This window comes from Thunnus maccoyii, chromosome 6, assembly GCF_910596095.1.
Source record: "Thunnus maccoyii chromosome 6, fThuMac1.1, whole genome shotgun sequence".
In the NCBI taxonomy this organism is placed as follows: domain Eukaryota; kingdom Metazoa; phylum Chordata; class Actinopteri; order Scombriformes; family Scombridae; genus Thunnus; species Thunnus maccoyii.
The window spans coordinates 30747923-30820011 of NC_056538.1; the positions used below are offsets into that span (position 1 = coordinate 30747923).

General features: G+C 40.1%; 2 long non-coding RNA genes and 7 other non-coding genes across 10 annotated transcripts; 4 read left to right on the forward strand and 5 right to left on the reverse strand.

The window, feature by feature from the left end:
- Positions 1-19297: 19297 nt before the first annotated feature.
- LOC121898348 lies at positions 19298-27574 on the reverse strand. Its single transcript, XR_006096438.1, has 3 exons — positions 27467-27574; positions 26258-26339; positions 19298-19971 (listed from the first exon to the last, which is right to left on the reverse strand). It is a non-coding gene; the product is annotated as an uncharacterized LOC121898348 (long non-coding RNA).
- A 3697-nt stretch (positions 27575-31271) lies between these two features.
- trnaa-agc lies at positions 31272-31344 on the reverse strand. The gene has a single exon. It is a non-coding gene; the product is annotated as a tRNA-Ala (tRNA).
- Positions 31345-31453: 109 nt separating this feature from the next.
- Positions 31454-31527, forward strand: trnai-aau. Its single transcript has one exon. It is a non-coding gene; the product is annotated as a tRNA-Ile (tRNA).
- Positions 31528-31751: 224 nt separating this feature from the next.
- trnar-ucg lies at positions 31752-31824 on the forward strand. Its single transcript has one exon. It is a non-coding gene; the product is annotated as a tRNA-Arg (tRNA).
- Positions 31825-32708: 884 nt separating this feature from the next.
- trnaa-agc lies at positions 32709-32781 on the reverse strand. The gene has a single exon. It is a non-coding gene; the product is annotated as a tRNA-Ala (tRNA).
- Positions 32782-32893: 112 nt separating this feature from the next.
- On the forward strand, positions 32894-32967 carry trnai-aau. The gene has a single exon. It is a non-coding gene; the product is annotated as a tRNA-Ile (tRNA).
- A 224-nt stretch (positions 32968-33191) lies between these two features.
- On the forward strand, positions 33192-33264 carry trnar-ucg. The gene has a single exon. It is a non-coding gene; the product is annotated as a tRNA-Arg (tRNA).
- An 884-nt stretch (positions 33265-34148) lies between these two features.
- On the reverse strand, positions 34149-34221 carry trnaa-agc. The gene has a single exon. It is a non-coding gene; the product is annotated as a tRNA-Ala (tRNA).
- Positions 34222-48880: 14659 nt separating this feature from the next.
- LOC121899498 lies at positions 48881-57566 on the reverse strand. 2 transcript variants are annotated; one of them, XR_006096729.1, is made up of 3 exons: positions 57459-57566; positions 49137-49231; positions 48881-49007 (listed from the first exon to the last, which is right to left on the reverse strand). It is a non-coding gene; the product is annotated as an uncharacterized LOC121899498 (long non-coding RNA). The 2 variants fall into 2 exon arrangements; XR_006096730.1 differs by lacking the exon at positions 57459-57566 and adding an exon at positions 49862-50476.
- Positions 57567-72089: the final 14523 nt, after the last annotated feature.

Here is a 72089-nt window from a genome sequence, read left to right on the forward strand (position 1 = left end):
TCTGAAAACGATGATAATCACGGTAATGAAAATAGTTTCACTGCGGTACATATTAGAGATGGCGCATCTCTATGCAGGAGTATGTGACAGCGCTGTAAGACTCGCAAATGTAGCCGCAATTTGGAGCAACAATCATTTGTGAACTGTATGCTGATGACATTTGTGATCTGTAATTAAGCAGTGCTCACAAACCCCCTGGTGCACTGTGTCCCCCCCCCCCCCCGACTGAAGGTCAGCAGCAGTATGTAGCTTGTACAGGGACCTCCCACCACATTTTGGGGATTTACCTGGGCCAGAGAGAGTAAGTGACCGACATTAATGTCAAAATTAATGCTTTTCTATCTTTGTCAAACATCCCGAGAGAAAATAAAAGAGAGAAAAACGACATGTAAAGGGAAAGAAGTAAGGTTAAACTTAAGAAAGGAGGAAAAGGAGGGAGAGAGGAAAACAGGGAAGCCGTGCAGTTTTTAGAAATGAGAATAGTAACATTAAAGAAAAGAAGAAGGGGAAGAGAAGGACATATGGGGAAATTTGACTGAGAGAGAGGAGAAGAGAGGGTGACATGAAGAAAGAGGGCACAGAGAGGAGGGTGATGAAAAAAGGAGGAGAGCCGAGGAAATGAAGGGAGAGGAGACGAAGAGGGACTTTTGGGAATTGAAATGTTAAAAGATGAGAAGGGGAGAGACGGTGATGTAAGAAGACGAGAGAGAGAGAGAGAGGGAGAGGATGAGGAGCTGAGAGGACGGGCAGACAAGGGAGCGATGAAGAGAAAGTGATGGAGGAGGGTGGTAAAAGAGACGGAGAGGTGAAAAGCGGGTGAAGCGAGAGAAAAAAGAGGAAATTAAATAAGAAAGGAGAAGAGAGAGAGAAGAGGAAAAGGGAGAGCGGTGAAAAAAGGAGGAAGAGGAGTCATGAGAATATGTTGCTGATGAAAGAGGAGACGTTTTTGTTTATTTCATTAATCCAAAGATTTTTCATCATCTCTGTAGATAATCAGAGTGAGAGCTCTGCTGTATGATTTTTTAATCTAAATTATGTCATGACCTAATATCCCGTCTCTACATCCACGATGCACTTGATGAAAATATAATTGATGATGCACTTAAATCCGATAGCAAAGCCGGCTCTCTTCCACTGACGCAAATAAAACAGATTTTAAAAAAACAATAGCAGGGATTTTGCACATTTTACTATGTTAACTACAGATTGTTTATTATACAGCCACTATCAAGTTCTTAGACCGAGTCCACGCTAACCCGGCTAAATTCATAAACGCATCTATTCCTCTCCGTTTTGTCCCTCCGTCCAGATTAAAACAGCGTCGTTCTCCCCTGAAAACTGAGCTTTTCCAAAATGGCCTCCAGAGTGTGGAAATGTGAAGCATCGATGTGTGTGTTTGGGGGAAATTGAGCTTTGTAGAAATGCTGTCACATCAGTGACGAAACAGATGGTGGCAGTAGTGCAGCATTGTCCTCCGCACATGCCCGTTAGGAAGAGAATTACCCGTTTCTGTGCTGAAATGTGAACGGAAGTATTTGCAGAAATGAGCTGAAACTCTTGTTGTGGACGCATGTCGTTTTGCACTAAAACTGCGTTTTAAAATTTAGCCGATTTAAGACACAGGAAGTACAGCGTTTTTTTCCCCATATGTAGGTATAGCTGGAATACAAGGTGCAAAGCATTCAAAGCTCCACAAAACAGTTTTATCTTAATTTTTTCACAAAATTCCTAACTTTTTTTCATTCTCTCTCCACAGCCAATGGGCAGAGGGTATAAGGGGTGGGTGGGTACAGGCTGCTTTTATTTGTTGTGTTACTTCTGTAATGTAAAAACACGGGACAGAGATGTCAGAGCTTTTGATGGACATAGAGTTTATGTTCTTTTTGTGAGTGCATTAAACTCCTTTTGTGTTTTGTACCTTTACCAAACTACATGAGAAAAAACAATTAAAAAGTTGGAAACAAAAAGGATTATTTTAAACATTTACATCATGTGTGAAAGCAAGAGAAATAACGAAAAAAAAACATGCTGGATTTGATGTCCAACCTGCAAACCAGTGTGACGTGCTCTGAGTGACAAAGTCCCTAATATTTTATAATCCACTTCATCCGTTTCCACCATGTCTTCCCCTCATGAACACTGGTCATCTCTGGTTTGTATCCAGCTGTAAGATCATTTAGGTCCCAGCACATACTCTCCCCCCTCCCCTCCACTCTGACCTGTATATCTCTCTTCCTGTTCCTCTCTCTCTCTCTCTCTCTCTCTCTCTCTCTGTCCTAATTTCATTTCTCATCCCTGCAGTACTTCCTTCCTTACACCTTCCCCAATTATCCTGTCACATTTCCCACCTGGTGTGTGTGTGTGCGTGCACGCACGTGAGCGCATGCGTCACAGGTTCTTCTGACATCTCTATCCTTACAGATAATTGGATGTTGGGTCATGACATCAAACAGCTGCCAGGGGAGGACATGCGGAGAGAGAGAGAGAGAGATGAAGGGAGGTACAGAATAATTTTGAATTTCATGCACTTTAATGCAGGAACTCACAACAAGACACTGGAAAAATAACTAAAAACACCTCAAACACTCCCACACACACTCACCAGCAGAAACAACAAAAATGAAAACACCCACTAAGAGAGAGGAGACACACACACACACACACACACACACACACACACACACACACACACACACACACACACACATATCCATGTATGAGAGAGGGAAAATAGGCTGGACCACTGAGACAGTGAATAAAAAAACAGAGATTGAGATGAGGAGGGAAAAAAGTGTGAGAGCAGAAGCAGGCTGAAGAATTTTAACGACATAATAATAAATTTTATGAAATGCACCTCAAGGTTCTTGCTGCTGAAAACATTTGAGGCACTTCAAAGGATGCAAATAAGCAATAAAATGCAATAAAAGGGAGTAAAAAGTAAAATATTTCACTGAGATCCAATAAAATAGGCACATAACATTCTCCATAAAACTTCTCCTTAAACCCAAAGTGCAGAACTTTTATATATAAATGATACATTCAAGCTCTTCAAACGAGTTCACACAACGCTGATTCAGCTTATCACCGCCACCGCCAGATAAATCCGTATTTCTCAGTATACAGAGTTTTTAACCTGGTTGTCGGATGAATGCGTACTGCGCAGCCTCTATATGCGCTAGAAGTTAGAAGGCTGTTGCAATAGTCAAGACAAGGAAAAAACAAGAGCATGAATTCATTTCTGCATCGTCAAGTGCCACATCATGGTCAACAAAGTGTACAATGTAGAGCGTTTTTTCCTGAAATTCTCTGATTCCTGTTTTGTTAATGCTGTGAAATACATCTAAATGCTTTTGTGCACAGCATCATGAGGTTCAATATAAGCCGCGAGATCTAGGAGAAGCCTCAACACTCTGCATGAAGTCAACTATAAGTGTCTAGAAAATCAAATTTTTACTAAGAAAGAACCAGAGAAGGTTCGAGAGATAGAGATCTTATGTTCACGACATGACACAGAGCAGATGCTGTCAGGTTATTTGTCTACACAAAGATGAAAGCTCCTGAACTTATTCTCCTTGATGCCAATGAAGATGTCCCACAGATCTATTTTGAATGTGAATTGCTCCAACAGCGCTCACTGTAACATCATCTCGTCCTGTGAGAGAAGCAGACATGTTGTTTCTCTGGCTTCACAGAGAGGCAGAGTGGGAGTGAAAAGGAACATTAGCCCTGCTTAGAAAAAAAAAGGTGAAGGAAGCAAACACAGACTGTATGCATAACAACAATAACGTGGCACATAATGCAGCATGGCAGTCTCACACTAAGCTCCTGCATTCTTTATACGTGGAAACCACTGACTCATGAAAATACGTATCTGTTCACACATGCCTGCTTTACAGAAATGTCCAAACCGTTTTCCACTGGACGCTGCCTTCGACTCAGCTGTTTTAATCTTGTGCTCTATACAACGTTTATGTGATGCAGTAAAGGGCCACATGGCATGTATGACGCCATGAAAACACTTTTTTCTATGTAATCATAAATCACAAACTTCCAGCCATCATACTTTAACTACCATATTGGGCTAGTTTTTTGGAAAAAAAGACTTTTTGAAGATAGGGCATACTTTCACACTTTGAGATACTTTTAATCCAAGAGAGTCTTCATCCTTGAAGCCTTTTTCTTGTAAAAGTGAAATCCATCAGAGCAGAATATAAATTGCACATTTGTGTATCTTTATCAGTCAAACACTCACACTCTCCCTACTCTCAGGCTCTTAGAAGCAGTCAAAATCATTTTTTCTCCAGCGGTTAACATTTTTCAGACTGTCTGTTTAAGCTCCTCATCATCTTAGACTGCGGTCAAGTCATTCCGTTTCTGTAGTGAAGACATCGGAAGACGCTTTGGACTTGTTTTCACTTTCCTCTGCGGCAGAAAAATATGTTACTGCCGACCTTCAGAAACTTCTGCAGATTAAACTGAACTCACCAAACACTGACTCACTACAGAGAGCTGAAGTCCAACCGGTTTTGTTCCAGATGCTAATAAGTATAAATCTAGACTCTCAACATAATCTTTCTGAACAGTTTGTCATGTGGCTCGCTTCATATGTTCTATGAAAAACAATCCTTTATATTTTTGTTTGTTCAATATTTATGTCTCCCATAAGTTCTAGACGATTTTTTTTGTTGGCTAAATGGTACAACTCGACAGAGGAGACGAGTCCATGAGTGAATGGTGGGGACATATATGGAAATTTAAATATGGAAATTTAACTTGAGGAACTTGCTTATTTTTTTCAAAAAGGCCGATGAAAGAAACGCTGAATAAGAGATTGTGTTGAGCTACAGAAGATAGTGGAATGGAGGCTAACTGGAAGTCATTACTCTATAAACAGACTGGAAGAAACTTGCTAGCCTAGCAACATTAAGGCTACAAACAACCCATCATGCAACACTCTCTGTAGGAGACTGCTCTCTCCGTTAGAAAAGAATATCTGATCTTCTGAACATGCAATTGTCTCATCCTTAAATATAAGTTTACCTCCGCTTTTTCAAACATAATTTTCAGAATAAAATGTCTCATATTCGGGGTAATATGGTATTTCTTCTGTTTGACGTGTCTGGTGTGTGCTACAGGCCTTTATTAATGCATTTCAAATGACGCCTTCTATTGCCTTGAAGATACAAATATAGAGAAAGAGACAAAGGAAAAGTGAGACAGCATGGTACATAAGAGGCTGAGTGCTGCGGTCCACATTGTGCTGCTCCAACACGTCCTCGTGAACCCCCACAGTAATGGAGCCTGGACACCAGCAGCGCTGGGCCAACACAGACATGGTTTTCCCATTAGTTCACTAACCAGCAGACATGTTAACTTGGCGTGGACACAGACCGTGGGGCAAAGCTTAATGCATTACATGAGACACATTCCTGTAAAGGCCGGTGGTTTTTCACAGTGGTTCACTCTGGGCCAGGTTCTAGACACAAATAGACATACTTCAGGCCACTGATCCACAGATTCAGTCCCAGAGATGCAACATGAGCTGCTGCAAGCTGTTTAATGTTGAATTATTGAAACAGAGCTCTTTGTCTTGTTATGCACGGCATGATACCCTTTACAGACTTTTTTCATAGCTGTGATGCAACACTGTCCCTCCAAACTTTAAAAAGTGAAGGGCTTTTTTTGTAAATGTCGAGAGAATCCTCAGATTGCAGGCACAGGGAGAATCAAGACTGTTCTTTGATGATAGTGATGCTTTTGGCTCTTCAACCCTTTTGGTTGTGTGTGTCACTGGGAGGATTGTTGAAGGAACCCTTAAATACGTTGGCAAAGAAAACCAAACAGATTGGAGATCAAAACTGTGAGGACGGAAGCAAATGGCGAACACAGATTTAAACATTTGACTACATGTGCGCTGCAGTTTAAAATGTAATGCAAATATGTAAACGCTGCTGTACGTCACATGTTTCACGGCTGGAATGTAATGCACAAGCAAGAAGAAAAGGAAAAAGGGTTTTGGTCAGACTGAAACTAAAGAAAAGCATCTTTGTTTTGTGCCGGCCAGGGAAAAACAGCCATAGCTCACTTCTTGTGTAATGCATGTGTCACGGGGCTTTATGGACATTTTTACTCGCAGGGCTCAGAGAATGTTAGTAGGGGGGGGTTGTTGTTGCTTCTCTTCTTTTTCCTTACAGGTCTCGGCAGACGAGCAGAGGAGTGAGATCAGGTGTGCGGGCTGCCTGGAGGTGATTACGTTACATCTGAGGAGAGGCGGGTGAAGGAAAAAAGCAGGCAAGCAGCCAAGCGGCGACAACAGGGTCGGCAGAGCGGCCGGAGACGAGGAGAAAGAGCATTCTGAACACAAGAAAGGGACGGTCTGCTCTATGTGTCGGCTTGGAGTGAGTGAGCTGATGTCAAGAGCACTGATTCTGTTTTCCCAGCTGACTGACATCAGAGGACTGGCCTCACAAAGAGCCCTGCTTCTGACGGAGCGGAGTGAACGCCTGGACTGCCACGTAGATTTGCATCGCCATCATACAACTGGGGAGAGACTGGAGGGGGGGGGTTGCATTATTCAAGGGTGTTGCTTTTTCTATGGACTTCCTTTTAATCGTTTGTGTTTGTTTGCGCGCTAAGCAGGCAGTGCAAAATTAGGCCTTAATTAATTGCTCGTTGCTGAAATAGCCATGAAGTGGGCTGAAATGTGTTAATGATCTTAATGAGGTTGATTATTGTTTGAGGTGTTTTTCAGCATGCTCCCAGGCTGGAGGTGATATTAGCGTGTTTTGATGCAGCGTACTTTTAATTGTGCGATTACGATCTTGCCTACCATTTGATGCCGAGCAGAGTAGACATTGTAGAAAGAGCAGTTACAGAGCCGTAGCCAATTTGTCAAAATCTAGTGCTTTGTATTTGAGTAATTAAAACTGTAATAAGGTGATTTATCTTCCTACCTGTGTTTCTGTGTGTGAATGTGGGGATTTGGTACCAGTGCACACCCTAAGTGGTGACACATGTGACATGTTTTCTGCACGTTCACCGTTTACTTATGGTGTTCTTAAGCTTCAGTGCTTTGGGTTCTCTCTCTGCCACCATTAATAAGGAATAACAGAAGGTGCATTTTGGCACCTCTAAGAGTTTACCACATTTTGATAGAAGTGAGCTGGAAGAAACTTGGTCAGCACTCAAAAACAGTGTCCAAGCCCACTTCACTTCTGGATATTTTCCCCCCCTACCATATTAATTCTCCCATTACCTAATAATATATTAAATAAATGCATTAATACTCTCCATGAGGAGGCTTATTGCAAGCTGTCAAACCTGCTGTTTTTCCAATCTTCTTACATCTTACTGTGGATTTAAACTTTTTAATATGTGGTGATGTTAAAACCTGTTCATTTAAAAGGAAGAAGAGCTAAAGCAGTGGCTGTAGCTAAACCCCATGGAGCACTTTCTTTATTTCACAGAAACATCAAACTAAGATAAAGTAGCGTTGCCATTGTTGTGTGAATAAAAGCAATAAGACGAACCTGAATTAACTGAACCTGAACACAACACTGAAATAACATGAGCTTTTTGATATGTTGAACTGAGAGATTAGATATGTAGTCATCTATAATCAGGTACCTTTCACTCTTTTTTAACAGCATTTTTACTTAATTAAAGTTTGAATGCGTTTTCTTGTTGAGCTGTGTGTATTTGGATTAAAGTCTAAGGATATGTGGTATTTGGTGGTGGTATTCAAGCTTTTTGTGAGTTTGGATATTGCTCCTGTCGACATATAATGCCTGTCATTTCCAGACCAACTGAACAGACTGCATGATTTTTCCACTACGTTCACCAGCGAGTCCACAACTGTGTCTGTTAGCTGTAACTGGTGCTGAGCTGGTTGTGTAAAGTGGCTTTTTAGAGCTTTTTCTCTGACAACGGCTGCCTGCTGTGCCTGAAAATGACGCTATGAGAGCGCTGAGAGTGAATCAAAAGACTAAAGTTGCAGGCAGACAGCTAAACAACAATTTTGAAAAGTACCAATAATTTTAACGTGCTCTTGGGTTTTATGGCTTTTACTCAACAGATATTAATATGTGTGTACTGACTCTGTTCAAAGTAGTGAACATGAATAAGAAACAGCGGGAGAGAACAAGAATAAAACTTACCACAAGCTGAAACATAAAAAGCAATAACCTCAGTGGTGAATGCTTTAGAGGGATTATCAGCAGTCTTTGACCAATAAGATTGCTTCATGCAGACAACTTGATGTGTAAATCAGTTTAACATTGTGAAGTGAAACCATGTGGTTTCAAATGGGGTTTTGAGCAGAACATGAATGAACTAACAACACTGTGGTCTTAAATGTTTTTAGGTACTAAAAGGTATAAATGTAGTGTGTTGAGGTGAGTTATTAATTGTGCCAAGAGGCCTTGTGGTGTGAGGCTTCGCAGTCAAACAAGTCTTTCCATTAACCTAAAAATGGATCATAGATATATTAAATCCCGTGCACAGTGGTAGGGTTGATTACCTGGTTGAGCTTGATGGGAAGGGAGATTGTTACTTTCCCCTTGTACTAAGAGCTGACCACAGAGAGGCTTTTAACCAGGAGAAAAACATCCTCTTCTTTCTTTGTCCCAGTCTTCTCAGCTGTTGTAGCTAGAATTCATTTCTCTAACATCATGCATGAAGCTTCAAAGAAAGAAGTAGCACTCATGCTGTTCTTATGGGAGAATATTAGGATTAACATGTTGTTCGGTGCAGTTTATGTGCTCATCATTTTGCTAGTTGAATAATTACTGTGACAAAAATTGAACTTTAAAAACATAGTTGATCCTTTTTCAAGCCGTAATGCAAGCACACCTCCCACACACTTAATCGTTAAAATATTTATATTGTATGTAGCTGCAAATGTTCTAATGCCCAAAGTGTTTTTGAACGAGCCCTAAAGAGCAGCTCAAGCAGGTCTTGTTACAGGCTAAACTCTAAACTACATTAGAGATACAATATTCATTTTAAGTTCATTAAAATATCATTGTTTGCCAATAGTAAAACACCTACTGTTTAAACTACAGTGCAATAAAGGTAATATGAAATAAAAGAAACACTACAGAGTAAAAGAAAATATCTCAATAAAAAGTTGTTAGGCAACATCAATGACAGCTATGTTACTATAATTCTGTTGACTATAGCAATGAAAAATGTTTTTATGGTCATATTTAGGCAACTCAAAGCTCTCAGATAAACATGATTAAGGTTTAAGAAATATTGCGACCATAGTAAGTACATGATGGTTAAAGCCACATTATTTTTATTTATTTATTTTTTTGGACATTTCATGCTTTTATTTGATTGCACTAGTAGAGAAATGACAGGAAGAGAGAAGAGAGATGCATCAAATGTCCCCAGACGGACTTGAACCGATGATGTTCCACTCGGACCAGAAATAGTCAACGTCTTTAATCCCTGAGCCAAAGGGGGGCGCCCTAGGTGAGGTGCATTATTTACATTTAGTCAACTAGGATGCAAGAAAATATCAAAACAAGCTGTCAGTGACACATCCAGTACAACATCCTGACTTATAAAGTTGATATAGCTAATGCGTTAACACATCCAGCGTATCCTGATATTTTTCTGCTGCCGTGTAACTTCCTGTGTTCACGACTAGTGATCCCACATGGGACTGATATATCCAGCCTACATTTGCCACTGGGGGATGACAGTATTTTTGTCTGATATGACATGAGCATGACTCTATCACTCGACATAAAAGTGACACTTGAAATGCAGAACTTCCTGTATGAAAATCATGGAATAGCAGCTACACGGTTGCCCTACCGAAGACCAGACACGTTCTTTTACTTCCCCGGGGAAGATAGAAAAATGTAAAAACTGGAGGAAAGAAACTTATCAAAGGCGCTCTGCGCCTCCTCACTAAAGGCTAATCTCCCCACTGTGCAGCTCTGCACTCCCATCCCTGCAGAGTACAGCAGTAATCACTCACCTCCTGAACAGAAACCAGATCCTGATGTGTCATACCTTAACCTTCTTCAACAAAGAGCCCTTTAGAGAACAGCCTTCCTCTGGTAGTTTAAGACCCTCATCAGTCACTCCCTGTGTGGTCTGGCCTTAACTTCCCAGTCCCAGTGCTGTACAGTAAGTCTCTTTAACTCCCCGTGGTCTAATGTCCTATTCTCTCTGAGCCTTGTGCAGTAACGCTCAAACACATTTACGAGTCTAATTTCGACTTTCATTGTTGGCAATTCTTGACAAATTGGTTCATTTTAGCCTTTTGTCTGTCTGCATACAGAGTGTGAAATTACAGGGGAGCCCTTGAAAAAAGACTTGAGCTCCCCCTCATCTCAAAGGCAACATTCACAATGCAGCTAAACATTTCCCAAAGCAGTCGTTAACCTCACATGAGACACATCTTTCCTCCTTCACACTGTACTGATCTTTTCAAATCAGTGTGGAACAACACGTGGACTCCCTCGCAGTTCACTTGATGTCTGATTGTTTTTCTAGGTTTTGCACACAAAAAGTGATGGATGCCACACTGTTTGAATAATAAGTGAGCCGTGGTGATGAAATACCACTGCAATTAGCACTAGAATTACAGTTCTCAGAAGATATACATAAATGTCTCTTCAGGTCAACGCACACCTCCCAGGTCTCATCAAAGTGTTGTACTGAACTGCGTGTCAAGTACGCTGATTGCTATCTAATCACATCCACACATCTTCTCTACTGGACCTCGAGTACATCGTCCTACAGCTGTGTACTGTCGGTGCTCAGTGTGCAAACCTTGCATAAGGATTTTAAACTGGACTGAATTCCTTTGAGATGAGAGAAAGAGAGCAAATCTTCTGCTTCATTAAAAACCTGCAGGCCAGTGCCTGACATTGTGGTTGTTATTAAGAAGTTGCTCATTTGTATCTCACAGATCTGGTACAGAAACTATAAGAAAAACAATCAAAGAATACAGTGAACTCTCAGGATATAAATGAAATGAAACGAAATGTGAATCAATAACCACAGCTAAGAATAATTTCAAGTTAAAATGGAATCAGAGCCACATGAAATATTTAGGAATTTTCTAACGAAATCTATGAAATTAATTATCAGCCTTTAGAGGACAAAATCAAACACAAACCAAATAGGTGGAAAATGATACCAGACTCCATTTTCTGCTGAGTAGATGCAATTAAACTGATGATCCTCCCACAGTTTCTCTTCCTGTTTCATATATTACCAATACCAATTCCTACTGCACCTTTTAAACAGTTGAATGGATTAATAACTAATTTTATAGGGAATAACCAAAGAAAAGAATATGGTGGTTTATCGTTCCCCAACCTTCAGAGCTATTTTAATGCAATACAAATAAATGCAATGACGAGACGGTCGATGGACAGAGCAGAAGCAAAGTGGCTATCGATCGAGAGAGAATCCATACCAATATCCATGAAAACACTGCCGTATATAGACAAAAAGGATTATTCACAAATCAAAGGGCTAAACAGATGGGTAGATAACACACTAAAAAGCTGAAAAGATATATGTAAAATCCATAACATAAGTAATGATTTGGAATACTTCTGAGAAATGGTATCAGATGCCCAATTTGAACCAAGCAGAACAGATGATGATGATACTGCCAGTATAGGAATCAAAAGGATTAAAAACAAAATGCTGACCAACAATACCATAAACTTATTTCAGTCATTAGTATCTAGATATGATTTGGTACAAAGTATTTTTTTTTATAAATATCTGCAAGTAAGGACTTATCTTTCTAATTTTTAAAAAGCCAAACTAGTAAAGAAACACACCCTTTAATTAGCTTTCTGATTAAACATCATAACAAGGTATCAAAAACTCTCTGTCAAAAATACATACAACTCTTGAGAACAATATGGACACCAATAATAGCATCCAACAAAACTGGATCTCTGAAATAAATCAGCTGAATGAAGAAGAATGGAAACAAGTATGCAAGTATGAAATTCATAAAACAGCAAATTCTAAATATTGGAGGAAATTTGATGGAAATTATACACAAGATTTTTCATTATTCCAAATGTACTTTCTAAAATAAACACATCAATGAAATCAGACAACTGGAGGAAATGTGGTGAGACAAAGGCAAAGCACTCGCACGTTTTCTTTTTCTGTCCCGTTTTAAAATCATTTTAACCCTATACATATACATATACATATATATATATATATATATATATCATTCTTGGAAAATCACCACCAGAGCTAATGCAGGAAACAGATCAGTACCTATACTGTATAGAATACTTAGAATCGCAGCCCTGAAGCAAATAACTAGAAATTAGCTAAAACCACAAAGTTCATCAGTTCAAAGATAGAAAGTAACAATACAGGAAATCTCAGAAATGGCAGAAATGGAGAGAATAACTTACAGAGTTAGAAATGAAGAGACACAGTATAAAAGATGTTGGTTTAAATGGATGAGATATGAGGTCATTAAGTAATGTATCAATTAATTTATAAAGACTTTTGTGATGGCCAGAGGGCCCCTGCCAGAATGTGTGTTGTGTTGTTTTTCAGTGTTGTTGGTTCCTGGTTGGTTGAAGCTGGAGGTCATCAAGGAATTGGAGGCAGCTGTCCACTGTCTCCTGGTTGCATAAAATTCGCTCCATTCTGGTGGTTTGGTGGCTCCCTCTTTCCTGGCACCACATCTTGTTATGTCACGTTTGAAGTTCTTGTGGTTTTCTGTAGTCTATTTGGCATTATCTTAGCTAACCTGGCAGCATGTTTTCCCTGTCAGTTTCATTTGTTAGAAACAACATTTTTTGTTACATTTGTTGAACTAAATTAATCTCTGTTAAATAAAATTCCTTTCTTTTAGTTAATGAGTTCATATAAAATATGTATTGGTGACAAAAGACTAAAGGAAAATGTTAAGGCTATTGTGAAGGAGAATTTGTATGAGATGGAAGTTTTGACACCTCCCAGACGTCTTCTACCTCTACTTATCTGGTCGAGGCTGTTTCTCAGGTTTTGCTCTCTGATTTGGCCTTAAATTTTGGACCGCAGAAGGAATTGTTGAGATTGCAAATGCAGTTGGAGAAAGAGAAGAAGTTGGAGTTGGAAAGGGTACGACAGCAAGCAGAATTTGACGAAGCATCGGCACTGGAAAAAATGAGGCAGCAAACTGAAAGGTCTAAATTGGACGTAGAAAGCGAGAAACTGAGTTTAATTAAGGGAAGTAAATTGTGTGACATGTCACGGAGTGAAGAGTCAGCTCGGGTGATGATAGTTCTTGTGATATTTTGAGTAGTTTACGCTTGGTGCCTAAATTTAATGAGAGAGGTTGAAACTTTTTTCACTTTGTTTGAACGTGTTGCAGGAATGAGGGGCTGGGTTGAGTCAGACCACAAGGACGCGCTCAGGAGGCTTTTCCCTCATTGACCGCAGGTGACAGTAGCGATTATGAAAAGGTTAAAGCTGTTAGTCCCTGATGTTTACCACCAGCGGTTTAGAAATTGGAGAAAGGGAGACCAACCATATCTTGAGTTTGCTTGTGATTTGGTGACTCACTTTAGTCACTGATGTTTTGCATTGGAAGTGAAAGATTTTGATGATTTGTGTAACTTGATTGTTCTTGAACAGTTTAAAAACTCGGTCCCAGAATGAATTGCAATGCACATAAATGAACGAAAAGTAAAGACTGGCGCGGAGGCTGCTGTGCTGGTAGACGATCATTTGTTGACCCATAGAGGTAACAGTGGGGACCCCCGACCCCCAGTGGCAGAGGGGACCCCCCACTTATACCTTTCAGAGCAGAGAGTTGTTTGTGGTATCCATTAATCTGAATTTTTAAAAAATTTCTGCCGTTAAAAAGGTCATTAGAATAAAGACTGCACTGCGCTCAAGTTGCAGAACAAGCACAATAGAGCGCACATGAAGCTGGTTGTATTAGCTGCACCAATTTCTAATTTAGGTCTTGCTGACCAGCTGAGTAGTGAAGCACCATCAGTTCCTACTTGCCTTTTGTTTCCAAAGGACATGTGTTTCTGGTTGGTAGTGATGGGAAGGTGCCAGTGACCATATTACGTGACATGGGAGCATTTGATTCATTTATGCTGAACTCCACTCTGCCTTTTTCTGAGGAAACTGACACAGAATCCTTTCTACCTGTGTTGGGCACGGGCATGTCTGTTTTTCATGTGCCGGTACATTAACTTGTGCGTTCAGAGTTGTTTGAAGGTGAAGTGAAAATGGAAGTGTGCCCTGCTCTGCCTGCCTGGTGTTACGCTGATTCTGGGAGATGATGTGGCTGGAGGATGTGTCCGGGCTAATCAGCCAGCACGAGCGGTGGTTGGCTCTGATGAAAATAAAAAACAGTTTCCTGAGGTGTTCAAGGCGTGCGCTGTGACACGTGCCATGAATATAGCCAGTCAAGGTGCAGATGCAAAATGTCCTTGTCTATCACACCCTTGTCTGTCTTGCATAGTGAGTTGGTGAGTGAGCAAAGAACCAATCCCACGCTAAAGGAGTTGTTCCAGGTTGTTCTTCCGGCAGATGAAGTGAAAAAGTCGTGCACACGGATACTTGGCTCAAAATGAGATACTGTTAAGAAAATAGGTGCTACATGGCGAGGGTTTCGTTGGAGATCCTATTTATCAGATTGTTGTGCCCTCCGATTTTCGCGATTTGGTCCTGATGAGTTGGGGCATATGGGTGTTGGTGTAACATACAACCGTATTCTGAGGCATTTTTTGTGGCCCAGTGTTACAGGTGTTACCAGTGTGTAGGATTTAGTGTCATGTAGCAGTGACATCCGCTGCCCCTCCCCCTCCAAGCATGTAGGAGAACCTATAGTGGCCGCAAAACTCACAAATAATGCGAATGGCCCTCTCTGGATCCAGTATTTGGTTTTTCCATTCTGGGCTACTGTAGAAACATGGCGGTGGAACACAGCAGGCTCTGTGGAAGAGGACCTGCTCCCTATGTAGGGCTCTTTCTAAGGTAACAGAAACGCAATGATTCTTATTTTCAGGTGATTATACACTTATTAAAACATACTTATGGATATTATATTCAATTTCTGTTAAGTCCGTTCTGCTAGATGCCACTAAATTCTACACACTGCACCTTTAAGAAACACACTGCAGCTTCCATCAAGACATACCACACCTGTCAGTTAACTGATAGGCAAAATCAAACTATAAAAGTGGCCCCTCTGTCCACTTTATTATTGTTGGACCATGAAGGGTGAATCTTGTGTCACTCCACTGTTTTTTGGTGTCTTTTTTGTCTCTTCTTACTTGTAACTCTCAACACTCTGGTTGATGGTTGGCTGTTGTATTCTCCCAACATGTATAGTTTTATTTCCTTTCTCTTTTTATGTTTTATGGTGGTTGGTGAACTATGAAGTAACTGCTATGGTCCACTGCTAAGGAGTGTGTCTTTGCTTTAACAGCAGAACCTTTGAGGACACAGATATGATGGTACTCTCAGCCGGCACATCCGCAAAGTGATTGTACCCGACCACTTTAGAAAAAGTAGTATTTGGTGGCCAAAACGAAAGTATGGGTGAACTTAGTACACTATTTTTATTGCTTTGATGTCTAACTTTTGTTTTCTATGAGAAAACATTCACTTTTTGTATATTTAAAAGTTACAAAGATCCACTTTAACAGCAATATACTGTATGTCGGCTGTTTTTTCAGTTTGGAGTGTGATTGCTTAATATAACTTTTTAATTCCTGATACAGAAACTGTTTACTTGTGTTTTTTGTTTGTTTTTCGTCAATCAAGCAGCAGACACCATATAACTGAATGATGACACAAATGTGCTTTATGTTGCAGGTCCTCTAAATGGCCACTTGATGGTGGATCTGAGAAAACTGTGTTGAAGTGAACTGGAATGCCTCCAACTAGTCTTTAAAAATCCTTTTTTTCTTCACTAAAAAGTTGGGGTTTAAATGACTAATGTAACAAATGTGTCTCTTTAACAGATTTTAAAAATACATTTTCCTTTAAACCTGCAATAATTGAGCATTTTTGAGCTTTTGGAGGCAGTGCAACAAGCTGTAAACACAACACTGATGTATTAACATACTGTATATGCAGCATCTAATTTCTTCAAAGTCTGCTGTTCACTCCTCCTGCTCTCAGCTCTACTGTTGTTTATTTCTTAACCTCCTGCCCTCCTTTCTCTCCTCAGACACTGCATTGGAGATGAATTGCTGCTTTATTGAATTATTGCTTAAGCTTGATGACATTAGCATTAAGGCTGTATTCTATTTACCACCTCAGTAATAAAACTTATTAATTTCTAATTCCCAGTGAGACTGCAGGTTTAAATAGGGATTTGCCTGTGGTGTGCAAACAGCTACAACATGAGTTTTAGGGAAGCTTAGCATTGTTATTTCAGCTCTCTGACCAGTGTGTGTGTGTGTGTGTGTGTGTGTGTGTGTGTGTGTGTGAGTCACTAAGCTGTCTCCCATGTAATGAGAAATTGATTTTGTCATTCAGGTTGTTTTTTTTTTCGCTCGTCTCTCTTAACTTTCCTCTGTTTGTCTATATGTGAGTGTCATGGATAGATAGATAAGAGATCACTACCTGATTTTAAAAAATAAAAGTTTTACTGCAAGGTGTTTGCGATGGGAAATGTTTCATTTTATTCTTTATTTTTGAAGTTTGAATGACCAACAGAACAATCACAGTGTTGGACTGGGGCAGCAGACTGGTTGATATTTAGTATTTACATCAACTTGCTCTACTTGAAACATTCGACCTTCATAACCCATCAAACGTTAAGCCTAAAAAGATAATTCTGGTTTATTTCAACCTGATGTATTTTCTATAAATGTGGCCATTGTGTCTCTGTGGGTTGTGCTTACTTTGCTCTCACCAGCTGTGTTATAGAGATTCAGAGAAATGAGGACTCACAAAAAAATACTGAGCCTCCTACATCTTTCCAAATAAACACGATTTTACATGAGTTGTTTCAAACGTTTGTTTCTGAGTCTGAACGAAAGCAAACACAGAAACTAGCAACTGTTGCCTTTCTGTCTTTCTTATCTCCTCTCTGTGTCCTCCAGCTAAAATAAATTCGGTTGGCCAGTCAAAGTGAAATGACTCTCAATCGTCCTCATAATAGTCAACGGGATAAATTGTCATTGCACTTAGTTTTTTTTAGTTTCCTTCCAGTCTAACTGCGGTAAAATCAGACTCATACATGTAAACAAACCGGCGTGAGGATGAATATGCAGATGGTATAGATCCTTATGCAGATAGCCATAATGGCTGCTGCAGGCAGCTAGTTTCTGTGTTTGCTTTTGTTCAGACTAATGTGTGAAATAATTCATATAAAAATCATGTTTATTTGGAAAGACGTAGACGAAGCTCAGCAGCTTCTCGTTTTCTCTGACTCTGTACAACGGAACTGGTGAGTGCAAAGTTAGCATGACCCAAAGAGACACGATGGATAACTATCAAAAGAAAAATTAAAAATGTTGCTTTTTGTCTGCCTGCATCTGAGGCTAAATCTGACAACCAGTTATTACTGGTGCAAAAATCAACCTGAGAGGATGGCTTTGAAATCTACTAATTGTAATAAAATCAGAAACTGTTCGGTGAAGGTTATGTAGTCCTGATGGCGATTATCTACTGTGAGAAATCCTTTTATTTATTCATTTTTATCTGCTTGTCTGTGTTCACTGAAAATTGCCTTTGGACTACGGGCCCAAGGGCACTACTACCTGTTTTTAATAATATATTTTAATATTAAAAGTAGAGCAAATGACTTTGTGTAATGTAAAATGTGTCAGAAACACATAATTCTGTCTGCATAAAATATGAAGTGAAATTGAAATGCGTATTAATACAATATATATATGTTATAAACAGTATGACATTAAAGTAGAAACATCAGAAGTGATTTTCACATCACGTGTGTGTGAGGCTGTGAGTTTTTTGTAGAAGAGAGACTTATTTCTTTTTCCCTCTGAGCTGCGAGGTTTTTCTGAAGTGACCTTATTAAGAGCCTCCCCACTGAGAGAGATTTTTTGTATTTTGAGATGTGAGAGAGGGAAGGAAGTAAGTACAATAGCAGATAATGGCAGCAAAAGAGAAAGAGATGCAAGACAAATGAAAGAAAAGTAAGTAAGAGAGAATTAAAGTAAAGATACAGAGAGGAGAAGAGTCAGAAATAGAGCAGAGTCTGCAGGCTTCATGAATTCTTTAATGGATCAAATGCTGCTGACTGATACTGCACCTCTGAGAGGGAAGAAGGGATGAAACCAGACACAAAAGAAAGGACTGCTTTTAAGGACGGCTAAATGAGAAAAAGAGGCAGCAACACACACATAAACACAACTGACAACTTTATATAATCACTAATGAAACAAATAAACAAAAGTACGACAGAAAAACAAATTAGAACAACAGAATGACTAATTTTATTTGAAGAGAAAGACTGAGCAGATGGACAGATGGAGGATGGAGAGTTTATTATTTTCTCATCAGTGTATTTAAGTCAGTGTACATCATACTCATGACAGGCGATGAATGTTTTGCCTGATTGTAGTTTAATGTTTAAAAAATGTGTTTAAAGCAATGTATAATTTTTTTAGATTAGCTGTATCTGCTAAATCAAACACAATACCAGCAAACAACGGGGTCCACATTTAAAATGATTCAGCTGCTCATGTCTGCTAACATCGCCCAAAATGATTGACTGGATATCACGCCTACAAATTACCCAACTGCTTCTGTTCTTGTTATGATAGAGACGTTGCCTTTGAGGGCATACGACACAGAACTCTGAAATTGGAGTATTCATCAAAACCACAGGGTTATGCTCAATGACAACATTTGCAAAATGTTTTAAAAAGTCTTTAATAAAGAAGGAAATGTTAACTTTTGGACTGTGATGAGACACAAACTTCAGCCTTGTGCATAAAATTCTTATGTGGAACACAAACATCAATCACTTCTACGTTCAAACCTTTACATACATTGTCAGCTGTTGTTTCAGAAAGGCCAGAATCACTCACTGTAAATGGGCTTAAATCAACCTGATCTCACCTGCGTTTCATGATGGTGGCACGTAATGTGTTAAAATTATGTGTTGGTACCACGTAAACAATGGAAAGTCAATTAGGATCCTTTGTCATGGTAGACACATGAATATGACCCAGAGAAGTGACACAGTTCAGATGATGTCTATATAAGGTGACAAATGTCCAGATCTTTCCCTAAACCTAACCAGACCTTAACTACAGCGCTGTCACACCATAAAACATCACAATTTTTTACATCACTAGTTTTGGAAAGCACAGACAAATGCAGCCTTAACTTACAGAAATACATGAAATGACCACGACCTCTTAACACACGTACAACCACCACGTAACGAGGTGTTAAGAGGTTGTGGTCATTTTGTCTGAGACAAAAGTTGATGATCATAAGGGAAACGCAGGGAAATCTTTGATCGTTAATCCAAATTGGTGTTCTAGATCTCACAAGTCCATCGACAACCAATTTGGAGCTTTGACGAACCAACTAAATTGAAAAGAATACAACATGCTGGCGTGACATTTCTTAAGTGCAGGTTTTTTTTAGAGGGAAACACACTTGTTTTACTTAATATACCCCAGCACACACACAAACCAAAACGATCTGACAGCTTCAAACTGATACCAACTGATGCATTAACATATTACAATTAGCAAAAATACTATAAAATACCATATATGTAGGTAATAAACCACAGTTAAAGCTTCTAAAACTCTCAAAACTCTCAGACGAAATTTGAAATGCTGTCATTTTGGTCCTTAAACTCTTGGTTGCTTCATATTATAAACAAGAGTCATATCCCATAATACTCTTAATACTCTCACAATAAATAAAAGATGATGGCTGAAACTGGACACTCAGCTTCAGCAGCGAGCACATGTCCTGTCCTTCTTGTCCTCATCACATGTCCGTCGTGATCATCTGTAAGAATAACCAGGAGATTAAACTGACTGCTTCATTTCACACAGTCTAACTATTTGCTCTGAATAGATTTTCTCTCTCTTGTGACAAGCTCATCCATTTCCACTTAATTTTATATCCAACATGAATCATTAGAGATGCTTCACCGAGCTTCAGTTTCAGCTTTTGTGTGTTCTGGCTGCTGCCGTCTCCCAACACAAACATGCTGATTACCTGCACAGGTTTAATAATCATTAATGCAGGTCACTGTTTTTGTTTTTGAATATTTATCGCCTGTAAAACTTAAGCTACTTTTAATTTATGCTAAAACTGTAGTGACACATCTGACACATGCTGGTTTTGGTATCCAGTTGTGGTCATCTATCGTTTGGATTCTCTGTTGTGGAAATCTTCAGCAGCTGTCATCATAGGTCAGTAAAAGAAAACTTCAGCCACAGTTCCTGCTTTTCACAACCAAGCTGGTAAAGGCCTGATGTTAGAGTGCGAGGAAAAGAAATATCTTTTTTGGGTTATTGCGTTTTTCATCTAAAGCCCGCTGACCCTTTCAGGCATGAACTGTTATGTTATTTTCATGGTAAGTGAGGTTACTCAGAAAATGTGTGCATGTTCTAGGGCACATGTTTTACATCATTTAAGGTCTTTTTGTCCACAAGTTTTCTGTATATGAGTGGATAGAGGAGAGAGTTCATTCTGAGCCATAAATATGTCAGAAAAAAGGATCAACAGCATTATAACCTGTCTCCTTTTGAAACCCTCCCAGGGAAGCATACATTTTTTGATATCTTAAAGAACCCTCCTGACTCCAGGCATCTTGTTTCTATGTTTGTAGGTTTGTTTGATGGTTCTTGTGTAGCCTCTACTGTGAGGATCAGGGAAGCTTGGAAAGGGGAACTGGGCATTGAACTATCTGAAGTTGCATGAGACAAGAGTTTGTCTATGATACAGTCCTGCTCCGTTAGCAGCAGACACCAGCTGATCCAGTTTTTGTTCACAGTCTTCACTATTCTAAACTCAGGTTGCACTAGGTTTACCCATCTTTCTCGCCACTGTGTGACAGATGTCAAGTGACAGCAGGCACATTGTCTCACACCTTCAGGTTCTGCCCTTCACTGACTGGTACTCAAAGGCCTATAAAAGATCCTCCTCCCCTTTGGAAGCTGGACTCGCCATCTTCGGCTGCTCTCAATCCACTCTGTGCTTCTCTACAGTCATACAAGTCTTTGATGCTGGGGATGACTGCTGCCGACACTCATTTTGAAGGAAATGGAAATCATCCTCTCCCACTTCCTTCTGGAGATGGATGGCTGACATGATCTCAGTCATACAGATTAAAAAACTCAGGTTCTTGAGAACCAATTCAATTAAAAAGTTCTCAGCTATCTGGGACTCATTTCTTGCCTACCTAGACGAGGCGGGAAGGATGAGTAACTCACCCAGCTAATCTCATGGTCCTTGTTGGAGATCTAATGCACGTCACTTTTAAGCACTCTGTAATAATTTTCCTGGAATTTTTGGTGTCACTCGAAGAGGTTTTAGCCAGCGCCAAAGGAAAATCACCAGCACCAAAATGATAAAAGTTGAGAATAAGAATATCAATTCAAATCCTCTCCGAATGTGTTTAATAGCAATTTATCAAATGACTGTTGAACAAGCAGAACATAAACTTACATACGAGATCTTTGACTTTCAGCAGTTAATTCCCGTCTCATCCACAGCTGCTATATATTAGACATGCGGCTGGTGCTGGATAAACACAGCTAGCTAAGCTGCATTGTTTTAGCCGGGCCTGAATGCTCTACTGTGAAGCTAGCGTTAATGGGATTTCTCATTTTAATAAAAGCCGTTTTATTTCTGGTGAAAATATTAAAAAAAACGCCTCCTGCATCCCTCGCCTAAACTCCACACTCTTCTCCCTCAAACTCTCTTCCCTCCCTCCCTTCTAATGTTGTAATAAAATTATTTTTAACCAGTTTTCTTCATTGCGGTTTCATTTACTCAAGCATGATAGACATTTCTGTTTATCAAATGGTCACAAATAACAGGAAAAGGCAAAGATTTCGAATTTTCAGATAAAGTAAAACAGACTCATTGTCTTTACTGTACCAGGATGATCATGCTTACTGTGCATAGTCACCCCCCAAAGGTCAGTTCTGAGGTTATTTTATTTTATTTTAATTTTCTATTGTGTATTTTTTCATTTTCTTTTCAATCTTTATTTAGTTGCTCATTTATTTATTTATTTTCACACGTCTGAGCTTACCTGTTATTTGACTGTTTCTGTTGATTTGTCTTATTGCTTTCTGAAAACCCACAAAATAAAGTATTGAAGAAAAAAAAACAACAACCTGTCTCCTGTTAAAAAGAGAGGCAGCTGACCACCAGCTCGGAGTTCTCATCATTTAGATGAATCTGCGCTAGGGAAGGTCATGTTGAATTAGCTACCAGCAGGTCCTATTTGCACTGTACCCACAGATACACAGTATGTAAACATCTAATGACTGTCAGACAAGATCTGTAAGAAACGCCTTGAGTAGGGAAAAGGAAGCGGCACCGATCCTGCAGTATCTCCATTTGTCAGTCACATGCTGAGGAGTGAAGGCCAGGTGTGCACGTAATCCAGCTGAATAATATTCAGACTCTTATTCATATGTCTGCCTTTTACCAGAAAATGGCGCAGAAAAGCAATGAAGCAGGCCATTACTCCTCCTGACAAGGCTGCAGCGACATTTTATTATTATCCGATCTGCAGGACTCCTCGGCCGGTGTTCATCGAGCTCCAGGAGAGGCAGCTGGAGAAAATATTTCCCCTCTGCAGGCGGACGCCTGACGCTTCATATTACTGTAACTTCTTCTGGAAGCTCATTGGTATTCTGCCGCTTCCACAGCCGTGAAAAGTAGGGACAAATATAATGAAACTTCTGGTTGTTTGCAGGTATAATGGATGAAGCAGAAACAGGGATGAGGGGAGGAAAAGAGTCGGTGGAAAGGTAAACTACACAAAAGAAACAAATGGAGGATGAGGAAAAAAAGTAAAGATGGAGAAAAGAGAGAACATGAAGAGATGGTGAAGAAGAAAGAAATAATTGACAGAAAATGGAAGATGAGTAAAAGTAAGTAAGTGAAGATGAAGTAAGAGGGGAAAAAACTTACAAAGACAGAAATGGTGAAGAAGAGATGTGAGAAAATCTGATGAAAAATGGGAAGAATGAGACAGAGGAAAGAAGGAGTGAGGAGGGTGGATCACGGTATGAAAAAGGAAAGATGGAGGGAGCGGAAAGTAAATCAAAAGGAAAAGAGAGATAAGGAAGGACTGATGAGTAAAGAGAAAATTAGGTGGGAAGAAGAGAAAAGGAGAGAAATAGAGAAGAACAGAGGACGAAAGGACAAGAGAAACTTGTAATGAGATATAGAGAGACGACGTGGAAGTAAAAAAAAAAAAGTAAATGTAAAGAACCAAGGAGAAAACGGATGACGGGTGTGATTGAAAGATGAAAAACGAGCGAGAAGAAATGAAAAATGAGAGATGAAGGTGAAAGAGAGCAGAGATGCAGAGGAGGAGAAGGAGGCGCTGGCCTTGGCTCGTGTCCTTGTTTTCTTGTTTCTTTCCTGTGCTTGAATAATTAATGGCAGGTTTAGCATACCATTACCTGCTGCTACACATACACACACACACACATGCACACTGAAACACAAACACACAGGCAGCGTGTAAATATGAACGGCACATACATGCACTGAACACGTGACGAGACAAACATATTTTGCATGTCTTGTGTGAAATATAGTCGTCACGTGCTAATTTCTTGTTTATCACCACTAATCTCCTCAAAACTCATCATGAGGGTTGGGCCGATGGGCGATGCCATAAATTACAGCAGAACACAGTAGATACTATGTTTTTTTTAATGTTATGTACCTAATTTATGTGCGCTCATTTCAATTCAGCTCAGTGTGAGAGTCTCTACTGCGTCTTGCTCTCATTATGGTGGCGCCCACTACTATATCCTGTCATCCACACACACACACACACACACACACACACACACACACACACACACAACCAGTACACATTTAGAGGAATAAAAAGAAAGTGTAAAGCCTCACTAGCATCCTCTGGAGGCTGCAGTGTTCATTACATCCCATCCTAAAGGTGGAACAACAGAAAAGGACATGACAGTCATTGAAAGTCCCAAAACACAAACATATATCATATGCATTCCCCCAAATGTGTTGTTGTTGAAAACTCAATCGCCAAACATGAGGCTGGATTACCAACTGGAGAAAATGGGCCACTGACCCCAGACCTCCAGGGTCCCCAGAAGCCCAGGTTTACTCCATAACATTTGGGTCTACATACATTTGATTAATCGCAAAAGTGTTATTAACTCCGACTAATCAAACCATAATATAAATAAAACATTAAAATACAAAAAATACCATAAATAAAGACAATAATGTTCCATAAAATGTCAAAGGTTTACAATTCAAGAGATGACTTGCATGAACATATTACAAAAAGCAGAAATACTATGACGGATGGAGGTGCCCTGGTCTTGAAAAGGGACTCTTGAAGACTTTAAAAGTTTTAGTTTCTGTTGAGCTCATTTGTTGTGAAGTTGTGTTTTTATCAAGGTGAGGAACAGGTCATATTATTCCATCATAGCAGTACTGTAAGGCTGCAAACAACTATTATTTTCTTTAATAATCTATTGATTCAGTGGAGTTCAGTATAAAATGTCAGAAAATAGTGAAAAATGCTGATCATTATTCCCTGAAGCCCAAGTGAACATATTCAGATGACTTGTTATCGATCGATCAATAACTTTATTTGTTTGTGCAGCAGTGTAACACAGGATAAAAACACAAAGCACATGAACACATTGTATAAATATAGAGAGCAGAATATACAAATTATAGCCATTTAACACAAACAGTTTCAATATAAATACATTTTTTAAAATTTCAACATTTTCTCACAATTTAGTTGAAAGATGATTGAAGCGATGAAATAGTTTTTGTAAGTGTTAGTTTTAGCTTTAAAGAGAGGACTCTGTATAAAGGCTTCATAACTTATAACTAATAATGTGGTGCCATCACTAAATTTTCATAGATCATTTGTAAGCCCTGACAAGAACAAGTTTTGGGTTACCAGGTTGTCTGACTGGTTGACATGATGAATGAACATCTGACTTTGACCCTGTCTGGATGACCGTGAACCCATGTGTGTCTAAGTTGTGTTGTGGTCTGTCAGGTCCAGTGTCAGTGTGGAAATCACCACTAACTCTAACTCCTATACTGTATAAACTGAACTGCACACACTGTCCTCATCTACACACACACACACACATACAGGGAGGGTGCAACTGACGTTCCCCCATGTTCACTACAGTGGAAACTCATAAAAATCCTGTTACACACTTTTACAACAACCAACTGATTGGTAATTATAATATCAACCACTGTTCAGATTCAGTACAAGAAAAGATGTAGCCACTACACAGATAGAAATCCTAAAAGTCGGATAAAAATTTTAATCTTTTAAGTCACTACTGAAAAAACCATTAAAGAGGATGTACGCATATTTCAAGCTCTATATTTATATTCTGGGACTCTACTGGAATATCTTTGCATGATTTACAGTTAAAAACTCCTTATTTATCTTATACTGGCCCTTTATGCAACCCCTCAGTTCAGCCTCTGTCTGAAACAGGCTGTTTTAGCTCCTGTCTCTTTAAGGCCCCGCCTCCTGATGAGCCCACTCTGTTCTGATTGGCCAGCTCTCAGAAGCTGTCCCTCGGGAGACATCCGCTAGCTGCGGAGGCTACATCAACAAACCATGAAACAAACTATAGTACATGTGTGAGAAGCTGACGACAGCTCAGTCAGACCAGGCTGATGCCCTGACTTTTGACTTGCAGGGAGCATTTTTATGAACGGTACCAGTCAAAAGTTTGGACATACTTTCTCATTCAAGTCAATGGGAAGGTATCTCCAAAAGTTTTGACTGGTTTTGGAACTTGACTGTGTTTGTCATCCAACATCATAACAGTATATAACTAACAGAAAATCACTAAAAGCATGATATGTCCCCTTTAAGCTTCTTTGTTTGGCCTTTTAAACTTCTTTTACATTTTTTAAAATATATTTTATAGGCCAGTATGTCATTTTTTTCACCTACTTTTTTCACAGTATTGAGCACTTGGCAAGCTCTGGGTAGGAAATGTGCTGTATAAATAGTGCATTGCTTTCATTAGATCAAGAATTAGTTGTGTCATGTCTTTTTCACCTTTTCATGCTTGTTCTCATCATTATTTTCTCTCTCATCATCCTTCCATCCCACCTGCTGGCATAGACAGTTCAGCTGGTAACTGTGGGAGGAAGAAAAAGCAAGAAGATGAGGTGGGAGGGTTTGCAGCAAGCTGGATTAGTGACAATCAATTAACTGTGGAGAAAATGTGAGTGGGAAGACGACGGAGAGATTCAAAGAGAGGGAATGACAAGCAGGAGAGATGAGATAAAACAAACAGGCGGAGGGAAAGATGGAGAAACAGATGAAACAAGTGAAGGACAGGTGAGACAGCACCTGTAAATAGAGCAATAAGAAGTGACAGAACATTGTTCACAGTGTTTCTGAGCTATAAAAAGTCATCTTTATCTCCACCTTGATGTCACAGTTTCATTCATTCTAAGAAAACAAATAATACACAGTGACAGCCACCTTCACGTTTACAGTCTCACGCCCATCCCTGACACATCTAACTAATGAGCCGAGTAAACGGTCTCATGTGGCTTTTAGTGACGCATTTTGGTTTGCTTGATTTCTTTTCCGGGTGAAAAAAGGGGAAAATGCTTCAAGTTCATCCACTGATCCAGATCCAAGCCTTGGGTTAAATCCCCAGCAGCAGTGCACTGTCAGGGTGCTGTTGGGGAGCAGTTTAGGGATCATGTCTTTGTTCAAGCATGAGTGACTTATTCTGGTTGGTCTGTCTTCTTCTGTCTGCACTTTTATCAGGTGAACAAGGACAGCAGCACTCTTTCTAATTATACCATTGTTTAAAGGCACATTTGTCACTTCAGGTATAACTGAATGTACAAATGGGGATATAAAAATGAGCGTGCAAGAAAGGGCACCGCAGCGTATCATTATATTTTTATCTAAATCCATTTTCTGCAATCAAACTCCAATGTAGCTGTAGCCAAAACATTTAGATGCATTATCTGTTTGTCCAATTACACCAAAAAATGAAGGATATTTCACTGTCAGCTGTGTTTCTAACTGTGTTAAAGCCTGTGAGTTTTCCATATCTGAAACTGTTTTACTGCTAAAATGTAGAACACACACACACACAAACAAGTGTCTTGTCCTTTGCAAGAACATTGTATACACTTATATTAATTTCCTTGATGTTTAACCAAAATTGTCATATAACAATCCTCAAACTTTACCCTGATTTACCCTGCGGTGTTAATGACTGAATGACATTTCTGCACTCACACCATAGACTGTAGGCCTATATGAAGATAGTCATAGCGAGGTGTGACGCCACCTCTTCCGTTTGGAGCCAGGATCTAAATAAGGAGTGTGGCGTGTTGCCTTTCATGCTCTGGAAACACACCGCGCTACCTTGGACCCAAGCTAACGCTAGCTTACTGGAAACACTGAGCGCTGCACACTTGGGCTAACGTTAGCTACTTTAGCTAAATTGTGCTAACAGGGTAAGTATCATAATCAAGAAAGTTAAACTTAGTGAAATATTGCGACAATAGTCCGACTTAGTGCGAGTCCCCGAGCCAGGGAGAGCAGCAGGTGAGCAAACTATCAATCACAGCTGTCATCATCATCATCAACATCCACATGGCAGATATCAAAGCTACTATAAGTCTTCATATCTTATTAAGGGAGCAATTATGACCACCAGTACACTTGTTAGAGGGCCTGAATATAGAGATTACAACCATAATGACTTGTTGAAAAAACAACTGATTTAGTATATCTAGAGAGAAGTTGAGTCAGTTGGAGCATCTAGTGGCCGTCAGTGACACTTTAAGGTGCTTCAGCCTCAAGACATGGTAGCTGCTGCTTGACTCACTTATAATCTTACAAACTCTCCTACACAGACACGCACATGTGCACACACACACTTGTGCAATGGCACACAACGCCACTGCAAATACACAGCCATACACACAGACATGCACACATAACCCTGATGCACACATAAAACTTAGGCACAGCAGTTCTTCACATACACTCTCACACACACACACATTCCTTATTCAAACTTCTCCAGTGCTCAGGGTTTCTTTGTCTCTCTGCCCTTGTTATTTGTGATGAGGCGGAGAAAACGCCACAATGGGCCAATAATTAACTGAACCTTGCAGTGTAAGTTGTCATTTTGCAGACATGGAACGTTGATAGAAGGATGAGGGAAGGGTGGAGACAAAAAAAAATAATACACCTAGGAAGGAGGAGAGCAAAGTAACAGACGGAGGAAGCAAGGATGGCGAGAGGGAGGAAGAGGAGAAAATCAGATGGATTCACAAGGAGATAAATGTAAAGGAAAGGTGGGGAGGATAGTAAAAGAGGGGAGAGTAGGAAGATGGGTGAGGTAAACAAGGAGGGGGAAGAGAAAGGGCAGGAGGTTGGAGGTGGAGGGGTGAAATGATAAATGAGAGTCATAGAGAAGAAGAGATGAGGAGAGCTGAGGTAGAGAAAAACAGGAGGGGAAAAAGGATGATTGAAGAATAGGAGAAGAAAGGAAAAGGGGAGAGAGAGCAGAAGAAAATAGAAGACAACAGATAGTGAGAGGTTACATTAAAACAGAGAAAGAAACATTAAAAGAGCATGTACATGTTCATACATTAAGGAGAGAAAGAGAACTTGATATTAACATACCACTTATATTTCATAAACATGAAAGAGAAAAGAAAAGATAAAAAAGGGCCCTTGACCTTAAAAGAACGTATACATTTTCATGCAAAAGGGAAGAGAAGAGAGGGGAAAGAGAAAAAATGGAAGAGAGAGAGAAAGAGGAACAAAGATAAGGTGTGTTAAGGAAAAATGACTCCTTGAAAAAGCCATTTAACATTTCACATCACAGAAAGGAAGAAGACGAGACAGACTGAAAGGAGAAATATAGAGAAAAAAATCAATAAAGGAAGCTTAACAGCTGAATGAAACAGCAGATTTTTGCTAATCATGACAGATTAAAAGAGAATGGTTACAATCGATACAGCAGAGGCTAAAACATCCTGACTTTTGTTCACTAGCAATAGTTACTTCCCAAAATGCAACTTGATATCATCTCTTCATTAGAACCCCCCATAGTTTCTGTTGTAAATGTACAGCCTTCAAGCCTGAGATAAGCCTGATGTACGGAGCTCTGAAAGGCCACAGTGGGAAATTTCCTTGGTGTTACCTCTCATCCATATTTCTAGAGGGAGGACGAGCTCTGCAGTGACTACATCTATGGCTGGCTATTGCTATAGTCTGGGTGACATTGCCATGTCTGTATCATCGCAACTGATGTGAAAGGATAAGGCTGGTCATTTTATATATATCTCTTACAGTCAACCAATCTCATTTTTGGAGCCAAACCAACAAGGATCTACTTACAAGTATGGTGTGTGTATCCAAAACCTGATATATCTTATTGTTCTGTGCCGTAGACCTTTGTTGTTGTCCAAAAATGATTAAAAAAACACATCAGGCCACATCGCTGCACTGAGTAACATGTTCCTTTGTCCCTCTCAGGAGAGTAGTTCTGTGTGAGACAGATGCCACTGAGCATGTGCAGGAATGCAGTTTTCTTTTACAGCTTAACTAGACTGTTGTGCTACATATCACAACCTCTTGACTTTGTATGGAAGTTCTTTGAGAAATGTCCAACTGTAGTGCAAAGTCAAAAGGTTGTGATTAATGTCTATCAGCAGGTCTCAACGAGGGGAGTCACATCCACCTACTACATGACGTACATTTACTAATTTGGACATCACTCTCGGAGTTGGGTGTGTTCCCCAGAGATAAAGCTGAGCTACTGACACATGTAAAGTACTCCAAAGGGACTCTCCATAACCTGTTGTTCCGCTTCTCCTTTCCACAAAGTTAGGTTATAAAGAATAAGCTATAAATGAAAAGTGCAAAGGAAGAATTGCCTTTGAAGTTCCTCGCTACATGTTACACGCTGTGCTTTCCCTGTGTTATGGGTGTATAAATAGGTAGAAGTCTGTGGGCAATGAGGCAATGAGTGAAGTTTTGGCACCGTAGTCAGCACAGTTGTCTATGATCTGGAGACTCCAGTTTGAGACCCAGTGTGGGGACCTCCTTCGTAAGATAGTTTATTCATGAACACTTATTGTAACAATTTGATTTTCTACAATATAAAGCATGAAAAAAACAAAAACAAAAACAGGATGTTTAGACCTCTTTTCGCTTTTATTCAAATATAAATACAAATATAAATAATTTGGCTGCCTCAATAAATACAAATACTAGGCTCTCTGCACATCCCTAGACAGAACACAGTATCCTTTTGTAATGCAGTGATTGTGGGACATCACAAAAGGTAGTGGATGCTGACTGTATCGTCAGAAAAGAAGGTAATGGAGAATGCGGGTATCGATCCCGTTACTTCTCGCAGGCTCTGCTTACTATGGGCACACTCAGCAGGAGTAACGCTCTGGAGGAATCCTGGTTTACGTCAGTTCCTTCGAATCAAGGCATTGTGCGTTTCCTGCCATGAAGATTTGGATGCACAGCGTTGACTTTACAATGCTGCGACGACGACTTTCAGGGACAAGACCCATTTTACACCAAAGAAGAAACTGGAATGGAGAATGCGGGCGTCGATCCCGCTGCCTCTCACATGCAAAGCGAGCGCTCTACCATTTGAGCTAATTCCCCTCTGGAGGTGCCACCTGGGGAAGTATTCACCAGGTGCTGAAGATTTCCAATGAAGTTAGTGACTGGTTTTCCCCACTGACATGCTGTGTGTCTCGTGCAGTATTTTCCTGAGAAATTGGTGGCCACGCCCGTGGGCTCAGAGGATTAAAGCGTGGAGTTAGATTCAGCAACTGTGAGTATTCAAAGTTTTCAAGGAGATGATTATGAAAAGGCAAAAGCTGCCTGAGAACAGAAGGTAAATGTCCTCCAGAAGGTCAGACATAGTTATGTTCCTCATCAAGAAAGTATCGTGGTGACACGACAAAATATCTTTTTGTAATGGCGTGACGGTGGGACATCAGCCTCCAAACAAACAGAAAGTAGTGGATGCTGACTGGCTCCACAGAATAGAAAGTAATGGAGAATGCGGGCGTCGATCCCGCTACCTCTCGCATGCTAAGCGAGCGCTCTACCATTTGAGCTAATTCCCCTCTTAAAGACGACTACGAGAGAGGTGCCAACAGGTCGCAAAATACTCGAAAGCGATTGCTTCCCTGTCATTGTATAAGGGACGTGGTTGTAAGAGGACTCTCAGCAGCAGGCCAGTTAGCTCAGCTAGTTAGAGCGTGGTGCTAATAACGCCAAGGTCACAGGTTCGATCCCTGTACTGGCCAGGAACTGCTGTCGTAAAGGGACAAGTCCTTGTGCCGCCTGCGGATGCAATGAAAGTCGACGTAAACTTCCCACTGCTTCTAACCCACGGGTTGACCAACAGTGCCACATCATCTCACAGGTGTATCCCATGACGGCGAAAGCGTCACGTCCAAAGTCCAGCTCCTTCTTACTCTACACTACTACCAACGTAGCCCCATTGAAATGCACACGTCCCTTTCCACGTGACCACGTGGCCTAAAGGACAAGGCGTCTGACTTCGGATCAGAAGATTGAGGGTTCGAATCCCTTCGTGGTTGGACGCCCCCACTTCCGTCGGACTTGCGTATGTGTCTGTTGAGTGAGGACAATCCCAATGAGAGGCTATGGACATCAAGCGATGCGACGTTGCTGACTATGGGTAAAAAACTACTAGTGGTCACAGAGATGCAGGAGATTACGCAAGGTGCGTGGTAAAAACTTTGGGAACTTAGAGGAAATATGTGTTTTCCGTGATCAACATTTGTGTCAGAGGGTGTACCTGTAAGAACTGGGCACCCTTGCTCTGCTTATTAAGGGCACACAGCAGGAATCCTGGTTTACGTCAGTTCCTTCGAATCAAGGCATTGTGCGTTTCCTGCCATGAAGATTTGGATGCACAGCGTTGACTTTACAATGCTGCGACGACGACTTTCAGGGACAAGACCCATTTTACACCAAAGAAGAAACGGGAATGGAGAATGCGGGCGTCGATCCCGCTGCCTCTCACATGCAAAGCGAGCGCTCTACCATTTGAGCTAATTCCCCTCTGGAGGTGCCACCTGGGGAAGTATTCACCAGGTGCTGAAGATTTCCAATGAAGTTAGTGACTGGTTTTCCCCACTGACATGCTGTGTGTCTCGTGCAGTATTTTCCTGAGAAATTGGTGGCCACGCCCGTGGGCTCAGAGGATTAAAGCGTGGAGTTAGATTCAGCAACTGTGAGTATTCAAAGTTTTCAAGGAGATGATTATGAAAAGGCAAAAGCTGCCTGAGAACAGAAGGTAAATGTCCTCCAGAAGGTCAGGCATAGTTATGTTCCTCAGCAAGAAAGTATCGTGGTGACACGACAAAATATCTTTTTGTAATGGCGTGACGGTGGGACATCAGCCTCCAAACAAACAAAAAGTAGTGGATGCTGACTGGCTCCACAGAATAGAAGGTAATGGAGAATGCGGGCGTCGATCCCGCTACCTCTCGCATGCTAAGCGAGCGCTCTACCATTTGAGCTAATTCCCCTCTTAAAGACAATTACGAGAGAGGTGCCAACAGGTCGCAAAATACTCGAAAGCGATTGCTTCCCTGTCATTGTATAAGGGACGTGGTTGTAAGAGGACTCTCAGCAGCAGCAGGCCAGTTAGCTCAGCTGGTTAGAGCGTGGTGCTAATAACGCCAAGGTCACAGGTTCGATCCCTGTACTGGCCAGGAACTGCTGTCGTAAAGGGACAAGTCCTTGTGCCGCCTGCGGATGCAATGAAAGTCGACGTAAACTTCCCACTGTTTCTAACCCATGGGTTGACCAACAGTGCCACATCATCTCACAGGTGTATCCCTTGACGGCGAAAGCGTCACGTCCAAAGTCCAGCTCCTTCTTACTCTACACTACTACCAACGTAGCCCCATTGAAATGCACACGTCCCTTTCCACGTGACCACGTGGCCTAAAGGACAAGGCGTCTGACTTCGGATCAGAAGATTGAGGGTTCGAATCCCTTCGTGGTTGGACGCCCCCACTTCCGTCGGACTTGCGTATGTGTCTGTTGAGTGAGGACAATCCCAATGAGAGGCTATGGACATCAAGCAATGCGACGTTGCTGACTATGGGTAAAAAACTACTAGTGGTCACAGAGATGCAGGAGATTACGCAAGGTGCGTGGTAAAAACTTTGGGAACTTAGAGGAAATATGTGTTTTCCGTGATCAACATTTGTGTCAGAGGGTGTACCTGTAAGAACTGGGCACCCTTGCTCTGCTTATTATGGGCACACAGCAGGAATCCTGGTTTACGTCAGTTCCTTCGAATCAAGGCATTGTGCGTTTCCTGCCATGAAGATTTGGATGCACAGCGTTGACTTTACAATGCTGCGACGACGACTTTCAGGGACAAGACCCATTTTACACCAAAGAAGAAACGGGAATGGAGAATGCGGGCGTCGATCCCGCTGCCTCTCACATGCAAAGCGAGCGCTCTACCATTTGAGCTAATTCCCCTCTGGAGGTACCACGTGGGGAAGTATTCACCAGGTGCTGAAGATTTCCAATGAAGTTAGTGACTGGTTTTCCCCACTGACATGCTGTGTGTCTCGTGCAGTATTTTCCTGAGAAATTGGTGGCCACGCCCGTGGGCTCAGAGGATTAAAGCGTGGAGTTAGATTCAGCAACTGTGAGTATTCAAAGTTTTCAAGGAGATGATTATGAAAAGGCAAAAGCTGCCTGAGAACAGAAGGTAAATGTCCTCCAGAAGGTCAGGCATAGTTATGTTCCTCAGCAAGAAAGTATCGTGGTGACACGACAAAATATCTTTTTGTAATGGCGTGACGGTGGGACATCAGCCTCCAAACAAACAAAAAGTAGTGGATGCTGACTGGCTCCACAGAATAGAAGGTAATGGAGAATGCGGGCGTCGATCCCGCTACCTCTCGCATGCTAAGCGAGCGCTCTACCATTTGAGCTAATTCCCCTCTTAAAGACAATTACGAGAGAGGTGCCAACAGGTCGCAAAATACTCGAAAGCGATTGCTTCCCTGTCATTGTACAAGGGACGTGGTTGTAAGAGGACTCTTACAACCAAATTTAACAAAGCCTAGATTTAAATTTATCAACTGCTAACAAGTATTGAGAGATTTCAAGCGAGATGATTATGAAAAGGCAAAAGCTGACAGAGAATAGAAGGTAAATGTCCTTCAAAAGGTCAGGTATAGTTATGTTTCTTATCAAGAAAGTATCATAGTGATAGAACTAGGCGTGTGTCTGAATAAAAATACATTATTCAGCAAAGCACAAATAGTGGGTTTTTTACAAATATTTGTTACATAGAAATATCTCAAAAATTATCTGTTTTTGGGAAAATAAAAGTCAAACACAAGCGCGCAGGTCGTTTACATCACTATCTCAGTCTCTTTCCTGTCACATCCACCTGCTACATGACGCACATTTCCTAATTTGGACATCACTCCCTGAGTCGGGGGTGTTCCCCAGAGATAAAGCTGAGCTACTGAGACATGCAAAGTGCTCCCAAGGGACTCTCCATAACCTGTTGTTCCACTTCTCCTTTCCATAAAGTTAGGTTGTAAAAAATAAGCAATAAATGAAAAGTGCAAAGCAAGAATCACCTTTGAAGTTCTTCCCTACACGTTACACGCTGTGTTGTCTCTGTGTTATGGGTGCATAAATAGGTAGAGGTCTCTCTGCAATTAGGTGATGTGTAAAGTTTTAGCTCAGTAGTCAGCACAGTTGTCTATGATCTGGAAACTCCAGTTTATTCATGAACACTTATTGTAAAACTTTGATTTTCTAAAATTAAAAGCGTAATAAAAATGAAAACAAGAACAGGAATTTTAATCCTCTTTCCACTTTTATTCGATTACAAATACAAATAAAAATAATTTTGCTGCCTCAACAACATGTCACCCAGTGCAGCGGTGTGGCTCACTGACGTTTTTCAATCATGTTTGAACAACAATGGAAGTCTATGGGGTTTGTGTATGTTTTGATAGTTTGTTTATTGGCTTAAATCCAAAGTGGTCTTCGTTTTCTTGTTTTTTAATGAGATGCAGAAATGAAAATAAAAGTCATATTCTCCTCCTTCTTGTTTATAGCTACAAAACCAAAATAGACAGTGGCAGAAATGAGAAAACACGAGAAAACAGTTTGTCTTTTTTGCTCTCTCGCTTTTGACTGCAAAACAAAAAAATGAACTTAATAGGCTATTCCGCCTATGGGCGGGATTGTGCCTGATTGGTTGCTGCACTCCGTCAATTGTTCCTGATAGGTTACTGCCCGCTGTCAATTATTTTTCTGCTGTGATGCCTTTAAAATAAGAGTTCCCTACTTCCCTCTTTGCCAGCAGGTTGACACCTCATCTAATTATGAAAACTGTATCAATTTTTGAATAAAATAATAAAGTTACCATAAAGCATCATGTCTATTTTCAAAATTCAAAGAGTAAGCTCAGTTTGTCCTCATTAATGCTGTGGACAGTGTAAATAGACAGTTAAGAACAGTGGGACGGAAACAAAGGACATACTATCAAAAACCTGACCTGCACTGTGTCTGAACTCTTCATCAATAGGTCTTTACAGGGCTCTGGGCATGGCGTCAAGGTGTGTGAGCTGTAGTGTTGAAAAATAATGTTTTATGGTCTGTAATATTGGAAAGCTTTCAACATTTTTTAATATTATTAAAAAATGATAAGTGTGGTTTTACACATCAAATTTCTTTGCCCCGCCACATAATTATGGCATCGCTCACCCAAATGTGCCTTCTTACTCAGAAATTTCATAATATAGGCTATTTGGTCTAAAGACTGATTTTCCACTGTGCTATATACTGGGTGAACACTGTGTTAGGGGTTGACTGTTTGCCTTTGGAAGACTGAAACATTGTCATATTTACAGCACAGCTACTCTCCAAATTCTAGGGAGATCTAATGTCTTTCTTCACCATAGTATTGTATATACTCCAGTGTGTATAATAACAGACAACAAACACTTCCATTATGTCACGCAAATGAAGAGGGTCCATACAAATTTGAATAGTTTATTAAACATAGCACATACATACTTTACTTTCACATACATACTCTGCCTCAAAGTATGTATGAGAGAGTAAATCTGCCCCAAATGCAGGGATGAAGCTTTCCTAGACAGCCTCTTTGACATAACAGAAATGGAGGAGGTGGTCAATGCTTTGAGGGACACAATCAGAAATTAAGGAGGCCACATGCCAAGGTAGTCTTGTGTTATTTATTCACTTTTAAACTTTTGTTGTTCGTTGTTAGGCTCAGTTTGTTGATGTTATTCTTTATTTGTGGAGAATTTTTGTTTGCGGTGCCCAGATGTGAGCATACTGTTGGACAATGCTGTAAATAATCAGCCAGAACATTTTAAATATGGGTTGAAAGAACTGATTGACATCACAAGAAGACATTCTCAGTGTTGACAGCTTATTTTTCATTTAATTTATTATTATTATTATTATTATTGTTATTATTATTATTATTATTGTCATTATGTATTTATTTATTTGTTTATTTATTGTATTCTCTACAGCCCTGCAGGTCTTGAAGACCTCATAAAGTTCCTTCCCTTTTGGCTTCCAAGTCAGTGTTCTGCAGCCATAGCTTGTTCATTTATGTTAATTAATGGTATTGTTATGACATTTTATTTATGCCATTGAAAATATGTATGTGAAAGTAAAGTATGTATGTGCTATGTTGAAAAATTTTGACAAACAGTCAACTCCTAATACAGTGTTCACACAGTATATAGCACAGTGGAAAATTAGTCTTTAGACCAAATAGCCTACATTATGAAATTTCTGAGGAAGAAAGAACATTTGGGTGAGCGATGCCATAATTATGTGGCGGGGCAAAGAAATTTGATGTGTAAAACCACACTCATCATTTTTAAATTATACAAAAAATGTTGAAAGCTTTCCAGTATTACAGACCATAAAATGCTATTTTTCAACACTATAGCTTGCACACCTTGATGCCCAGAGCTCTGTATAGTCCTAATGATGAAGAGTTCACACACAGTGCTGGTCAGGATTTGTAAGTACAGTTCTTGACATTATGTCCTTTACTTCCATCCCACTGTTCTTAACTGTCTGTTTACACTGTCCACAGCATTAATGAGGATAAACTTATTCTTTGAATTTTGAAAACAGACATGATGCTTTATGGTAACTCAACTTTAATTTATTTGAAGATTGATGCATTTTTCATAATCAGATGAGGTGTCAACCTGCTGGCAAAGAGGGAAGCAGGTGGCATTTTAAAGGTGGCACAGTAGAAAAATAAAGTGTGCAGTCACCAATCAGGAGCAACCCTGCCCACAGGTGGAATAGCTTATTAAGTTTGTTTTTTTTGTTTTGCAGTCAAAAAAAGAGAAAATGAAAAAACAAACTGTTTTTCCACTGTCTTTTTTGGGTTTATACCTATAAACAAGACGAGAAGAATTCGACTTTTTGTTTCTGCATCTTGTTAAAAAACAAGACAACAAAAATACAATTTGTTTTCTCGTTTCTGCCACTTTGGATTTAATCCAATAAACAAACTATCAAAACATAACAAACACAGACCCTACAGCACAGAGGAATAAGATATATCAGGTTTTGGATACACACACAATACTTGTTAGTAGATCAGCTCGTTGTTTGTTTGGATCTAAACATGAGATTTGTTGACAAGAAGAAAAATACAGAAAATCACTGTGTTACACTGTGTTTTACTGGTTGCTGTCGTGGCTGTGATTATGACAGGTTGTCAGGATGGAAGAAGATATTTTACTTTAAGTGGCTGTAATTGATATTGTTTATAATAATATATGAGCTGTCAGTGTGTAATGTGTTGGGCGTGGCTCATGTGACTTATGGAGCTTTATAGCTCAAACAGTTCCGTATTTCCAGCAGTTATGGAGCAACATTATCATTCATCTGGAGAGTTTCTGTCCACCTGGTGATTGTAAGTCCAATATTCACTGTATTTTAGCTCTGTTTTTGCTCTCTACCAACTCCTGTTGGAAATATCTGGCTCTTTGGCTGCTAAATGCTCCACTATGTTCACCAGCTAGTCTCCAGCTAACTGTGTCTGTTTGCAGTTTGGTGCTGAGCAGGTAGTGTAAAGTGGCTTTTTAGAGCTTTTTCTCTGAAAACAGCTGCCTGCTGTGGCCTGGAACAACGCTATGAGAGCACTGAAAGTGAACCAAAACAGTGAAGTTGCAGCCGGGCAGCTGAACAATGAGCTGAACTCGCTATAAACCTCCGTAAAGCCGAGTGGAGCTGCAGAGTCACTGATAATTCTCTGCAGGTTCATCACTACGAGCCACAGCTTTCTTTGACTATGGCTATGCTTTAGCTCTGGTGATGACTGCGGCTGTTATGATGGCCAAGACTGGAGTAGTCTAGGGGGGAGAGTGCACAAGTATAGCAAGGAATCACAAAAGTAGTTCAAAACATTTTCCACTGTGACTGTCTGGGGACTCTGCACTGATGACATCCATCATCAGGGGTTATTTCCTCATACTTGACAAAGCTGCAGAAGACATTCAACTATTTTCACAGTTGTAGTAAACATGACAAGTAAACTGATCTCAATGTGCAACATTGGTGGAGATCAAATGGAGATTTGAACAGAATAAGAGAAATATAAAGAAGATTCAGAGGGAGGGTCGAGTGGTGTTAAGTGCTGAATCAACTCACTATAAAGTACCCTGAAACATTTACATCTGTAATAGAAGTGAGAATCACTACTTGTTTGCTGGTTTTAACTGCTGGTCGCCTCTAAAGCTGCCAAAGTAGTACATTACACTTCCTGCCTCAGTAATGTAAGCTGCAGCTGTAATTCAGATACTTCAATGGCCTCCATTCATCAAGCTATCATTGAAAGTGAAGCCACACTTTGGACTTGATGCTGACACTTACCATGGCAAGGTCTGATTCATACATGAATGAAACGTGTGTGAACCTAAAATTATAAATCAAAGGCATGATTACTGAGCCTATAAGATTTATCCTGCACAAAGCCAACAGCTCCAGTTGATCCAATTATGCTTTGTGTCTTCATACTGAGCTGATGCATTTTTAGTGGGAAACATTTTTTCCAACATTTACAGAGAGGGTGGTGTGATTTGGTACTTTGGTACTGGTGGCGAGGGAAAAAAACAGAAAAAGTGTTAAGTTGGTTTAGTTGGTAAGAGCTGATTCATCGTATTGGGTTCATACATAGTTGTTAATTTGCAAAAATTCTTAATAAATTAGATTATTTACAAATCTTAAACTAACTGAAAATACTTAGTTTTCAGTGTGTAGTTTTGTGTGTCAAACAGTGTTTTAGCATATTAGCTTTTTGTCTTAAAAACTCTGTAATCAGCATATTTCCCAAATACTACCAATTCACATAACCCTTTTGAAGAAATGTCCTAAGAATTAATAGTTACAGAGAGGAAATTACTGGAAAAACCTAATATGCTAATACATTGTTTGACACACAAAACTACACACTGAAATGTAAGTATTTTCTGTTGAAGAATTGTCAATAATCTAACTTATTAAGATTTTTGCAAATTAACAACTATGTATGAGCCCAAATATACTGATATACTTACCAACCAAACCAACTTAACATTTTTTCTTATAATTTGTACCAAATTGCACCAGCCTTTATGTAAAATGTCCTAAAAATTAACTGTTAAATACCTGCAAATTTCCAGGAAATTAGTATAAAATGAAGGGACCTGTAAAATAAAACATCAACATTTTCAGCTGCTCTCAGATATATAATATCAGGTGTAGTAATATATGTCCCAGTCATATCTGTTTTTTTGTAGTAGTAACTCTTGACATTCTTTATAATGTAATAAATTCACAGTGTGAGTATGAGGAGAAACACAGTAAGGCTAAATCTGTAGCCTACAGTGACAATATTGCAGCTGTATACTTTGTGTAATGACAGTGATCAATCTCTTTACATAGCGATTATGTTGATGGATTTTGTTATTAAAGCATATTTTGTAAAGCCCTAATGAGATTTGTAATCAAATGAGCACTGGCCTTATTTAACAGGCTCCACATCAATAATTTATCACAGCATCTCAACATCAAACAGCTCTTTGCGCTGGTGTTGGTAATTCTAACCTCCACTCCCCCCTTATTCCCTCCTCTCTCTCCCTCTCTCTCCCTCCCTCCCTCCTTCTTCCAGCCTTGTCACGACCAGTTATTTCCTTCTCAGAAGATGAAAAATAACATCAGCAATATTTTCCAAGGCTGTGATCAAGCAGCGACCTTCCGGAAAATTTTCCCAGCCCCTGTGTTTTCCACTTGCTCTCAGGCTAAACTGTTTGTCCGTTTTCCTGCTTGTTATAAATCCATTAGCGGACGTCGGGGTGCTCGGAGTTCACAACACTCAGATGCTTCTGATGGGTCTCACGTCCACGTCTGCCAATCTCCACTCATCCAGACACTTTGATTACTCAGAGAAATGAAGAACTGCAACTCTGTAGTCAACAGTCTACAGCCTCGCTAGCGGCCCTGTGAGGCTGAGACGCTGATTACACACCGGAATGCAACATTGTTGAATAAATGCAATATGGAAAGATAACTTCCGCATCCTAACTTCCGAAGTTTTTCATTAGGATAGCAGCAGAGGAATGGCCATGTTGTGACCTACATCCTAAGGGTTCATCCTCTATGGCGGCAATTTTATTCCAATATTGGACAACACAATGGGCCTCACGCAAGAACATTGCTTATTTTTTTATCCTGAAACTCTTTTCTTTGAGGTTTGTTCTTATGAGCGTTCGAAGTAAGACTCAACAAATTCTCTTAACTGCCGAATTTGTCATAAATCATTCGTTTCAGCCTGATGAATGTCACCTGTTCATGAGGAGATGAGATGTGATCATCAGCGTAATCCATGCCCCCAAAGTTGACATAAATGGCTCCATGTTCTGCTCCGTTTGTGAGCAAGTTTCATTCACAGAAATGTTACCAAAGAGTAAAAACACTGCAGCGCTTCCTGTCCTGCTGTCAGAAATCAGCAGATGAAAAACAAATTTAGTAGTGTCACTAGTAGGAGACCAGAAACAATTAGAAAATATGAATCCATCAGAGCAGCGCTCTACTGTGACAGAAACGGAGGGGATGCTTTGACATGAAGTTAGATGCTAAAAAAACGTCTTCCTAAAGCAAAGCGCTCCATGACTAATATGGGAGGAGGTCATGTGACAGTCACAGGGATATTAGAGGAGAGAATATTATAGCCTACAGTAGGTGATGTTACACTGTCAGCTGCAGCACAGCATGATACAGAAAGCTGCAGAAACACCCTGAGGCTGCTATCAAAGTGAGAGAAGATTCCTGGCAACTACTGAAATGTAGAAGTTGATGCGCCAATATATGCCAATAAAAATCATAAAATGTAAAAGCCTTTCGGTAAATTGGCAGCCGTGATGATGATGATATTGTGAACAGAATATTAATTTTTGCAATTTTGTTTTAGTAGTAGTTTTAGTTGATTTCGGTATCATATTTAAACAGTTAGAGACATTATAATTCTAAGTCAAATGAGTGTTTTTCTACTGTAAAGAATCTGTTCATCTCATCTGCAAAACGTCTGGACTCATAAATTTCATTCGTACTTCAGAGAAAATTGTAAGTACGAGAAAACTGATGAATGCCATAAATTTTCTTAAATCACTAATACGTGCCTGTTAAGAATTAATATGTTCGTAAGAGTGGTTCTTTCATGAGGTCCATTGTTTTTATCTTTTAAGATGATCACGTACACGTCAGACCCTGAACAATCATAGTTTGCCGTCTTTCACCACTTGTGTGATATACATACTGTTGGTCTGACTCAGACACCCAACAACACCGACATCATCCTTCTTTTGCTTTGCCGTGTTTACAGTTGCACAGCGATGCTTTCAGCGCTTTCAGTGGATAGAAGTCACTGATCATATCACGGAAGTTGTAACACCAGATGAGAGAAGGCAAAAAGTTCTGACAGTAATCTTTTTGTCAGGTTGTCTTCCACTACAGCGAGGTTTCAATACAAATTAATATAGAAGTTCTAATCAAAAGTCCAGAAAATAGACAAAATGCATGTTTCCACCCACAGACATTATGCAAATATTAGGAGCATTAAGAGTTGGTTCAAGATAAACAGCTGGTGGCACAATTTTTTTCAGTCATGATGGAAATATGACATTTCTGTTTGTTACAGTCTCCTCATCGCTTCATACAGATCTGATGTTTTCATCTGCAGATACTTTTCATCTCTTCAGTTTATCAAGGAAACCATGTGGTGGTGATATAGTCATGCAACAGTCATTTATAAACATTTATCATCATCATCATCAAGGTCCATGTGGTTTTCTTTTCACTTACTGAGAATTTTGTGAATGTATCTTGACCTGCAGGTTAAAACTCTTTCATCGACATTGCGGCATCTAAAATAAACCTGAAACATCATCATGCAAAAATTAACAGCTGCTGTCTGTTGTTTCTGAACTGCAGAAGTTTTGGATATAAATGAACTTGTGACACTTTTTTTTCCAAATCTTTTCGTTGATTTCTTTGAGTCTTCCAACAGTCAGTACAGTACAAACAGTACAAAACAGAACAGAAGTTGCAAAGAACTTGTTTTTTTGACCAAAAACACTGTGATCCTTGGATAATGCAGTTGGTTTAGGCAGAATATTGCGCCTTACTTAAGCTTGTAATAAATGATTAATGTCTTTCTAAACAGCTGTGTAATAAAGCAGCTAATGTACAGCAGGCAGGTCATTACTGCAAAATCAGTCCCTTCAGGCCTCATGTTGGGTACTGAATCAACACGTCTGGCTCTATTTAACTATAATGACCAGCGTGCTGCATATTCCCCATTACATTACAATATAAAAGAGATAGCATTCACCCTCAGTCCAGTAACAGCTGAGGAACAACACTCTTTTATTTGGTTATATATTTGGTATTTTTTGTCTTTATTGAATAAGTGACATTAGAGAGTGACTGGACTGACAGAGGCTGACTAGTTGCTGAATATACACTGTTCATTGATGTTAATATGCGACAGTGTAGCACACTGTACAAGTTGGGTGGATATTGCATCTGCTGTTTTATTAGATTTTAACTAAGTTCAGGAGCAGGACCACATCTCAGACGCTCCTCTTCCTGTCGTACGTGTATAGAAGTAGCTGCTGACACCATCTGTATCAGAGGAGAAACTTGACTTACTGTCATAGTGATGCATTCATATCCTGGTAAAAAGCTGTGGCGCCAAATATTTAACAGTCAGCTGCTGAATTATTCATGAGCTACGTTGTCAGAAAAATCAAACTAAAGCAGGTGTGATGACATGGAAATGATAATGTTTTAGCTTCGGCATTTGAATATATGTTCAGCAGCTGAATCAAAAGACTAAAATTATTTCCCTACATTCCTTCTTAGAAGCACCACAACATTCAGGATTGATAGAGACACCTTGAAACTACTGAAGCTGGATTTACTTTTGTCAGCTCAGTGCTTAAGACATACCACAACATCTTGACCCGAGTGTGACCATGTAAGAGAAACAATAACAGAAAAGTAAAAAAAAAGAGGTTGTGACAGAAATATCTGATCTGCAGACGTACAAGTAAGTTGAATTATTGAGCCTGACAGTAGAGACAATCGGGTGACTTTAGTAAAGAATCAGCCTCACAGAAGCTTTTAGACTCAGACTGTTTCTAACATCTCCTCTGCATTAAGGACTTGGAGATCTGGCTTTAAACCACAGCAGGGTTCAGAGAAACACACGAACCAAAGTTCAGCCTGACAGCAGTGGGACGACCCAGTGATGTACGGCAGCAGTTACTTAAAACACTCAAGCTGTGATACATTTTGCTGCATCAGGACTGTTGAAAGGGCTCAGGGTCAAACTCTGCATGTTCATTTTATGAATCATGTCTGCAGTGGTTGAAAGAAACTAAGTACATTTAATCAAATACTGCACCTAAGTACAATTTTGAGACGTCTCACATCGTTTAATTTCAATAAATGTTCAAATGATCCAATATTTCACCAAAAATCTAAGATTAGAGAAAAAGTCCAAAAACTGAAAACAGATTTGTGTATCAGAACTTTGTTTTTTCTTCTTTCCTCTCCCATTAATCATCTCACGACCCCTCAGATTTATCTGCTGACCCTTTGGAGGGGCCTGACCCCTAGGTTGGGAACCACTGGACTAAACTAGCTAACTGTATATAAAGTAGTGTAAACTAGCTCCACCTCCAGCAGCTACAACAGTAACATGCTGCTCTAACACTGATGCTTCAGTATTAATAATCTAATGATGTCATATATAATAGTATATCAGTCAGAGGGACCAAACCACTACTTTTACTGCAATACTTTAACTACATCAAACTCATAATACTTTTACTGTAGTAGGATTTTTCATGCAGGACTTTTACTTGTAATGGAGAATTTTTACATCACTGTGTTTGTACTTTTACTTAAGGAAATGATCCAATAAGTTCTCCAAATTAAACGACCATATAGGTAATTTGACCATGCACTCCAGAACGACCTATAGGAGCATTTTCAGAGTGACACATGACAATCAGGCGCCTCTACCAGCAGTAATTGGCAGGAAGTCATTTGTGTCTGCCTTCCAAAATCGTTACACATCTATTCAAAAACAAATAATGTTTTATGGTGTGACAACGCTGTGGTTAAGGTCTGGTTAGGTTTAGGCACAAAAACCACTTGGTTAGGTTTAGGTAAGACTGTGGTTTGGGTTAAAATGATCACTTGAAACATGGTGTGGGTTAAAGTTACTACATCCTTAAAGTTAGGCAACCTTTGTTGTCATGGGAACAGTAAACACCACAACAATTGTAATTATAGTTTTCAAAAGACTTGCGGATGGAAACGTGACACTCGTGGTAGGAAACAGGAAACTAACAGCAGTGTCCTGCGGCTAAATCCACTTTTTGCAAGTTAGGATCTAACCAGCCAGCAGGAAACACGCTGATGTCCTTTGAAAGAGCAACAGTCAGTGGGGAAACTCCAACACTCGGCCAGCTGATCAATAGTGAAACGTCATTACTCACCCAGTCACTCACTCACAGACAGCTGCTCTTATAGGGCTGGTCCGTGGCCAACAAGACCAAGTAAAAATAATATAATGTGACATGACAACACTGAGAAAGCAAAAAATATCAACCGCTTGAAACTGCCCTTAAATCTTTTCTTTATAGTGTTTATTTTTTTTGTGTGTGTATTCATTTGATGAGTGAAGAGAGCACACTGAAAATCTTTATAACTTTATAATGACACAGCTGTCATGTCTTACATGCCCCTTTAATTTAAGGCTGTCAGTCTGAAATTAAAGGGGCAAGTGATCAGACTTCTATCAGCTGCTGTTGTAGACGAGTGGGAAGCATCAACAAGCCTGTACTGACATTATTCTCATGATCTGGATACATTTCAATGACTGTACCCCTTCAGTTAGCCGAGTGTATGTTTATTGATATCAGTGTTAATCAAAACATTTCCTCACTTCAAAACAATAACGATGACTTGTACAGTTCCTAATAATGCAAACATTCATTCATTCATTCATATTTTTTAGAGATACAGTATGTTCATATTGTTATGTGTTTCCCGGTGTGACATTACAAAAACAAATAAAAATTACCCACTCTGCAGAGGGTGTGAATGTTGAAATTGTTGGTTTAGTTACAGACATGACCGGACACAGTCTCCTAATTCGACGTAGTAATGTTCTAACAGAGTATACTGCCTCCTTAAATATGTGCACTGTATTAAATATGAGCACCTCCACAGCGCCTCCTTGAGGGGGAGATAGGGCTCTGCTGCATGATTTACAGTTAAAAACTCCTGATTTATCTTCTGCTGGTCCTTTATGCAGCCCCTCAGTTCAGCCTCTGTCTGAAACAGGCTGTTTTAGCTCCTGTCTCTTTAAGGCCCGCCTCCTGATGAGCCCACTCTGTTCTGATTGGTCAGCTTCAGGAAGCTTCCTCCGACTCCGGAGGCTACGTAAACAAACTGTAGTAGCAGGATTTCACTTCTTTTCCTTCTTTACTCCAAATAGAAACATACATGTTGAATAAGATCTGAAATATGCGAGTGGACAACGCAAACAACATATAGAACAACTTTAGCAATAAATGCTATAGAACAGACAGTCATTTGTGAGCAAGTGCAAACAATCAAGGAGGAAGTAAAGGGAAACTTTGCAAATGAAGCATTTAGAGCAGGTCAAAGCCCTGACTTTTGACTTGCAGGGAGCACGTTCACCTCAAGTTTGGGAACTTTGACCATATTTAACATCCAACATCATAACAGTATAAAAATAACAGAAAAAAAACACAAAAAGAATAGTATATCGCGTTTAAAAAAAACATGGATTATGGCTATAAATTCTGCCAGCAGCAGCAGAACTGTGGTCCTGTAATTTTGAATTCTGGTGAGAACTTGAAAGAGGAAAATGTGGGGATCTGTGTTTCAGGACGGGGCCTCGGGGATTCAGACAACCTTGTAGGTACAGCAGAGGACATGTTACTGCGGGTTGGCAGAGTAGTTGAAAAGTCTTGTTCCCATCTCAACCAAACTGTCCTGTCGTGTCCTTTAAGACTGCATGAGGGGGTTTTATTTCAGATATCCAACAACTTCAGAGGATGTTGTAGAAACATGTTTTGATAGAGACTTCTTTGGAAATCTTTTTTTTTTTTACTTTTTTCTAGTCCAGTCTTTTAAGACAATGCAGTCTCTCTCCAGCAAAACTAAATAAAAAATGAGTTGCTCTGGGATTTGGTGACGCTTGTTGATGCAGAACAATAAAGAAGGGACAGAAGTGAAAATAAGGGACAGATATAAGCAACATACAGTCACACACTGAATATGTTTTAGATTTGTTTTTATTCCATCATCTCATCCTGCTTCTCTTCCTCTAAACCATCACTTTAATTGGCTTTTTCTTCCTGAGAATGAAACATACTAAAAGGCATAAATGCATGGACACACAGGGACACATTATCTACTGCTATACACTCTGTGGTTATACGCACATATAACTGTACCTGAGGGAATATGCAATAAGTGAAATGAGTCCCTGGAGACACACTTAAAGCTGGTTTAATAATCCAGAACCTTTGTGCGAACAGATATTCATTTGCAATATTTCCATATGACATACAGTTCATGCACACCTACTACGTGTGCAAAGTACTGCACATTATAATAGACTCTTTCTTTTTATAGATACATTAAGGTCATAAAGCAAAATCTGCTTTCCAGATCAAATTCAGTGACAACAGAAAAGATCTGAGTAAGTTTTTTGAGTTTAGTACCAAAATGATTCAACGGATCATCTTAGTTTATTGATGGAATATTAATTAGCGTTGATAGGACATGTTTATTTGCTCCTGCAGAATTCAAAATAGTACACACATGGATTACCTTCTGGTCTTTCTTGCACATCTGGCTCACCCAGCAACATGAAGCAGCACTGTGTGAATTCTTTCTCTTTCTTGAAATAACATAATATCGTCGCAAATCATTAGTTAATGATTTATTAAAACATGCTGATCATGATTTCCCTTTTAGACAATAGCCAGTAGCGACAAAAATAAAGTCAGTACAGCCAATAACTAACAATAAAACTAACTATGAGTTTGAAGCTTGCATCCCACATTCAAAAATGTCAATGGTGATCATCATTGGAATTTGTAAAAGCCATTTATTTAACATTTGTTTTGTTCAACAGCATCCAAACAGACGCTCTCACCAAAGGAAAAAAAACCTAGCTTATGGGCTGAGCTGTACTATAGAGCAGTGAAACTAAACTAAACATCAAAACATATAAGCTACAAAACATTAAAAAAAATGTAGCCATGCCACACTGTCAACAGGACAAATGTAACACCTTCATTTTTTCACAATATCTAGCAGGTCATTGGCTTGTTTCATGACAATGATGAGGCCAGCATTTGGCTCCCAAATTTCCTGAGCCGCACGTTTGTCAGCAAACTTTTGGAGGCTATCACCTTTTTTGAAAGAAGCTCTCACAAGCCTGCACATCTCAGGACTGACTGCTGCCAGCTCCGCAATCAATGCTTGATTGACGATTGTGTTTCTGTCCACCCTCATGCTGCTGTAGGCATCTGCCTTTGTAGAGCCACCTTTGACAAGGTCGAGGACTTTGTTGTATCACAAGATAGACTCTTCAGGGGTTCTTACTGAAATAAATGCACTAATAGTTGTATGCATGTATCAATAGTTAGATAAAAAAGGAGTTATAGACATACATCACACTGCCACCAACATCAATACATGCAGCTAAATTACATTTAAGGCCATAGCACTGACTTACAGTCATTTTAACCTTAACTAAACTATTCAATCAAATAGCTTTAATTCAGAGTTTGTATTAAATCATGTGACATGTTTCAGAATTACACATATACTGTACACCTGTCACTTCACAACTTTTCAAACACATTTTCTGTTTTTTCAACATCCTCCTCTGAAATCACCAGCCTGTGATTTCTTTTATTTCTTCTTTTTTTGTTTCTTCTATTTGTCCTTCTTCTTTTCTTTGGCAAAGACTCTGATGTATCTTAAGCATTTGAGCTGTAGTCATCTGAAGACTTTGTAAGTTCTGCTACCAATGCCTCCTGGGACGCTGTAGGTTTCTGATAAGGTGACTGTTCTGCAGTTTCAGCTTTCAGTTTTAAGGCTGTCACAGAAAAAAATAGGACATTGAGACAGTTATATCTGCTGTGTGTCTTGAACTGAGGAGAAATAATAATACACAAACACAAGTCTGAATGTAATTGTCAAAAGCCATTTTGGTGGCTGTTCCAACCTGAAACTCTGCACTTCAACTTGAACTGGTCTCTCCTGCCGTACTGGCCAACTCACAAGCTGCTGAGTGGAGCTCTCTGCACCCCTGTGAAAAATCTGAAGCAACCAATCAAAGAGCAGCCTCAAGTCACCGGCTTGCCAAACGTTGAAGGACCTACATACACACTCATTTGGCCGGCATCCCTCACACAGGAAGTGTACACTCATCGGCCACTTCATTAGGTACACCTATGCAATCTAATGCAATCCAATACAACAACTCTGCCATAAATTCCACATTTATGAAGCTTATACATTTTCAGTTTTTTGTTGGCTTTGTCAGAAAGGTGATAATTCTACTTTATGTTTATTATTGAGGTCGTAGTGAGTGGTGGTGATGTACTGAAGTGCATTACATTGAAGAGTGTTCCTAATATTTTGTCCCTCTCATGTATGTTGATGGAGTTGACAAAATATTAGGAACACCACTAAGAGGACTACAGCAAGGCTCATAAAATGGCTTCAGAAAAACTTTAAACTGAAACTTTAAGAGAAGTTTGCAGGAGTGCTATGAGTGGGAATACAAGAAGAAGTGAGCAAATGGTTGGAGATACCAGAGAATTTGCTCTTACTGACGAAAGCAGCTTCCATCATAAATATGAGGTGAGTTAAGGGGTGACAGCTCAGAGTTGTCTCTGTCACCACAGAATATTCACTAAAAACATCACAAAGGCTTTTGTGTATTACCTTAATGATTACATGCTCCACTTTGGATAAAGATAAGTCCTCAAACTCAGGGGCTTATAAGATGGTATTTTTGGAGATGCGTAGTTGGTGGTCTGACAGCAGAACTTACAGCTCACTGCAAACCTGATAGTCCTCATATCTGGTGTTTTAGTAATAAGGTGGACATTAGGCAGTAAATAGTGTCCTTTTCTGTTCTTAGCAAGTTCTGATATATTGGTGCTAATCGCTTTAATATAGACATCTTTTTTTGCAAACAACAAGGACATTCTCCAGTTTTTCTTTGAAAGGCGAACTTTGTGCTGTTGAGGATTGTTCATTGTGACTGCAGTTGCTCTCCTCTTTAAAAGAAATACTAACTTCTGCCAATTATGAGCAAATGATGACAACAGTAGTTGGCAAATAGATCAACTCTTTTCTGCTGTGGGGCAGCTGACTCTGTGCCACATTTGCCAAGGCCGACCTGTTGCCTCTATTTGTTAAATCTAATATACATTTTTGATCCGTTGCAGGCATACTAAGCATGCAGTTGTCACTGTGTAAATATTAATATGAAAGACATTTCTTAACTTTTTCTTTGCCACTTGCTTTATCTTTTTTTTGTCAAAGATCTTTGCAGATCAGCCATGTGATGTCATTTACTGTAACTCTTATTACAGTACGGCTGAGGGAGGGCAGCCACAACTTGGAGACGAAGGAAGTGGGTGTTTGGCACAGTAGGATGAGCAGTGACATCCACACCTACAACTTGTAAAGAGAAGCAGACAGGAGCAACTTGTACCAACAGCAGTCATGCATGTGGGTCCAGGCACCACCATCATCAGTGATATACAAGTCTGCTATTTGGAGACTTAGAAGAAACACCTCTCGGTTCATTGAATGGACTCACTGGCTTGGTGACAAACAGGGTCCCTTTGGTAGAAGGTTGAAAGACATTCATCATCAGTTTCCTGTGTGGGAATGCACCGCAAGAGTTTTTTGGTGTTAACTAGCAAATATCAGAGCACTAGAATCTGTTACCCTGTTTTATATCATTGTAAACTGAATATCTTTGGATTGTGGACCTTTGGTCAAACAAAACAAGATTTCTGAACACATCCTCTTCATGTGAGAACCTGTGATGAGCCTTTTATAGACTAAATGATAAAAATACCTTTTCTTTTGGATGAAAACTCTATGTGGTTTAAGAATATCTTTTCAACAGACAACAGACAATATGCATCACGACTGCTATTATATACACCCCAATTTAAAACCATTACTCGAAATAGCTCTCTACACCCACACGATCTGAATGGATAGTCATGACTACAAGGACATGACATTGATCACAATGGTGTTTTCAGCTTACACAAAAAACAGGAGCAATCTGCTTTCTGATTACACTTCTATCTGAGCCTGAAGAATATAACATTTCAATAAACAAATCCTCTGCTTACTGACTATTCTCACAACACATCAAAGACACATGCAGGTTTTCAACAGTTTTAAGACAAAAAAGGAAAATACATTATTCTCTAGTGTTATTTCATTTCACTTAATTCCAAGTGTAAGATTAGATTTGAGTTGACAGATATGTATGTCAATATTACTGACCACAGCTGTGTTTACAACACTGAAATCAATATCTTAACATGGTGTTACCATGGTAATTCCTCAGTTGACATTTACATACAGAGTTTAAAGGATAGGTTCACAATTTTTCAAGTGTGTCTTACAATAACAATCAGGTATTCATATGAACAGTTAAAGAGGTTTTCCTCGCTGTAATCATTCCTCCTGTTCATACTGGATATTAAAAGATCCTTCAAATGTGCTTTCAATTTAAGTGATGGAGGCCAAAATCCACAGTGTGTCCACACAGTCATTTAAAAGTTGATCTGAAGCTTATATGAGGCTTCAGCAGTCTGAGTTAGTCATTTACAGTCTTTTTAGCATCAAATTCCCTCTTTGTGTTTCCTCATACAGTGTTTCCCTGTTGAGCTGCGGTGGAAGTATAGTAACAAAAAGAGGGACTTTGGCACTAAAAAGACTGTAATGTTGAAAGATATCTACTTGATTTGACTCATTTGGACGCTGAAGCTTCATATTAGCTTCAAATAAACGTTTAAATACATTTTTGCACAGAAGGAGGACTGTGGATTTTGTCCCCCATCACTTCCATTGTAAGTGCTTTATGAAGGGATCTTCTAATGGTCAGTATGAACAGAGGGAATGATTATGGCAAGAAAACCCTCTTTGCCAAGTGTTCATTTTGACACCTTACAGACTTGAAAAATGTAAATCTAGTGTTGCAGTTTTCCCTTCTCACGTCAGCTCAGAAAGAAAAAAGTAGCAGCATCTGTTCACTCTGTTCTTCTGTTCAGGGTTTTAAACAACAACGCTATTTGTTTCACATTCAGCAGCATAACACCTCCTTTCACGCAGCCTATTTTAAACCTTATTTCACACTTTACATCCAGTGACTGTATGCAGCGACATGTTTATCCTCCACTGAGTGCTTGACATCTGTTGAAAAGAGGCATCTTCTGCATTAGTGAAATGTTCACTCACAGCAGTTACTATATCTGCCAGAACGAACACAAAGAGCCTGAATTAAATGCAGTGTACAGTGTTAGTGCTCATGATCGCGCGTGTGTGTGTGTGCAGCACGTCTGTGCTGATTTATCCTGCAGCAAGTATGAGTTTGCTTCAGTGAGTCAGTGTACATTATGTCTGCATGTATAAGTGAGTGCATGTGTTTGGTGCATTTCATATATTCTGTGTGCTTGTGTGACATTGTTCAGGGTTGCAAACACTTTTTGGCACGAGACACACTACCCAAACAACTGTCACGCTAAATAAGAAGAAGCCACCTCACAGTTTACATCCAAGGACAACATTCAGCACCAGTGCAGGAAGTGCTGTGTCCTTTGTGTCAGTCAAATAAAGTGGTTGCCTTCCAACCTTAGTGTCTTTCTAGTCCAAAATTCTCTCTTTGTGTTACTGCAGCTTAGCACAGAAATATAAAACTCAGACTGCTGAAGCCTCATATAAATAAACATGGAATACATTTTGCACAGAACAGGGGTTGAGGACATCTTCAAAAACTAGCTGAAAAAAAAAGTGAGTCTAACCTTTTAACTAGGTTGTGTAAAAACAAGACTTTGTGTATAGCTCGCTGTGGGTAGTTCAGTGGGCCTGGGAGATTATAGCATTCAAAAACAGAGCTGGCGATCATTTTGTGGAAAGAGAAAGGAAAATATTACTGATTGCACCCATGTAACCCTTACAAGCTGTTCAGGTCAAATTTGACCCATTTTGACATTTGAAAACAACCTGAATGACATTCTTTTAACCTAAAATTGTAGTACTTCTACCAGAACACATCATAACGATATTTTTGTGCAGCTGGTATACATTTTTGTACATTTTTGTTCCCATACTTATTCAATGTGATTTTAAAGTCACCTGAGAGGGTCAAAGTAAAGAGTGGTTATTGGGCATCCTGAAACAGGGAAACTATAGATTGGCATGTCTGTGTATTTTTGTCATGGGGACAGTGAGGACAGAGCTCAAAGAGGGACCTTGACACTGTTACAAGAACGGCCTGTGTCCCCAGCATATTGCTACAGGTTTCCCACCAGGTGGGCTTCTATAGACTCAAGCCCCCAGGATGTGCGCCAGGCTGTGAAGCTTTTTGACATAGTGGCCACACCGTGTAATCGCAACTTCTATCACAACCCCTGTGAAGTAACTCATTTTATTATCAGAATTTAATCCATTTGGTCTAGAAGAGCTGCATGATTAAATTACTTTATCCCATTCAAGTAAGCAAAGAACTGACCAGAAGTCTGCCAGCTCAGCCAGTTACGGAAGTCTTGGACACCTATGCTCTGAACCGTCTCAGCTGGAGAAGGACTCTACTGAGCATGCTCTATGGGCCCAACAATGCAAACATGTGAGGAAGCCTGCAAAACATGACAGACTTTTTTTTTTGGCTTCAAGCGCCATTGAGCAACTTTAATAGGAATAAATGGACGCCATCTTGATCCATTTCTCCTTAATACATCCATGTGTAGACCTTTGAGGTGTTATGGGGGAATCTTGAAACAGTGAAAGAGTAAAACTGTGCATCATATATGGTGTACATACAGTAGGGACATAGGGTCACAAGGTGCCTCGAAACAGTCACAGCATCTGCAAACATGTCTGTAAAAAGTAACAAAATAAACCAAACAATTCCCAGGAAACCAATATAGTTCAGGTGGGTTTCTGTGTGTTTTTCAACCTACTTCCAAGGTGTATGGAGAAGGAAAGAAGTCTGAAGAGGTCAAAACTCCTGCAATACTTGTAATATAAAGAACAACATAATTATGAAACCAGTGTGTTTTGACTTGTGTAACAGCATAAGAAACCTTGTTTCTTCTGCTTCGTTTCTAGCTGTCCAACGTTTAGTTTCGGTTTCAACTGATAGTCCTAACAAACTATTTTTTCATGAGAAATCAGTTTCCCAGAAGTTTTGGTACCGAAGCTGCAGGAAAAAACCTCCCTTCAATTTGAGCTCCGTGACAACACAGAGATTAATAAATGCAAGGTTATTAATTTCATGCAGCACAATCAGGAACACCACTTCACCCTCTTCACTCTGCTCGCAGGCTGCTGTGCGTATGTGTGTGTGTGTGTTTCCTGTCTTAATGCATTCATATTCACTTGCGAGTTATGCCCTTTTCTATGTTAATGCATGCATTTGTTTTGAATGTGTCCCTTATTTATAGCAAAAGCTTTCAGAATCACTGATAAGCAGAATAACGTCAAAGCATCGCTACATGTGTGTGCCCCTTTGTCTGTGTGTCAAACTAATCATTGTAATGACTTTCACTGCTGCTGATATACAGAGGAGAAAAAAAAAAAGTTTGTTTCATTAATTGTGTGTGTGCAGACATTTGTGTGTGTCCTTCTTACAACAGAGATGATTTCATTGCCCATGATAAACATAATAAAATGTCAAATTATCCATAAATCCTACTTGTGTTGGCTGTGTGTCTGCTGAGATAGCAGCACAGCTCGCAGTAAAACAAAGTGGAGAGGTTTGGATTACTGTGCTGCACTGTGTTTTTATGCACTGGGATTAATATTACTTTGGTTAATGTATTTTGCTAGAGTTGACTCACGTATGCAGGGGTGTTGGAGACATTAATGAATGATTAGCATATCGGACGTTTTTGCCTCATCTCACCAAGTTTGACAACGATATTTGATCACCTTTAGGTTGTGAAAGACCACAAGCCATAGTTGATCATGGTCTACATGTAGTTGGATGTCTCCACGGCAAGTCGCAGCAGGCATCTGATATAGTGACCATCCTGAAAAATCTAAATGTTGTGTAGTCTGATCGAAGCAATGTGTCCGCCAGGGTTTCTTGTGAAGGGGTACTGTGGGCATATGGGGTGATGTGGACATTACAAGCAAGCAGCAACTACCACGGCTTGAGGCTGAGGCCAATGCAGGATTATGTTAAAGTGCCACTGAGAGTCACTAGATGCTCCAACTGACTCCCATTCAAAAAGCCTCAACTTTTCTCTAGAAATACTAAATCAATCATCAGAGTCATTATGGTCTCAATCTCTAAATTCATGCCCTCTAATAAGTTTGCTGGTGGTCATTTCAGAAATTATTGATTTGAGGACTTGTAGTAGCTTTGATGACAGCTATGATTGACAGTTAGCTCACCAGGACTACAATACCCGCCCTGATTAGCACAACTGATCTAAAATAGCTAATGTTAGTCCAACTGTGCAGCACTTGGTGTTCTCGGTAAGCTAGCATTAGCTTGCTTCTAAGGTAGCGGGGTGTGTTTCCAGAGCGTGAAAGGAAACACCCTGCACACTTTGGAAGGTCCTGGCTCCAAACAGAAAAGATGGCGGCAACCATAAGCTGCAACTATGGGTTTCAAACTGGCTCCAGTGAAACCACTGAATGAGATTGGGCGACCCAGGACACAATGGAGGGATTTTATATACCATCTGGCCTGAAAACGCCTCAGGAATCCCAGGAAGAGCTGCAGGACATAATTAGGCAGAAGGGTGTCTGGGCTAACTTCTTCTAGCTCAGTCTGCTGCCGGATTTAGGTACAGTTCAGACATGGAGGCAACAAAGAAGGAAAGAGCACTGATATTTTTCTTAAAGATCCACTATTAATTGTTGTCCTCATAAAATATTTAAAGTAAAATACAGAAGTCCACAGCCTCCTTTCTCTTCTCTCTTCCCCCATCTTTTCTTCTTTTCTTTCTGCTCCTCCTTCCTTCCTTCCTCAGCTGCCAGCAGCATCTTTGTGTTTTCCGTGTTGAACGCTTTCGTGTTGCAGCAAGTGGCATCATGGGAGGCCACAGCGTTAGTCAGCTACACACATACACACACCACTTGTCTCTGAAATATTCATTTGTTCGTTTTACAGGTAAAGGAGGAAAGTTGGGAGGCGGGAGAAGATCAGAGGAGACAGGAGACTAAGAACAAAGCAGGGGGTAAAAATAAAGAGTAGGCACAGGATACGTAAGAAGAGAGCAGAAAGAGAGAGAACAAAGAAAGAAAGATGATTAGAAAATGAAATGGGAAGAGAAGAAACAAGTGCTGCCGTAGTGTTAAAGGAGAAAAGAAGTTAGAAAGCGAGAGCCGAGAGGGATAGTGAGTCTTTCATATGTGTGTTTTATTCGATAGCTTGGACATTCTGAATGAGACTCAGCTGCATGGTGCCAGCAAAAACACATTCAGGATTTTCAACCCATCCATTCAAGATGTCTGTACATGAATCTATCCATAATTGTATCTTACAGACAAGCAATAGAGATAGAGATGATCTTCTTACAGTTCTTAATGAAAGCATCTGACAGTGTTCACTCCTGTATTTTCCTTATTTTGGAACTTACTGTGACTTTTGCTGATCATGAGACTTTAATAATGTCTAAAATATTGTGTTTTCTCTCCAAAAGAAGCTTTGTTTTTTGCTTTGAGTTATGAGATATCCCAGGGATCAGTCCTTCATTATTTTCTATTCACACCCTCTTATTAAGTCACACAGCTCACAGAGACAATAGCAGTCTCTATTTATGTGCAGATGATATCAAAATCTATTTCGATTCCGACATCAAAGTGAAAGTTAACAGTCTGCAGGACTCCCTTGTTAAGGGAGGACTGCGGATCACATTCTTATTTCTTCACAACTTGGGGTCACTGTCCTCCAATTTCACGTCACATTGCAGAACTGAGATGTATTGTGGGTATCCTTAAAGCTTAACAAACATGCAAAGCCCATTTTTTTTGAATATATTGAATCCAGCATTGTTAGCATTGACTAGCAGTCCTCTTCATCACTGCCTTTTACTGATGCATTGCTTCCTTTCTTGGTGCATTACTTTACTGTCACCTGTTGATCAGTGAAACCATTGGCAGGTAAGGCGTCTTGCATCACCACGTTTTTGTGCATCTGTGCACGTGCATGAGATACTGCTTACCTTAAAGCTTCACAAAGTTTCTAGCATTTATTTTCCAAGAACTTACAAGAAAATGCTATGTAATGTAGAGTTGATTTTAATGATGACTTTTAGTGTTTTTATATTCTAACCTCATATGAGCCTGATGGCAGTCAGAGATCATCCAGTAGGTCCTTATGAGCGGTCACATTGACAAACCAGAAGAGACTGGGCCACTGACATCATTTTCCACTTGAGATGACATGCCAGAGGAGATAAGACACACCTTATCTTTTTTTATTATTATTTCACTATCTACTGTCTACATTTTTTCCCCTATTAATATTACTATTTTCAAAATTACAGCACCGGTCAAAAGTTATAGAACACCCCCATTTTTCCAGTTCTTATTTGATTTTTTATTTGATTGTGGGGACTGTATGATGAGCATTTGCTCCACTTGCTCCATTGCTCAGGCGCCTATGACTTTGAGTATAAATTTTAGATTAAATTTTGTCAAACAAAGAGAAATCGTGGAATCTTTTATATGCAATTGTTTATTTGTTGAGTACACTGGGACATTAAACTGCTTAAATTTCAATAAAAACTGGGAAAATAGAGGTGTTCTAAAACATTTGACCAGAGGTGTCTTACGGGCATGGTCAGCATGTGTGTGATAGTGTGTCTTTTAACTTGAAGCTAGTAGCCAAAGCACAGATGGCACGGCGGCGGTACAGGAAAAATGAATGTGTGGCAGAAAAAAAAAAACATCTGTTCAAACCCACAATAACCATCAGAGTTGATTTTCCTGGCTGGTACCATCTTGAGGAGAAGAAAGGGCTGAATGAGCAGTGACAGAGGAGCTGGCTGTGTACTGCTGCACAGCTCATATGCTCACAGCCAATTTGCTGTGTTTTTCTGGAGAGCATGTGAACGGTGCCAGATTACCTCGCGAAGACAGCACAGGAAGATAAGTGACAAGTGTTGTTACAGAAAACCTGCTCAGCCCACAAGGAAGGGGAGGGCAGGACTAACAATACACTTAGCTGCCTAAAGATCAAAAGTTGCATTTTGTAGTTGTGAAGTCTTACATCGCTGACATTGTAAACAACCCGGAGAGGACAGAGGGAGGAATCAGCAGAGAGGAGATGAAAGACGAAGATGAAGACGTTGCTGACTACAGATGAGTAGCGGCGATGTGTGCAGCAGAGATCAGAATAAACCAAAACAGAGCTCAGTCGAAGTCTTTGCATCCCTTGAAGTGCCACTCTTAACAGAACGTACACATATTTTGGAGCACTTGTCCTGTCCTGTCCTGTGCTGCTTGATGTGTGTGTGTGTGAATGTGTGTGAAGCAGTGAGACTTTGTGTTGTGACTGAGCAGAGATTCTTTGTTGAGCGGCAGAGCTGCTCGCAAATGTTCTGTTGTCAGCTGAGTCACTCCTTTACTGCTGAGCAAAGCCGAGCAAAGGCCGCCAGGAGGGATTTAGTTCATCCCTAGCCAACAGATACCCCCTCCCACACAGACGCACACACACACACACACGCTTGTGTGAATAAGCCTTTCGGCAGCCTTTCTACAACTCATCCAGAATGCTACAAAAGGGTGTTCACTAGAACAAAAAAAGCCAAACACATCACATCTATTCTTAAAACCTTGCATTGTTTCCAATCAGTTTTACAATCCATTTTAAATACTCTCAATCAATCAATCAACAATCTCTCAATTGTTAATTCCTTCTGAACATACTAGCACCCTCAGATCATCAGGTGTCCCTCAGGTCATCACTAAGTATAAAGCTGCCTACCACTGGAATCAGCTTCCTGAAATTTTGAGACAGGCCCTATCTGTAGATACATTTACATCCAGACTTCAAGCTCACCTGTTTCCCGAAGCATTTGACTGAACACTAACTCAGACCTCAGCACAGTCACTGTAAGTGCCTTTATTACTAGTGTTTTAAAATCCACCAGGTCGCTGGCGACTCGCTTAAACCAGTTCTTAGCATCACGCGTAAAGATTGTTTAAAACTTTTGCCAATATGGACATGTTACACATCACACCTAAGTGTAATTCATTCAGATTTACCGGCATGGTAAACAAAAGAGAGGAAAAAAAAGTGGTGACTCCCTACCTTTGACATTACATTACACTTATATTACTTGTGAATGACCGATTGGGGATATTTTGCTAACAACTGGGCATTACATCGCGTTTTGTAGGTCATCAACTGAAGATAATGGTTTAGACTGGGAGCCTGACAGTAGGCCGAAGCAGCAACGCTCCTCTTCTGCAGCCACCAGTGCCGCCTCCCCTGCTGGGTCGTCTAACATCCCCACTGGATCGGGGGATGTTGCTTCCAGCACACCAACCGCTGGATGTTCACGTTCCCGTGCTGCCAGAGGTGCTCAGGGCAGAGGTAGGACAGCCAGAGCATCAGGCTGTCCTCGTGCTCCCCCCCCCCCCTCTCCACACACACAGCGGGACAGCAGTGACATACTGTGGATGATGAGGATGTTTAGCCTGCTCCACTGGTCTTCATGCCAGTAAGACAGCCTGGACTGCAGTAGGGGACCAGGGTTGTTCACTGCAATTCTTTAGACTGTTTTTTTTACAGATGCTGTGCTCAGGACTTTATTGTCAAACACCAATGCATATAGTGTGAAAAAACAAGAAGGGAAAAGAGGAACATGGTGCAACATCATCATCAATAACATGTTGTCCTTCATTGCTATGGTGATTTACATGGGCTTGGTGAAGTGCTCTATGCTGGTGGACTTCTGGAAAGGATCCCGACTCTACAGTCTCCCATTCCCCTCCTCTGTCATGTCAAGGGACTAATTCCTCACCATTTGCTGTGCTCTGCACATAAGTGACATCAAAGCTGATGAGGAAAATGATGGCAAGAGGGGGACACAAGATAAAGCCCCTCTACAAGCACATTGTTGAATCATGAAAGTCACACTTCCAACCCGGTCAGCACATTTCAATTGATGAATGAACGGTAGCATCAAAGGCAAAGATCTCAGACAGTACATCCCAGCCAAGCCTTCTATGTGGGGTTACAAACTGTACTGGCTGATTTCAATTGTGGCTACACATGGAACCTTTATGTGTATGAGGGCAAGTCATCTGGCTCTGGGAACAGTTATGACTCAGTGATGTCCCTCATGGAGCTTCATTGTCTGAGATCAGGTCCACAAGGCCTTCAGTGGTTCAATGGTTCTCAATCAACAAACCTAGAGGGAATCTGCTGTGATACAGAAGGAATTCTGGCAAGCCCCCTTAGAGGAGCTTGCAGATCATGGCTCTCAGTCAATGTCTCAAGCTTCTAGCAAGTGAAACACTGTACCCCCTAACTCAGCAGCTTCACTCAAGTTACAGTACTTTGCAGAGGGACTTGATATGCCGAAATGGAATACAGACACTATAGGCAGAAGGGACTGTACGCTCTGTCACCGGAAAACACCAGTTGGCTGTGTGCCATGTGATGTGCTGCACAGAGAGGCTGTTTCAACACTGGCACACACAGAAAGGACTGTAGACAATGGCCCCTGATCAGAACACCAGGACTGCCTTGGATCTGTCATTGGCTGCAGTCTGTCATTTTTATGCAACCTGAGACAGACAGCAGCACATCTTTTACACACACACACACACACACACACACACACACACAGACCACAGCACAATACAAAACACACACACACCAAACCACACCCACACAAACCACACCACAGACGCAACGCAAAACACACACACACCACACCACACTCACACACATCACACACACCATACCACACAACACACACACACCACACACACACCACAGCACATCACACACAAACCACACCTCAGACATCATACCACAGACACACTACACCACACATCACACACACACACACACACATATATATATATATGTATACTGTATAGTTACTCCCTATTTCTTTTTCTATACACCTTTTTTATATATTTTTTAGTGTAAAGTTACCCCATATCCTTTTATTTATACACATTCTATAGTTTTTTTGTATATAATTCAGCTCGTCAGTAATTTTTGTATTGGCAAGATTCACTTTATTTCAAATATTTCAAATAGAATTCAGTTCAGCATGGTTTGCAATTTCTGTATCATACATACTAGCATTCTGTAATGTTTTGTCATGACAAAAGACAAAAGATGAGTCAATATATGGCCACTTGGAAACATGTGCTGACCCCTCCAGCCACCCATCAAATGAATTTATTGTATGAGAAAAATGATGATCAACAATGTTTTGCATGATAGTAAAAGGTTTTTGTGGCCCTCTACAAAAAATCAGTGTGTACTTGGTAGGTGGTTTTGGTAGGCGCACCGGCCACATGTGCATGTGAGTCTCTCCGTGTCCTCCACATCAGTTTCCAAGATGGCGGCCGTGTCACAAATGTTCTTGAATTACAGCTAAACAGTACGCTAAAATATGTTCCTGAAAACAGTAGTAACAGAATTGGTCTGACATGTTGGTGCTATAGTGTGACATCTAGTGGCTGAATGTTGTGTATTGCAACTTTAAATATATTTAGCTAGTAATACTTTTAGAATTTTAAATGCAGGACTTTTACATGTAATGAAGTATTTTTACATTGTTTACTCCTTCCACCACTGCCAGACACTAAGAGCTGGACTGAGAAATCTACAGTTATGTATTTGCTGTATTCAGAAACAGCAGGTGACATTGATATAAGATATATCACATACCATCCTGCATCTTCCCAGCCTCTCATTACAGTGGTAACAGTGGTTTGGCTGTTACAGTTCTCACTTTTTTGTCTGTGAAACTCTCCAAGGAGCCCAAAGATGCTCCAGCAGGCAAACTTCTAAAGTAATGTTGACATATGAATCAAACATTGTTTTGGTAATCAGTCTGTAAATCTGCATTTGAAATAGTGCATTAGAAATTTCCCTCTACTTCAAAATAATTCAAACTCTTTTCGTAGCTCCTCTGTGACATACCTCCATATGTTCATCTCTTGGTTTTCTGTATTGTTGTCTTGTTTTTGTGCCGTTTTAGGGCTGTGGGTGTCTGCTTCAGATTTGATGAGCAAGTAAATCAGCTGGAGGGAGCTCCAGACTGCAGCTTGTGAACATTTAATGAATGTATACTTTGAGATTTATGTGTGAATCAGTCCAAAGCTTCTGAAAAACCTTCCCAGACCTTTCTGGCACTGTTTACACCCTGTAAAAAAAAAAACACAAACACCCTCCTCTTTAATGGCATCATTTTACCTCATCAAGAAAACACAGACACCCACACACACATCTTGCCAATGTGCAATGTGTATTGCAGTATAAAAGAGTAAAAACAGACAGAGAAATGAAAGGGAATGTTTTATCTTGTGTTACATCTGAGAAAAAAAGGTGTTTTATCTTCTGAAGGCTTTTTATTCTCTTATGAAAGTCAGAACTGAGCCTTGGATTCAGGACAGCTGTATAGAGCTCCTCTGTCTACTGTGTTCAGTCACCTCAGTCACCAAGTAGAGTGAATGTACTGTCAGAGTGACAGTGGTGCAGGAAATGAAACAGGAAGACTGTCCTCCTGAGAAAAAAAACAGGATCTGTCATTTCAGCAAGTGTCCCAAAACTACATGTTCACACTGAGTTAGAACCAGCTCAAACCAGTCAGTAATTAGCAGCTGGTAGTGAATCACAATTGAAAATGTATATTTGCATCTTCCATCAGAAACTGCTGCGGTCACTCAGCTCATCTGCCACATCTGACGGAGGTTAGACGGCTGCTGCCAATCACAGCTGTCAATCGTGATGTCACACCCACTTTTTATGTCATCAGATAACTAATAAAATAAAAAAAAAATCTGAAAAATGAGCACTTGAACATACATCAGCGTGATAAGAACTACTTAAATGACAGACACCATCTTTAGGAAACTTATTTGACGTGCACTTTGATTTTTTAGTTTGGCTCATGTCCCATCTGCTAACATGGAGGGGCAGGATTTAAGATCTATACTGCACCCAGCCGCTAGGGGGCGTGTAGGTTAGATATCTGCAACTCTGTTGATCAGGATGTTTGCAGGCAGGTCTGTGAGGTTTGGAGGACCAGAAAAGATCACAGAAGTCCAGGAACTTGGTTCAGTCTCTGCTTTTTTTCTGTTTCTCAATTTCAAAATACATACCATGAATGCAGAACAAGGAAAACTCAGTGACAGACAATTAAAGCTGCCATTCAGGCTAGAGTTAATTTTACTGAGGATGCTAGGAAAACAAAATACAAACTTTCCTCCGTCCCACAGTCCCACTTCGTACAGTCCATATTGCCAACACCTGGTGGAGAAAGTGGCATTCATGTGCACGCGTTCATGAGAGCACCATCCTCAACCAGGAAGTGGACCTGGGAGAAAATGATGATTAGAAATCAAAACAAACAAGAAGAATGAAAACATACTGAATGATGCAACTGTAGACACACTGAGGACATGACAAATAAATGACATGAAAATGCAAAATACTCACCTGCGAACATTTCACATCAAAACTATTCATACCGGCAGTGATACAAATTTGTGACAGAAATACAGAAACACACATTTACAGAAGAATTTGCTCTGCTGTCAGTCAGCCTGGTGAAGGCAGTTTGGACAGCCGCTGTCCTCTGAGCTCCCTTGGAGCTGCTGCTGACGTGCGGTAGATGCTGAACGCAGGTCGTAGTAGGAAGACTCAGTCTACTATTGGCTAATGGACATGCAAACTTATGACTATTATAACCCACAGCAAGCGTCTGTGTCGCCTTCCGGCTCCACTGCTGTTGCTGGAGATGATCCGCCGCCATTCCAGCTGGTGTTTGTGTCCACCAGGTTTCTCCCTGCTCAACTATGTTTATGCACTATTTTTGCTGGACCAGCTCACGTCTTTTAAGTGTGATATTAACTTGTTTAACTTATAGAAATGCCTGTTTTTATTGACAGCTGACCTAAAATGTACTTTTAATTATGTATTTCATTTGTTACTGACTTTGTCTCAACACATATAGGCTACGTGTTATTCAGTCTCCTGCTCTATATGATCACCAACTCAGTGTTTTAATGCAGCTGAATTCAAGATATGTAAATGCTGTTCTCATTTACATATTTTTCTGTTTCTGTCGTCAGATGCCAGAGGTGGTGTGAAATTTGATCACAGTTCATAAATACTAAATAATAACCAGTAGTCATTACCAAAACGCTGCTCTGCAGATAGTTATTTTATGATCACATCATCTGACAAAACAAATAAAAACTCCAGGTCGGTGACAGCAGCTGTGCAGTGAGATCGGCTCTATTGATATTTAAAATTAAAGATTAGAAAATTAGGCTTGTCATATTCAAGTACAGCCACAGGCAAGTAAAACAGCTGGGAAAACTAGGATTGTTTCTCTCATAAGAACTCAGCAGCTAATATCAGATTTCCTGAGCATCAGAACAGCAAAAGACCATCTGAAGGTTGGTCAACAAACCTGCACGCCTCCTAAAACTGACTGAAATAGATGAAGTGTATAAGGACATATATATGATGTCCATAAACCTGTTGCTCCAGTGCATGCTGGGAGGACACCACAGTACTTTCACATCATTTCTGAGTCTTAGTTTCAAACTCTGCTTTTTCATGTTTCTTGTTAGTTTGGTGCATATTCTCTCTAGTTAGAATATGTCAGTTATCCAGTACAGCCTGTTGTTATCATCACCCGACAAAATAACGTAAATTAACTCTTCCAGATGGTGATTTGAGCTAAATGTTCTACTGTGAGCTCAGCGTTTAGCCGCCGCTCTCCAGTGCTGCGCTGTCTGACAATGTTTGCAGAGTTTTTTTTTTTTTTTATCAAAACCAAATACAGCAGCAGCTGATTTCGCTAATTATCTTCAATCAAAGAGAGAGACTTCTAATTAGTGAACTCAGCAGCTGAAACGCTTGGTTGGAATGAAAACCTGCAGACTCTTCCATGGCAGAAGACTGGACACTGCGGGGGAACATGGATCTGCTTTGACAGTTCTTTGTTGTTCCAGATTCAGAACTGGCTGCTTCCAAAAACTTTGAGACCAAACTTTCAAATTCAAGTTTTTACATTGTTCAACATTTATTTCACCCTCATCCTCTTCTCTGACCTGCAAAATGACTCAGTGAGATATATAAATATACTGCTTCATTAACTCAAAAAGACGTTGTCTTTGAACATAATCCAGGCAGAGGTTATGTTTTTTAATGCTAGTTGGGTAAACAGTTTTGTGGTACACACACATCATTTCTAGGAGGCAGAGTTGCTGCATGAACACATACAAACTGTACAGCAACCTGTAAAAACAAAAGGTAGAAAGAAACAGATTACTTCCTTTGTCTGTATGACCGTGTGTGCAACATGTCGTCGCTGATAGTTGTTTAACTTTACACACACACATTTTGTCTTTTATCCTTCCTTTGCTCCTGTCCCTTTATTCAGTACGCTTAATTCTTCCCCTCAACTTCTTCTTTGTTGTTATTAGAAAAGCTGCGCGCCGCAGATGCAAACTGTCTCTTTTTGCCCCCTTCCCCTCTCTCCTCCTGCTCGGCCTCTTCATAAACTTCTCCCTGGTTGACTTCTGAAGAGGCAGAACAACAGGAAACAGCACAGACTACTTCACCACGTACACAGTCAAGTGTGGAAATGAGATTAAGCTTTCTGAGGTGGCGGATAAAAGCGTCGCTACTGAGGCGGGCTTTTTCATTTTTCTCTTTTTTTTTTTTTTTTTGTTTGTTTCTGCATTGAAAAAGGCACTTCATCGCATCCTCTCTGACAAAACCTTCCTCACAGCGGAGGCTTACCAGCTGCCGACACCTCCAAAAGCTGAGAGATGTGCCGCCAGTAACTGTGAATTGGTTTGTTTTGTTTTTAGCATGCAGATGTATAGAAAAGAGGCTGGAAGGATGACTCTGTGTGTGTGTGTGTGTGTCATTAATGGCTGCAGCAGCTACAGACCCCTGGAAATGTTAAAATTGCAGAAAACTACAGAAGAAAGTAGCTTTGTTTATTCTCTCTACCAACTCTTTAGCCGCTAAATGCTCCACTATGTTCACCAGCTAGTCTACAGCTAACTGTGTCTGTTTGCTGATTGTAATGAGCAGGTAGTTTACAGTGGCTTTTTAGAGCTGTTCCTCTGAAAACAGCTGCCTGCTTCATCCGAAAACGACGCTATGAGAGCGCTGAGAGTGAACCAAAACAGTAAAGTCGCAGCCGGACAGACAAACAATGAGCTGAAACTCACTATAAAGCTCCGTAAAGCCGAGAGGAGCTGCAGAGTCTCTGATAATTCTCTGTAGGTTCATCACTACGAGACTCCAAGATTGCACAATTGTAATTTCATACATTGTTATTACTATATTATAGATTATAGCTGCTCTAAGTTTTTAGGGAACAATAAAGGCCATGTTAATAAAAATCCAGGTTGCCATTTCAGTATGAAAGTTCAAGAAATACTACACACACATATTGTACTTGTACTTTCATTTATCATTGTTTGTTCTTTCAGCTTGAGGTTGATAAATGTCATCCGGAACAATATGTCACCTGACCTCTGAGGATTTTTAGACACTAACACGGTAAAATGTTCATCTGTCACGTCCAGCCCTGTGCTTTCATCCAAAATGACCTTCAGCACCTGGTTTAATAATGCAACGGTTCCACAATAGCAAAACCCAATGCTCTTTATGATGCATTATTTATTTGTGTGTTATTGTATTTATGATATACTAACAAACAGTGGATGGGCTGCAGGCCATAAACAGAGACATACAGTATATATATAGCCAGAATAACACTTATAACCCCAACCTGCATGCATACGTCACACACAGTACACATATAAACACACACACACACACACACACAGGATCTGAGAATAGTCCAATTTTAAACTTTACTCGACTGGTATTATTATTAAGCTCTGGTTGTTACGTGAATATAGAAAACCCTTTGTTTGATTTAATTTCACTGCACCCACGTGTGTCAATAAACGTTTGCACGGCTGCTGACATTTAACAATCTCAATCTCTGTGAAATTAAAGACTACAAACTTAAAAAAAAAACTGTAAGTGTGTTTCTTGCAGTCAAGAAAAGTTACTTTCTGCAAAATGACTTGGGAAGAGCCATCAGAGTGGTTGAATGAATGAGTTGTTGCCTTTATCAAAGTCAAAAGACTTCAAGATAGCTGCTGTCTAAATGATGGTGGAATGCAGTCGAGTTCCTTTTTCTCTCACTTCAAATTGACGACTTTCCACAAACCACAAAGTCCTTTTTTTCAGCAACAACAAACAGCAACATTCAATGAACTCAGGCCAACAAGAGAGCAGCTGTCTGTTCAGAGCAGCGCAGCGAAGCAGAATAATGGACAAACTATTATCAGACAACAGTACACAAGTCTGACGATCGATAGACTAAATGTAGATGATGTAAATCGATCAATATGGCGTTCTAGGAAGGAGAAATATTGCAACCACAGAGGCACTGATTGTGTCAAATCATATAGAAGGGCAGGAGTGTGTATCTCTGTGACAGAAGTTACTTTTCATGAGTCACAACAACATCGGTTTGCTACACTGGCTTCACCTGAATCCTCTTGTCTTAAACTCAACATTATTATTGCAAGTGGTCATCACAAGACAAATCTCCCCACAAAATATTTTCCCACTCACCCATAACAATGTCTCAGCTATGCAGATTGTATGGGCAGTAAATGGGAGTAGATATCGCAAAACCTCAAAAACAACCAAAAACTATTTAATTTGTGGTGCTCAAACAGCTACAATTCCAGAAACAATGTCCCTGTACAAACATCACTGTCAGCAGTTTTCAGTATTTTTGTACCTTCAGTAAAAAACAAAGCTACTCTATTAATATATCTTGTTGTGTATATCTGATTTGCAACAAGTCCTACAAACTAAACAGCCAAATACGTCTTTGAGACCATATCATGACACCAGAACGACACATACGAGTGTTTTCTAATGTGGCGCCCCAATCGGCAGGACAACTTCATTCGTCTGTTACAAGAACCGTTACAAATCACTGATAACGATGTTTTATGATGTGACAACACTGTGGTTGAGGTCTGGTTAGGTTTAGGGAAAGATCATGGTTTGGATTAAAATGATCACTTAGAGAAACATGTGGTGTGGCTTAAAGTTACTACTTCCTTAAAATTAGGCCACCTTTGTCGTCATGGCTACAATAATAACCACAGGGTCAGGTGGCATTCAGACCAAAAACAGCCCTGCATTAAAACAGTACAAGGGGCTGCATTGGTGTGGATGTGTTGTTTGAGGTCCCAATGAACCAATGAAATACAATCCAGGAAGTCCAGTTGGATCTACAGATTAATGCATTTAAAGGCTGATCAGAGGCGGTTTGTAATACTCACAGGCAAGATTTTACAAGTCTGGAAATTTATCACGGCAGCAACTGTTGTATGTTTTGTTGTGATGATCGCGAGGTAAATAGTTGAATAGAGCGTTCACATTACAAAGTAATCCACCAGGAGCATGCATTGCATGTATGTGATTGGCTAACGCAGTGCCTTGCCGGATGACGTTGGGTTGCGTTGCAGCACAAGTTGAACCCGGTTTAACTTTTTTGCCAGACGACCGCTGTGGTTTTTTGCTGAGCCCTCTGTGGTGGCACCCTCACTGCATCAAAGTACTGCTCCCATTCAAATGAATAGTAGAGCTGCGTTTTTTCACGCAGAGCTGATGTAAAACTGTCCCGACTTGGTGGTTGGAAACAGGAAACGAACATCGGTCTCCTGTGGCAAAGTCCACTGTTGGATTAATGCCTCCATCCACCCCTCCTCCTCCTCTGAATGAGGAAATCTGTCCACATATATGTACGTCATCTGAACTACAACACAGCTCCAGGTCACAATTACTACGGCCGCTAGACTCAAACATAACAATATGTCGTTTTTAGGCAACTGACATCACGACCTATTGTGTCGTTTTTCTTGGGAGGACAGTCTCCTGATTTGTCATGTATATGTAGATCTAGTTTTTAATTTAACTCCATCATCTGTGTGTTAATGATACCAAAAAAAATAGTTTTATTATTATTTTTTTTAATACAAATTTCAGTTACGGTTGAAACTGATGTAACATCAGCTGAACTAAACTCAGTACACTGGTTGAAGATTTCACTCTGCAGTGTGTAGTGAAGGGGAGACGTCAACAACAGCAACTAATAAAATAAACATTATTCAGAGCTCCAGCTGCAATGGGATATTTAAAGCTCATTTCACCCAGGCAATGATAATAAACACTAAATGCTTAATTAGGAAAATACTAAATGTTAATGTTTATTGATTGTGAGAATATAGAGTTATGGGTCCCTCCACAGCTACTTAAGAAATAAATAGTCTGGTGATAATGATGTAGGAAATATTTATGATCACACAGCCCATCAAACTGTGTCTTTTAAAGTGGAAATACATTCAGAAGTGCGAGTGATGGTTATTACTTTGATGCAATGCTATGCTAATTCTAGGGGGGAAATGATAAATATATGTAATCTTACAAAAATTAAAGCTGCATTACTTTCTGTAATGACTACAAATCAGATGACTACATATAAATCAGTAAGGGGTCGCTCAAAGTGACAAACCCACAGAGAATTATCATCAACTCTGCAACTTTTCAGCAAAAAAGCTCTGATAAAGCCACCGTGCAAGATCTGCTCAGCATAAAGCTGGTGAAGAAAGTAGAACGTCTACAGTTGATGCTTAAGAGCCAGATATGTATCTAAGGAGGTGGTGGAGACCAAACCAGAGCTAAAAAAAGATGTCAAACCATCAGCGTTTATGTTACACAGCACTCTCTCTAATGTCCAGGCCTCCTGTTGCTAGCTAACGGCATCTGGAACAGAACAATAATCCACTCTTAATGTGGAAAAGTCTTATAAGATTTGATTTATTTAAAAGCACTTCTCTTGTAGAAACTGATCTAAGAACTTAAGGATATTCCACTGTCTAGCTAAAACTGGTGTGCCTCCAAAATAGCAGTATTTGCTAAACTCTAGGGCTGGGTAATTATTTGAAAAGTAACCGAAACCAACATTATAATTCTCCAACCGACCTACTTTTACCCAATTCGATATGTTTGATGAATGCATTCCTTCAAACAGAATGTCCACCTGCAGCTCAAAGCTTTGTCGGTCTGCATAACAGCATCAGTTATCCAAAAATTTTAATGTCTCACAGCCATAAAACCCCTCTGCTCTCCTGAGCAACAAAGCAGCTTATCTGTGCTCATGGAAGCCACAGACTTATAAAATAAACATTAGTCACAGCCCCAGCTACATGAAGATATATTGGCCTACATACAATATGTGATGAATGCATTTTCCTCCCAGGCATGAAAATTTAGTCCTTTTTAAAAGTTTTGGAAGAACGCTTGGAGGTGCACCCACAAACACACAGTGGATGCATATTCACTGACTTTTGTCTTCATAACCCAGTTACTCACAAGTCCTCTTCCATCCACTGAAATATGTTATTGAAATGATTTTTGCCTTTATTTCCCATTACTTTCTCCTAATATTTGCCTGTAGCGGGCCTATTTAATTCACGTCAGGGTCAGGATATAACTCACAAGCTCACAAGTTCCAACAAATGAGCCCTGCATTTCAAAGAATCAAGCCCACTCTTAAAGTGTCAGTACGGCTGATATCCCCAGTGAGCCGGTGCTTGATTTGCAGCACTACTCCTCTGAGGAGCTGCGGCACAGTGTGGTGCTTCACACCAAACAGCCATCTTAAAATGCCTCCCCCCTTCTGAAAACCCCGAATCAAACACATTCAAATCTGGGAGATAAAGTGGAAGCGAAACTCCAGGATGTCACTTTATCGCAGCGTGAGCCTGAATCCTCAACCTCTGCCTGTTTCAGCAAAGTCGGTTTGACACGAAAAGGTGCAGTCCGCTCGTTTAATGATCAGACAAATCGGAATTGAATGATTGGATAGATTACGTGCTAATGAGGGCTGCAGAGTGGGAGGATGATGATAATGGAGGAGGATTTTTAGCAGATCCTAATGAGGTTTCCCCCTAATGGCGTTTTGCTGGGAGATTCCCTTCATCTGACAGGAAGGTCTGAAGTTTAGGGAGCTGTTCATTTCATGATGAGTGTTATTTAACCCCTTTGAATGTTAATGTCTATTAAAGTGATACTCCACCCAAATCCAGTCCAACTGAAATCACATGTAACTCCCTCAAAAATAATGTAAACATGTTTTTTTAATGTATTATTAATATATTTTTCATTATTAGAATGAACAAAATGCTGCTTTCTGTCTCAGTTTCAGTGTCTCACCTTGTCCTCAATGTCCAAAAGACCAGGGGCTCTATATGTGAAAACAAGAACCTTAAATTGAATCCTAAAACTGATGGGAAGCCAACGTAGAGGAGATAAGATGTGGGTGTGATGTGAGTCGTCGTGCTGGACCTGGTCAAACAGCCTTGTAGCAGCGTTCTGGATCATTTGTAGACGGTCAAGGGACGTCTTGCTGAGGCAGGTTGAAAGGGAATCGCAGTAGTCGAGCCAGGATGATATAAAAGCGTGAATGATCGTCTCTGGCTCAGGATGTGATACAACAGATCTGAGTTTGGCAATGTTACTTAAATGGAAGAAAACTGTAATGCTAACGCTAATGTCAGCATGCTAATAAGCTCACAATTACAATGTTAACATGTTTCACTTTAGTGTATTAGCATGCTAACATTTCCGTATTAGCAC